This window comes from Coloeus monedula (assembly GCF_965178545.1).
Source record: "Coloeus monedula genome assembly, chromosome: 13".
In the NCBI taxonomy this organism is placed as follows: Eukaryota; Metazoa; Chordata; class Aves; order Passeriformes; family Corvidae; genus Coloeus; species Coloeus monedula.
This window is the reverse complement of record NC_138793.1, coordinates 1835523-1907611: the sequence shown is the minus strand read 5'-3', so window position 1 is coordinate 1907611 and position 72089 is coordinate 1835523. Positions and strand designations below refer to the sequence as shown.

Genomic DNA, 72089 nt, shown 5'->3' with positions numbered 1-72089 from the left:
AAGAATTCTGTATGGGAGGTATTTGTACAAAAATAATTACATCAATACAAGACTAACCGATCAGACTCGAGGGAAAAAATATTCAAGGGTGTAAATAACAGAAGAAACAAAGTCTAGATTCATTCAGGACAAGGTGTTCAGTGTGTTATCAGATACCTTTCACATCTGATGTGTATGGACACTGCACTATCTGCATGCTCCCACTAAGCTGGGGAACACCATTCCCAAACCACGAATGAACCATGGATGAACAGGAGAGGTCAGGGTGGAGGGATCAAGAAAAGACAATTCAGCACAAACATGAAGGGGGAAGCAAATACTACCATAGGCAGAGGGGATGGAAAGAAAACCTGCATACAAGATTGCTGTGCAACTTACAGGCTTGAGCTGAAGAAAAAAAAACAAAAAACCCATACAAAACAAAACCACAGTGAACACAGCAACTCCCACCATATAAAACCAATCACAATAATTAGAATCCAAGGCCAATTTCTTCTACTTGACTCTCTTCTCCCACATGCAAGGCAGGCTCACTTCCTGTTACAGCTCCTTCACTTTTTCCATTTTTTAAAGATGATTTTATTTCATTTTTTCCCCAGAGTGCATCTTGTGAAGTGCAATAAGAAGTCAGGCTTAGAAAATTTAAGACATGACTCTAAACTGACTCTGCTGGGTATGAATCCCATAACTATGTTCCAGTTACACAGCACTTTGAAGGGAACAGTGCCATCCAGCCACCCCCAAAACACCTCTTTTCCTAGCCATGATTACAGAATGCTTTAGAAAGTAACTGTAGAAATGGAAGTTGGTGTTAATTCACAGGAAATTATTTTGAGGGTACTGACTCAGCAACAGCTGGTTACCAAAACTGAGTGTACAGACTGCACGAGGCATCACTGAGGCCTGATCCTCATCTCCAACAGGGACCTTCCCAAGCAATCAGAGAGGCTTCCATGGCTCATTGCCACTTCCACTCTCATGTCCAGATGTCATGAGCCCTGTAAGACCCAAACTCTTTATCAAATAGTCAAGAAACAAAACCAAATCGTGAGTCTCACAAATTCCTACCAATTTTTCACCTGCCTGTGTAAAGAGAGAGATTTTTTTATCCCTGCTCAAGCTTACTGAGATAGATGCTACCTGGCACTTAGGACATCAAACAAATCCAAATTCTGTTAACTAGCTATTGGCAGTTTTAATTATAGAACTTTTGCTTTGCAGAGATAAAGTTTAAACTTTATATAAATAGAGTTATTAGAAAATAAATGGCATTTCACAATTTCTGCAAGCATGCCCCTCTGCAGCTCTGAGTTTACAGCTCTAACTGGGCTCCTGCAGTTGCCAACACGAGCTGTGGTTCTCACCTGCACAAACCTTTTTCCCACTAGAGGGGAAGTCTCACTGTATCTGCAACAGTGTTCAACATTTTCACCAAGTCTCTATGTAAACACGTGTGTCACCAAGAATGTGCAAACTAAATATTGAGGAGAGGGCAGCTACGTTCTTGGATAATTAAAAAAAAAAAACTAAATTAGTTCAACTCAAGGTCAAGCTGTGTATTTTACTACCAGAGTACATTTGGCATCTACAAATCCTAGAAGAAATAATCCAGAAGAACTTAGTAATTACTGTAGGCAAGCATCTCAAGAGGTGCTGCCATGACCAAAAAAAAGGGAGAAAAATCACTTTTGCACTCCTTTGGACATATGGACACGATAGGTGGTAATCTTAACTTTGCAAGGGACACTGGAATGCTGCATCCTGTTCCTGTATCCACATTTTTAAAAGAAGGTTGAAAAATTGGACAGGGTACAGAAAAGAGCCACAGAAGTTATTGAAAGGAGGAGAGAATTTCTCACAGTATGAATCAAAAGAACCTAAACTGCTTTGAATATTAAAAAGATTGAGCTGTGCACATGAAGACTCCAGTGTTCAAACAATCAAAAATACTGGTTGTTTTAAAAGCTTAACATCAGAAAGCCAACAAAATTAACAGCAAAACAAAATCAACAGCTGCAAAGTTAAGGCAGAAATAATATTCAAAATGAAGCTAATTTTAATTGCAGGAGACCTAATCATCAGAACAAGCAACTAAAGCTGTATTTAATATTCTACCCTTTCACTTCTTATAATCCAGGTTATGCTTTTTCAGACACATTTTGTACTTCCTTGGTACCATACTTAAGGATGACATGGATGATACATGATGGTCTATGATTCATGGGGTCAGATGTGCTCATTAATTAATCCTGCTGACCTCTGACTTTTAAAATCTGTCACCTTGGGGACCTTTCCAAAGGAGCACAGTGTAAGCAAGATGACCAGGCCTGCCCACAACATGACACATTTATCACCCAGCTCCACGCTACAAATGGACCTTGAAGGCTTCTTTCAAGAACTCTGAGATACTGTAGAATATAAAATCCTGCTGAAATTAAAGTGCTGATGCCTTTCCTAACGTGCTTTGATATAAGTATATCAGAAACTTGTCATCATCACTGTCATTTTATTCTAGTTTACTTTTTACAAAGAATATCAAATTCCTTACAGAGAATTCAACAATTTAAATCTAAAGAATTGATTCTATCTTGAGGCTCCAATTTATTCATCTCAGCAATTTCATTTGCCCCATTTAGGTCAAACCTTTCTAATGCAACTAACAATTGCTTTACATCCCTACAGTAAGGCTGGTTTCTGAAAAAGCCAAAACAAAAATGATCTTTTATACCCCCAGAGCAGACTGGTGGGAGCTTAAGGAGCAATGACACTGTCACACACACATGTAATGTTAACATCAGAGATGCAATTAGCAGTGGAGGTTTTTAATCTAAAATGTGGGAGCTACTACTTAGAGCAGAAAGATAAGAAAAGACAAAAACAAGGGGTTTGGGCAAAGTCAGAGCAGAAATAAAAGCAAGAAGTAAAGAACCCTCCCTAAAATACTCTTAAGTTTTTTCCACGTAAGAGAAAATGAATAATCGTGACAATAAGAAGAATAAACTAATTGAAAAAAGATGAGCTGCTTCAAATCTGGCCATGATGGAGCTGAAGTTCTTGCTATTATATTTATAGACAAAGTAAAACCACATCACAGAGGTAGAAGAATTTCTGCTGAAATTACAGCAACCTCATGAGACAGTATGCTGTGCCATAAAATACTGTACAGAGCTGCCATCCACAACAGAATCAAATCTTTGAGCTGAATCAAATCCATTCCAGGCTGCTGCTGCTCCCTTTCTCCTTTCCAAAATTACTTCTGGTCACTTGCTAGTTTATTTGCAAGTAATTCTGTTCAGTCCCCAGTGGTCCTCTCAGTCCAAAGGAGAGCATCCAAGGCCATGGATTTGCTCTCTGTCCCACTCAGAAGGAGGACAAGGCAGAGATGTTGTAACTCATGGATGAAGAAGGGCTTATGCCAAGATAAATATTTTATGTTAAAAAAGGGCGACGCTTTTGTTCTGCTGATTCTGCTGTAAAGGTGGGAAACCCCATTCTATGATTCTGTGATCATCCTACACTCTTGGTTTTAAGGGTCCAGGCAGGTATGGCTCCTGGAATAATGAGGATGGAAAAGCTGAACTGGTGCTACAAATGAGAGGTCTTAACAGACTTGAAAACTGCCAACAAGTCACTCCTGACAGCTGCAAAGCTCCTCAGCTTCAAAGCTGCTGCTCAGCCTTCCAGGCTGGGACATCACCAGGAGCTGGCTCTGATGCTCAGAGCCTTCAGTAACATCCACATGCCTTTATCCACAGCTGTCCACAACTTCACACAAGCTTTTAAGAACCATTCAATCAAAATTCCTGCCCTGCCTTTTTATCCTGTACTTCATCCTGCACAAGTGACCAGGTACTCTTTAAAAGGCAGACAGTGCCATATCACAATTGTAACTCGTGTGAACAAAGATATGACATTTAAACTGGTGGTTGGCCTTGCCATTTGCTTTCTGAAATCCAAACGTTTACATCTAGATGGAGATTAAAGTGACTAAACTAATGCACTCTGGAGAAGCCTGCAGATTTCAACAGCATGACTTTGCCACAAAAGGTGACAGCAGTGGCCTGCTGGTGTCTGATTTATCTTCCACAGAAGATGGAGCTCCAAGTAACATCTCCTTTTAGTTTTGTTTGGGGTTGCTGGTTTGTTTGTCAGGGGAAGGGAGGGTGAGTGTGGTTATTAATATTTCTTTAATTCTTATTTTAAATTTTTGTACAATGACCCTCATTTTTCCTCCAACCAGTACTTTATTTGCAAGGTTTGGGAACATTTCCCCTTGCTTCTATATGAAGTTATCAAGTTGAAGGTTACAAACAGTCAGTCCTCTAAACCAAGCACCTCTGGTCAAACTCACATAATTTTGCTCTGTTATTAAACACTGTTTGAGTATTTTGCACCACAACTAAAAATAAAAAGATGGTTCCTCAAGCAAAAAAAAGTGCTAGGTAGAAAGAACCAAATTAACCATATGAGCATTAATTGCCATCTCTTCTTTCCCTCATTTATTTAGAGTTACCTTAGTAAACACAAGATCCACTTAAGCATTGCTTCCCCAATAAGAGTCCATAAACAACAATTTCAGAAAGTTACTGTCACAAAGCAACAGACCACACCTGCAATAACTACCAAAATACATGGTATTTCTTGCATATCAAAGTTGAGACTGCATTTATTACAGAATAACATTTACACCATGCACCAAATGAGAACAGTCCATGAAGAGCCCAGAGGGAATTAATTCCAACAATTTTTTTTAAACTTATAAAATGTTCATTTTTATCCTCAATAGGTACTACTATTTTGAGAGCAGTAAACACAAAGGTCAAGGACAACTGATTTAATTTTTCATTCAACAGCTAAGGAAAGCAAGATGTTTGTTCAAAACAGAAGGGGGGAAAATAAATTAAAAATAGAAATAAAGATCAAGATTGCCCTGTGAAGGCCTGTGAACTACAGCTTTGGAATTACACTCTGCAGAGGCAAGGCTGGCACAGGACAGTTCGTCATTTGTGCACCACATGAAATTTTCTGCCAACTCCTTCAAGTGTCAGTTGCATTGCATACAAGGTTTCATTGCCACAACAGCGAAGAACCCCAGCCCTGCAGAGATGATGAAATCAAGTGTCCAGGCAGCACAGAGCTCCCCAGCTGCTCCGTGTGTTCTAACACACACACCTGGCTCCCCGTTTTCTCCCTGCTGCTTCCTTGGGACTGAGTCCAGCCCAGTGGAACTGATTTTGTGCTGTGCCCAGTTCTGTGCCTCACTTCTGAGGCTGCTCTCAGCTGAAACACTCTGCAGTCAGAACTGCAAAAACACTCCCATAACTCTAGTGAGTGAATCAAGAAAGTAATTTACAACCAAAAAATCAATGGTCAAAAAGTCTTGGAAGATTTTTTTCCCTGCACCCACACAAACAGTTCATTCTACTGGCTGACTGTGCAATGATTTACACTGGTACTCAGATAATCGGGTTTCTCTTGTCACACAAACAAATCCAAGAGACACTGCCAAATTCCAGCGTTCCCAGCTCTTTGGCAGCTCTGAGGGGTCTCCCTGAGAAGGAGAGAGGATCCCAGCACAGGATCCCAGTCACACTGCAGCCCCCGGGGCTCCGGCACCTCTCCTGCCCAGCCCTGCTCCTGCAGGGCCAGCTCACACTCACCCCTTGGATACCAGAGCTTCAGCTCTCCCTGCACATCACATGAGACCCAAACCATGAATTTTAGAAAAACGACAAAATGATCATTTAGGCAAAGACAAAACTATGGCAAAATTCATTAGCTCTCTGAAAGCAAACGTGTCCGAGCTCCTGGTGGAGCAGGAGCTGCTGTGCTCCCCATTCCCCTGGGCCACTCCTGTCTCCCTGCAGAACGGGCTCCCTTTGAACTGTGAGGCATAAAGGAAATGGAAATTTCCACTGACAGGTTCCCCAGCTTTTGCATTTTTGCATAATATTGATAGTGCTGCACAACACAGACAAGTGACTGTTCTTTCATCTTGCTGGAACAAACCCGCCTCTCTCCAACACACCCAGACAAGGCTCTCTTCTGCCCTCACCAGCTCCATGTTTCTTACATATTTACCTCAGGAAAATATGAAAATGACTGGCGAGTCTCTAATTAGGATCAAAACAAATCTCTTTTCCCCAAACGGCTAAAAATACATATTTAAAAAAATTTAGCAACTTTGCATATCTGTTAGATCCTAGTCTATACTGATCCACATTTTCATTCCAGCCAGGGACAGGGGACATCTGCCAATATCCACAACATGCTGGGAAGAATTCTAATTTTAATAAACTTTTAAAGCAAATAATCCTGTGTTGGACAATAGTAGTTGATGGCCAGGTACTGTCTAATACACAGGATCATTTGAAAGCAAATTGTTTCAATGGTTTCTAGGAAGAAGTGCTGTTTTTAAAGAAAGATTTCTTCCTAAATTTAAGTTGATTAAATTCCTTCAAGCACTGCAACAGCCTCTTCTTTTCACACAGCCTCTAAAAGCAATGTTAGAGACTTTCCATAGGGGAAATATGCATTATAAAGTCATATATATTTTTAAAAGCACATATCTTGATGAATTTATACATAAGCAGGAGTGACTTCCTCCTAAAGGACTCAGGGATGTGAAAGACTGTTGTACAGAAAGCAACTCCTGTAGTAACTGTGTCACATACAGAGGCTGCAAAAGTATAAAAAAAACCATCAAAACACAGGAAAGTAATAAATATTGAAAGAGGCAAATAATGTATGAGCATACATTTAAATGGTAAAGAATAAAATGCCAAAATAAGCAAAAGAAAAAAAAAATCAGCCAGAACCCTACATTCTTAAATTTCTACTAACTTGGCCAAAGTAATGTCCCCCAGGTGTTTTATCAGCAGCCTTTGATCTCACACTCTGTACTGCAGGAACAGCTGTAGAATCACAGAATGGTCCCAAGCACTCTGAATTAAAGAAGGTACTCCCTCACTCCTGTCAGAGGAACAGTCCCACCTGTTTGCTAAAATCAAATAATTATAAATAAAAATCAAATATAATCAGATTGTTGAAATCTATAAGAAATAGCAGGAAGAAGGATGGTGTCATCAGTTCATGGAAGACACAAGCTGCCAGTTCCCTTCTCACTTCTGGAGAACTGTGGTGCAAGGATGGAAGAAGCATTTCATCTTCAGTACACAAGCAACAGAATGAGACTTGGGAGATGATGGCAAATTCCTTCTCCCTCTGCATCTGGCACTATGAACTAAAGCAAAGCATCTGCAGTGTATTCCAGGTGCCTTTTGCTCTGATCTCCAACCTGCTCAGGTTGCTCCAATGCTGTTTAGGCAGGGGGCTCAGAGCGTGACCACTGCTCAATAACCAAAATACCTTTATAAAACAAAACAAAAAAACCCACAGCACAGCTGATGGGATTTTTAACCTCACCTTCCCCAAAAGATCTCCTAACAGGTGCTATGCAGAGACAATTGATGCTGCCTCAGAGGGATAATTCCTGTGCAGTTACCAGCCACAGCTCACAGAACACCTGGTCTATCTACCAAGTGCTCTTAGAAGGAGTTCATCAATAGATTATGCAGGCCCAGGGTAGAAAGGATCATCTAATTCCACGTTCCAGTCTCAATTTAAACAAGCCATTTAGGCTTAGAAACGAAGCAAACTGCAACATTAATAAATTATGGTTTAAACAATTTTTTTTCTAAATCACACAGAAGCCTAAAGACCTCTGGGACTCCAACAGTACTTGCAAAATTACTGTTGTAACATAAAACAGATCACTGGCACAATTGAATCTGTACTGTCCAAAGAAGTTGGTATAAATATTGTCCTTGAAGCTGACAGATCTTTTGCTAGAGTGACTTAACATGTTGATTTTGTGACCTGTGTTTATGCAACCCAATCCGAAAGTTTAACTCATAATACAGCATGAAAATAGAGACTTGTACAAAAGGAATGTGCACTGCCAGCAGTTCTCTTCCTAAACCTCCTTATATCTGAGAACACATTGAGCATTGCCAGTCAATGCTTAATAGTTATGTGTGTAGGCAATACAAAACACCTGATTTTCACAGAAAACACTTAATTTTTCTACACTACTGCCCAATGATTGTATTAGTCCGTGTAAGAAAATATATGTAGCAAATTTGTCCTAGTATAAAAAACCCCCAGGTTAAGAGAGAACAATGGGCTACTGTAAATACAGCATCTGTCAAAGTTAAATAACTGCAGGCTTCATTTTTATCCACTTCATCCACAAAGCATAATTGCTGGCATTAGCAGGAAGTTTGTCCTCCCAAAGACAATCTACCAGAACACAATTTTAGTTCTATTTAATGTAGTTTAATCTTGCTACATTTCACAGCTACATTCTGCTCTTAGCATTCAAAGTAAATATAAGTAAAATTTATACTTTACTCAGCATAAAGAACACTCATACACAATATTAAACAGGAGGAAGCAAAGACCAAAGACCAAACTTAAACCAGATTTACAGCTATTTTTAACAGAGTGAGAATTTGCACCAACTTACAGTAAGATTCCAGTTGATCTGGGGTATTCTTGTGTGAAGGTTCAGACTGAACAAAAGCAGGAGAGCACCGGTGACCACCAGTGCACTGCAGCTCACAAACTCAAAGAAATAAAGGCCTTCGCAAGGGGAGCATTCCATGATGGTCTCTATGCAGATGAACGCAGTCAGTGCCAAAAGCTGGGAAGAAAAACAAGTGGAAAAAAAAATAAATAAATTTCCACATTTTGAAAGTAGCCACAAGTATTCCTGAAATTTCCATTGGGAACACACGATCGGTTTACACTCAGGAATGTGTGATTTTAGTTTACAACAGGGCACTGTCTCAGGAGCAAAAACAAAAGCAAATTAATGTAAGATTTTCTGGATTTGTCCCGTTCAACAAAGAACAGTTCAGCAAAATTACAAGGACTCTAACAGCAAAATGACCAAGACACCCCAAAAAGCATGAAACCCCTGCAGGCCACCGGCTTAACATACAAACAGCACCTCAAACACTTTATTTCATTTTTCACTCATGATACACTATTCCAAAACTAGAAGATGGAATGCATTTGTCTACTGGACCAACCTCGAGCACAATTACACAGTATTAATGTTCTGTGATTGTGAAAGACATTTCAATAAAGATTATTACTTAAAATTCACTACCAATTGAGACCTACATTAATTCAAAATAGAATAGATTCAGGATTTCTACTGGTCTCCAAAAATGTCTGCCTTTTTCACATTTATCATCATCAGTACACTTTATTTCATATAAAACCATATTTTATGATTCCCTTATAGGATAATAAAACAAGCAGCTAAGAGATGAAGGAAAATCCCCTGGTGCTGCAAACACAAACATGGAACTGGGATAATGATAGGTCACACTAAATTCAGAAGTTAACTCTTGGAAGAGTTATCTCGTGTGGACTCTGGCAAGAGATGAATTCACCATTTAGTATAAAACACTGACACTCACTGTACTTTAAAATAAAGTCTGCCCAGTGGACAAAACTGAAAGGTATCTACCCTCGAGCCCAGCAGCAGCCAGCAGGGACAGCTGCCAGCACAGGGGCACCACTGGCACACCACGGGCACACAACCCTCACACCAAGCCTACGTGCGAGGGGATTCCTCCTTCAACACAACTGACAGAAGAGCAGCAGTTGCATGGATGGTTTGGGGGTTTTTTGTTGTTTTGTTGGGGTTTTTGCATTTTCCAGGACAAGCAAGGAAGGCCTTAAGAGTGTTCTGCTTTGGTTTTCAGGACAACCACCCCCATCCGCCCACTGACATTTTTTAGAAAGAATTCTCTTCTTGCTGTGCCACAGAATTCTAACGAGGCTCAGTAAGCACTTCAATCTGAGGATGAGGAACTAAGGGCGATACTTTCCTCAGAGCCAAATATTTAATAATCTGAATGCTTTGCACAAACATAAGTTTAAAAGATTGACAGAAGCCATAATAAAAACCAATTTCTGCTAAATCCTTCTTTGCCAATTTCAATGTTTTGCAGATACCCTTCCTTCATGCACTTTTTATGCTTCATCCATTGGTTTGTCTTTGCCTCCCACAACAAAACTTGCAAAATGATGAAAAAGGGTTTTGAAAGAATTCACCATTTTTGCCACTAACATGAGCAGTAATTCTAAGAAAAGGACAATACTCCTCATGTTCATTTGCCAGGTACTTCAGAACACAGTAGAAAATCTAACTTTAAAAACTAATTAAAGCTCAGCAGAACTACTTTAATGAAAAAACCTCACACTTGGTTGGAAAGCCTCTCACAGTTCACTTAGCACATGTTCATTAAAGAGAGCACATGCCACACTAATTTTTGTGAGCTAACAGAGCAGGCCAATTCACATCAAACAAATTCTCAATGGATACCCAGTGATTAAACACTTCAGATTTTATCTTTGACATTGAATAGCTTCAGAAAGAAAGATCATGCATGAAATGGAATATTTGGAATCAAAGCAGAATCAAAGTCAAACTATGATTTCAACAATGACACACATACCAAAAAAAATTACTGTCCAGACACAGACTCATTCTAAAGTATTAGCATGTAATGAAGTTCATCCTCTTTGTACACACAAGCCTCAAAACTGAAGATGAGACTGAATGCAATTTAAAAAAAAAAAAAACTTTAAAAGCCAATCTTTGCTCTTTCAAGAGGGATCAACATCACATATTAATGCTAAATGTCAGCCAGCAAAATTTTTAGTTCTGGATTTTGCAATATAATAAAATTTCTAATTTTCTTGCCACTATTTTTAATATATTATGACACTTGTAATTTTTTTCTTTTAAAATAAATGGTTCTGCAATATTCTCTAGAAATACTGTAGTACAAGCCCCAAAGATCAGGTTCATTTTCTCAAAACATTAACAAGTCTGAATTGTGCCACCAACATCTGGCTGAAGGAGCCAAAATCTCTGGCACATCAGTTGCTAGGCTGGGCAACAACTCTGGTGTTTTGCTGATAAACTTTTACACTGACTCTTCTCCACACCAGGCAGCATTGCTTCTTCAAGGCTGACACACCCACCTTGGCTGGCAAAGCTCAGAAGAGCCCAAAGAGTCTCCTGTGTACAGCATTAGAAATTAATTACATACTGAAGGGGCAGTTAGAGTAATGAACTCAAATAATCTGGTGTTATTTACGTATTCCCAAGATCAGAATTAATGAACTCCAAAGCAACTCTACATTTAGATTTCATTTTATCCCTTAAGAACTATAAAATGCATTTACCTGTGACACACTCTGGTAAGAAAAAAGTGTTAGTTGTGTACACTTAGGCCTGACTTAACCCAAACCATTTCAAACACAATTAAGATGTGCCCTCAGTTTAGGACGTGCAGCAGTGTGCAGTGCCTGGGGTGTGGCAGCCCAAGTCTATTGATAAATTCATCAGACAAACTGGGAGAAAACCTCGATTGCTTCCCTGTCTGATGGAAGGAGACAGGAAAAGGACAACATTCCCATACCCACAATTTATTTCTAACTCTTTGGTACTTCAAATAAGATTCCAACTAAATGTGCTATTATTTTTCTTCCAATAAAAATGTATGTCCCCCCCTCTCAAAGACTATCCATCCTGCCAGTGCTACAGTAATACCCTCCTGCTACCTGACATGACTGTCTCACAGCAAAGCTATGTCAAATAATGAAATCCACATTAATCACTACATCAGAAAAAAGCTAACCTCCTACAGAAACTTCCTTTTTTCTAATCACAATAGAAATCTCAGTCCTCAATACAAAATATATTCTCTTTAAAACATCAGGATAATCTTGTCCTCCTACACATTTATGAACTTGTCAGAAGCATCCTTCAAATTAACTAAAAGTCATATGAAACTTCTATAAAAACATACTTAGTATTGATGCCATGAAGATTTTTGCTTTTTCTTTTTTACCCCTGTTATACCCGTTATACCTTTTTACAGCTTCTGTATTCCTAGTGCTTTTTGCCTACATTCTTGGACTTGTTTGTTCAGCTAAGAGACTCAACATTTTAGAAACCTCGTAGTTAGGGATCAGTGTGCCCCAGAGCCCAAGGTCCTCTCCAGAACACATTCTGTAAACCAAGATAGAACCATTCCAGGGGAAGGTTCCTTGGGGAGGGGGGCTCACTCCAGCCTCTCATTGGGGAATCTTTGATAGATCTGCTAATTAGTAACACCTATAATGATATACCCAATGCTGGGGGGGAGATACACTGGGGAAGAAGAAAGACACAGGGACACAGGGAAAGACTCGGCGGGGTGCATCTCGATGCACATGACCTGGACGTGTACACCTAAGGATGCTTAAAATAAATACCAAGGTAAAATCCCTTTTCCCCTTCTAACCGTGTATGACTCTTGATTTTAAGACCAAGAAAAGGCATCAGTATCACTTTCACTGGCCATTCCCTCAGAGAGGAATCTTTGTTTTCAATAAAAAAGCAAACTACTCAGAACACATGAAATGAAAGTGAAATACACAGGGTTGATTCCATAACCCCACAATTTACTCAGAGAGCTTAAAAGTGTTGTCCAAATGCTGCCACAAGAGCCAGAGCAGATTCTCAAAGGCCACGGCTCATCCAGTGATAAGGTTTGTTAAAAAAAACCCAACCATGTGTTAACATTCATTTTCCCTGCATTTTTAAATTTATGAAATAAATAATTTATGAGAATGTGTACATAACTGAGGCAGGGAATTAACACAGAACACCCCTTGACTGGCACAGCCACGAAGCAGAACGAGGTGCCCCAGAGTGTCCCATTGCAAACAACAGCAAAGTCCCTTCCCCAGAGCTTCCTTTGCTCTTCCCCCTGCCACAGCTCACATCCCAGATGAAACTGGTGCCTGGCCTTTCCATGGTGCCTACACACACCCTCCTGGAAGGGGAAGCAAGGATCGAGACCCTCCAGCCCTCCTGGGAAGCCTCCATGCTCCATCCAGGTTTGCACTGCTCTGGGGGACTGGGACACGAAGCTACAGAGAAAAACCCAACTCCCCGGCTGCTAAAGCTCTGCCCTTGCTTGGAACACTCAAAAAACCAGGATCCAGGATCCTGCTTCTGCCTCCCATGACTGCAGTTCCAGGACCAGCTAAAAAACCCCAGAAAACCAGGGGAACAGCATCTGGCCAACAAAATACACCCTGACATTTGTCCAACACGGGAGGCAACCCCCACTTTCAAATCACACATCTTTTCATAGTTCAGGGTGATGAGATTTGACAAGTTTTTCCACTTTCAAGGCTGGTTTACCAAGGAAAGATGAGAAACTGAATGTGGTGGAAATCTCCTCTTACATGAATTACTGCTCTCTCCCACAAATGACACAGCTACAGCTTTCTTGGGCCGAGGCAAGAGAGAAAGTTTTTTCTGATGGACAGAACAAACCTTTTCACCTTTTTTCTCTGTACCAAGTACTTTGGAGAGTTTTCTATTCCACTCGAACTCTTCAAGCACCCAAAAATTTGTATAGCCCTCTTTTATTACTTACTTTCTCATTTTTAACAGTGGCTTTTGGTTTCTCTTCTACTTCCACTCTTCTTAAAGTAAGTACAGTGAATATTGCATTAAAATGCAGCTTTGTCATGATGGAAACAAGTGCTAATTCTGGATGCTCAGGTCCATGCAGAGGTATCCCAGGCTACCTGCAATAACACCTTTTCCTTGCAAGAATCTGATCAACAAAGCAGGCTCAGAAAGAATGAGGTAAGGTCAGGGTAAGCTGAGGAAAGGTCTGGCTCTGCCAGAGTGTGCAATGCAGCTCCAGTGCTGTGACAGAGCATCCCCTGCCCTCCACCCCCCATCTCCCACCACCACATCACACAGGCAGGAGGAAAAAGCCCCGAGCAGAGGATTAAGTATGAGATGTACTTCCCAATAATGCCATTTTGTGCTCTTAGCCCTGAATAAACTGGCAAGCTGTCAGCCAGTGTTACTGCTGGGGGTGTGCAGCACCGAGCCCCCAGAGCAGCTCCATGGAGCCACCACGATTTAGGGCCATGGAATTCCTGAGAGAGAGCCTCCACTCTGGGATGCAACGTCCTCTCCTCGGAGTTAGCCCCATCAGCCTCCTACCATTACTGTATTCATCTCAACTTTCCTGCAAATTCCCCTGGAGAAGGGCCCTTAATGAAGAAATCATCTGCCTCGGGGCTATGTAAATGCCTCATATTTACATCACTTTCTTGGCAACACAGGCACATCAGACATAAAACACTGTTATTTCCCCAAAATGGAGAAAATGTGCTGTGACAGGCACCAACGCTGAAAAAGAACTTTTAGGAGGTTGCTAATCGTGTATTTTTCCTGTCAGAATACGTTGTGTTATATTTTTGAAGAAATTAATCAAAGAACGTTGCATTGAAATAAAAAAAAAAATACAGTTCTGCAATGAAAACAAAGTAAAAAATGAGCTTTCCTGTTTATCTAAAACATTACCACAGAAAGCCGTATTGTGTGGTTAAATGACATAATTACACATGATTTCCAAAAAACCACAAAATGGTCAGCATTTTTTCTGCCTGAAAAATACCCACAGAACCTTAGTAAGAATGTCACACTAGGAAGACATTTTTACATCCAGACTGTTCAAATTAATGGTACAGCAGAATACACATGCACAAAATAGGGAAGAAATATATTGCTTTTATACCACTTAAAGTATCTGAAGACGTTGAACTTTCTTGCATTAAAATCTAGATTTATTGTTCTCATTTACTTGGCCTGGCAGTCCCAACTTTATGCATGAAATGAAGTGGGTCTCATTCCTTGCAAAGCACATGCATTTCCCACATCTAAAACAGCTGGCACAGATATGAATATTTGGGATCATATGGCTCAAACACAGTCCTGCTCCTCCAGCAGGAAACCATCTTTTACCCTAAGCAAAAAATGACTGATTTCCCACCTGCTCCTGGTCTGCATCCTCAAGACTACATGAAAAGTGTTATTAACTCTGGTAAGAAGCTGCAAGGGGCCTTAAATCACAAAGGAGCATTAAACTTTCCCTGCAAGATACAAAGTTTAGAAAAACAATACTTACCAGAGAGGGAAGCTTAAGCACCACCAGTGATTCAGCACCCTGGATAAACTAAATTGTGCCCTAATGGCACAAATACAACCAAACCAACCCAGAGAAATTCAACCAGGCCTCCCGATTCACCTCTGATCTGGTTTTGGGGGTGATGGTAGAAGTAACAGCAGAAAATGTGAGTTTCAGATCATCATTGCACCTCTACTGTTTTACATGGAGCTGCAAAGGTTTCATTATTTTAGTTCACTTTTGGCTGTAATGTGGCAAAACTTCAGTGCATTAAATATTGCAGTATCTTTACTACATCAGCTGATCTTTTGCCACCTCCAGCAGTTCTCTATAATCCTAAAATTCAGCTACTGCTGACTTCCCTTTCTCAATTCAGGCAAGAGACCAATTCTAAATACAGAACATATTGCTGAGGCCTGAAACATTTTCATGGTTTATTAGGAGAATGGGTCATATTTAAGAGTGAGGGTAATCAACACTCAAAATTAACAGCAGAATGATATTTGTTTTGAAACATTTATGACATCAAAACTAATGCTTATTCTAAGAAAAATAATGAACTGGACTGAACTAAATGAACAGAAGAGATTCTCAACTGGCTAAACAGAAATGCATCAATTTAAAAGTGAACTTAATCATATCTAGAATCTAGAACAAAAAAAAATCTGCAGACATGATATGGTGACTTATTTCCTGCTAACTGCTTTAGTACAGAGTTTTGTTATTGCTTGGACACACTTATACAAAAAACATTCTTATCTGCTAGATAAATGCAAAATCAACTCCAGTTCAAGTACCATTAAACACATAGGAGGTTTTGACAGATAAAACAAACATAGTTCTTCCTAAGAAAACAAAAACAATTAAGCCCCCCCTGAAAAAGTCAGATTTAGATGTATTTTAGGTTTTATCCAACTAGCAGATGAACGAAAGAACCACTGAGCAGAATCCCAAGCCAAGGCACATTGCGAGGAGGTATTTGTTTTAGACACATGACATTTCCTCAATGAAATCTGAATGAGACTCAAACAAACCTTCCAGATTAGACAAAAAATGAATGTCGTGTGCCACCTGTCCCATAAACAAAAGCCCATCAACAGCTTTTTAGCAAGCCCATCCTACAGGAAGGTTCATTTGAAGACGGTACAGAGAGCTATGCTTTAAACAAAGGCAAACAGAATATGCAAAACATAACTAGTTTCTCCCACCAATTCCTCTCCACAGGAACCTGTGCCTCCCATCCCCAGAAACTACAATTCTTGTGTAGCATAAATCAAAATATTTTCATAAGTAACAGGTCCTTCAAGACAATAATGAACAAAATCCCAGCACAGAGTCTCACATTTCTAACTTGCCCATTCATATTCTGCATTAAGCACTTCATTCCTGAACAACCCAGCGAACAACTCATAAATGGAAAGGTTTATTTTGTACCTACAGTACATGAATTGTGCCAATGGCTACAGTGAGTGCCATCAAACAGAAAAACTACGGGAGGGAGATGATTCTTCACCCCTTTTTCACCATATCCTGATACTTGAGGCTTAATTTTCCCATTCATTGGCTCATGCTCATTCTGGCAGCGTCTGCAGGCATCTCTAATTCCCAAGCACCACAAGCTGGTCTGTTTAACGATGTTCCTAGTGCCAGACAGGGCAGGTTCCTCAGAAGGAGCTGCAGCTCACCAAGGTCAGACAGTAAAATTCTCTCAAGAAGCTTCAGTGTCCCCCTGCCTGCCCCAGAGGAGCAGAGAGGGACAGGCCACCAGCCCAGGGAACTCTGCACACAAACCACTGCAGTGCAGCCAGACCTCAGAACAGGGCTCCAGGGTGCTGATAAAAACCATAATTAAAGCACTCACACAATGCTGAGTGGAAATTCTTAAACAGCAGGATTACCCAACTAGGTTTCTTCAAATCCAATTTTATCACAATCTGACCAGCATTTGCATATTATGTTCTTCAACAAGTCAGGCAAAAATAGGTCAAAGAAACCATCATGCATTTCTTTGGTGCCACACTGAATGTAATTGTGTACGCACTGAGTCATCTGCATCTTCCTCAACTACTGCCAGCTGCAAGTAGTGGGGGCAGAAGGGAGAATAAAATACCTTCCCATTAGTCCCATTTGCTGCTATACTCCTACTCATGCAGGCTTTACCACAATAAAGCAAAAACTGGCTACAGGTAACAAAATGGAGAATAAATCCAGCTTAACTGCTCTATTAGCAAACCTCACTTAATAACCTGAATGTTAGCAACCCTCACTTTCAGGCACCAAAGCAGGGTCCTTAAAAATCCTTCCTTAAAAACCACTGCCAACTCCTGTTAGTCTTACAGATAATTTAATAGTCAGTGTCACTGAAGTCAGGAGAGTCAGCAGTTTAGTATCAGCATTTATTAGCTGTTAGTAACACCTGTGTGGGATGCTCAGGAGGTACCTCTCAGTACAGCACCCACCTTTCCTCCCCAACCTCCCAGCAAGGGTGAAGTGTCCTCTCCACTCCACTTCCTGGCATTTTCCATTGAGATGAACTGTAAGAATGCAGAGCTTATCATATCTTTGTTATTTAAACAAAATGGGTAGATATAACTGCCCTCTTCTTGTCTTGGGGCTGCACACACAAAATCTGTATGGTGCACACACACACACACACACAGTCTGCTGGAATACAGCACATTACTGAGATCACATTTGCATGATTTTTAAATACGGTAAAAAAAAAAAAAAAGCTATTGCTTCACTTATGAGAATTCTCTCTTCAGCTTTTAAAAAAAGAAAAAAATCAACACTTCTGAACTGGCTTCATGTTCCCATCCATGTTCACAGGCCAGCCTGTGCTGGAAACCTGGCTAGTCAAAACAATATTAAAACACAGTACTGTAAATCTGGTAACAAACAGATAATTAACTTATTAGTTTTAAGAAGTAAAGGTATAATAATAAAATTTGTCAAGTATTTGCTTTACACAGCCTCTAGTTTAACTAGCCTGTTTGGCTATTTTAAAAAGTGAAAATTCTATTTTATCACTATCAGAATTACTCTGTATCCTTTAAAATCCCAATTATGAGTAAACATCAAACATCCCACAGATACTAAAACAAGAAAGGAATTTTAATGAGAAAACAGTCAAGAACTTAAAGTAGTCCTACAGAATCCATTGAAGTTTTTTGGGTTTGTTTTTGTTTAAAGGAAATGGTGCAATATGTCCTTGCAATCCCAACGTTCCCAAGACTGTAACCCGAAGGCCCCCTTAGATGCCATGCCTTAAAAGGCAAAAAGAGTCTAGACATCCTGGTGAAAGAGAACATTAAAACAAGAGCTGGAGGCCAGGAGATGCAGAGCACTGCCAGCTGCCCTGGGGAACGCGGGGCAGCTCCGCGCCGCTCAGCCCGGCTGACACCAGGGATGCGGGAGGAACTCTGCCAACGCCGCAGAGAGCCCCCAGATGCCATTGCACAACTGCAAACGCAGCCCCTGGGGTTTTATAACCGCAGAGCAGCTGTGCCCCAGCCTGCAGCAGCCTGGGCTGCACCCTGCACACGGCTGTGAGCAGCACAGAGCCCCTGCAGTGCTGCCCTCACCTCCCGGCACCATCCTGCACGCCAGGGGCTGCAGCACACCCCCCAAAGTAACTGTAAAATGTTACTCATCACATCAGCGTCTCAAATTTAAATATCACTATATTTAATAAAAGGTTTCATCTACATCAGATAAAAAGTCTCTAAGCATTAAATGCAACAATTAGTTTCTTTAAGAAGAGAGTATGATCAAACAACTAATTAATCTACTCACACCATTGAAGTGGCAGTATCAGTTTCTAGCATGAAAATAATTTCCTGAGAGAGAAGTTACTACAGATTGTTAAAGACTTGGAGACCTTAAGCATTTAATAATATTCACAACCATGCTCGTTGCTTCCTTGCCATGAGCATTTCAGTTTAAAAATGTACAAAAGTACAGAAAATTCCTAATATGGAAATGGTTGTACTCGATTCATAAAATAATTTGGAAAAAGATTGCCAGACCTGTTTTGAGTAGTGCTGGATCTCTGGCAGATTTACAGCATTTGAAAATACCTCGGGTTAGCTTCAGTGAAAGTCACAGCAGAAGCAGCACCTTGTACAACTCAGACACAGCACAGGATGTGTTCCTACTCACTGGCACTGGCTGCTGGGCTTTCAGGCTATCCTGAATGAAGCAAACAATCCCAACCAGTTCAGCTCACTTGCAGCCTGAACACTTTGAGAATGTACATATAAGCTAAAGAAAATTTAAAGACGTGTCAAGCATCACCACCTGAATATCAAGTCACACATGAAAAGAAGTTTAACTGGATGCTAGAACACTTGTCTGGGTAAAAACACATCATATTCTTCCACAAGCTAAGGCATTAAACACCACAGCCTTAATTACAGTTCACTAAATACCACAGTCAGGAATCTGATACTCTGATACAGTTCCCAGTTTAATTTGCACACTGTGAGACTAAACATCAGAGGATACTCTGCTCACCTGAACCCACACTGAGGACTGTGAGTGGCCCTCTCACTCTGGGTGAGAGCTACACCAGCTCTAGGACCTCTCTGCCCATTGTCAGGAATATTTCTGACCCATCTTTTCTCTACTCATGGTTGTATGTTCTTACACCTATTCTACATCAGGTTGGTGTTACCAGCTTCTGCTTCCCTCCTCCCATATCTGAAGCTGATGGTACAAGTTCCAGAGAAACCTAAACATTACTTCCATGTTTTGGAAGCAACTGCACAAACCATCTGAGAATTAGGTGACTTTTCTTTCTTTAAATAAGAATGTATTTTTTATTGCAGCTCTAATAAGTGGTGACTTTAGCACTACAGAACAACAGCAGCTGACCCATTGTTAAGATGTCTCTTCATTGTGCATTTAGTTTTCTTTGTATGCAAAGTTTCAGTACAAAATTATTTGCTGAGGTTCAGAAGCAAGGCAGATTTTGATGAAATGCAATTTTGAGCACAGGATGATGATGGCTACTGAAAAGTGTGCAAGTTGATTTGACAAAACAATGCACTAACTCCCACCAGAACTAACAGATTCCTCCAGTACTGATTATGTTGCAAGAAAAACACAAGCTCTTAAATTTCTACTCCTCATCTTCTTATCTCAAGATGATAATTAAATCACTAGGGAGTCTCATCAACAAAAACATTACTAGAAAAATTACAAGAAATAAAGGTAGCTTTCCAATTATTAATACCATGAGAACTACATTAGTGTAGTGCATCTATTAGTATTGCACTGGTTCATAATGGAAGGAAAAAAAATACAGCATGCTTGGCACAGACATTATAGGAACTTCTTCTGAAATCAGAATTTAAAAACTATCCACCATCTTAAGAGAGAAAATATTAACAGGCATTTGGAGTTTACTGTAGGATCAGTAGGACATGATCCCATGGCCAGATGGTAGTTAAGAGACACCATGAAAGAAACCAAAACCTCTCCACCTTTCTGTGGGAGGACAGCCACAGTCATTTCTTTAGTTGTACACAGAAACAATAAAAAGCAAAGCTAAACAGAGTTATCTCATTATTCTTCCACAGTAAATGTTAGGATAAAAATATCACCACACAGAAATGCAGATCCACAACCTTTAAAGAGAAATCTTTTTGAAGAAAAATCAAGAGTTTCAGAGGCACTGAAGAGACACCTGAAGAGGATTTCTAAGCATATTTGTGCACTACAAATTTGATCCTCTTGATATGGTATTACAACAGCCTTTTTCTAAGACCAAATGCCAAAGATCACCGATATCTGCTGGGATACTCAACATCTTCTGAACAAGCAGCTACAAATGCCACTGAAAATCAAAATTCACCACATGACACAAAAAATCACACTGATTTCTCACAGTAACACACATTCGTTGTTTGGAGAGTATAAGAGAACAAGAGGTGGACGATGCAGTTCATCACAGAATGACTATAAATTGCCAATGTGACCCTAGGATGAAAGAGAAGTGGCTGGAAAAGTGGCATTGTACAGAGTGGTGGCACACAGCCCAAAGGTCACCCCTGCTCAGGCTGTGGCTACTGAGAGCCCTCTGGCACACAGGGCACGGGAGGGCAGCTGGACAGCCCCAGAGCAGAGAGCCCCTTGTCCAGGCCAGCCCAAACCAGCCTGTCCTGCATCGTGCAGCAAGAACAGGGCTGGCTGAGGGCAGGAGGGGTAAGGAGGAGTCATGGCAAGTGGCAATGTTCACTCAGGAACAAAGAGCTATAAATTGCTTAAACTAAATCCAGAGTGAAAAGAAGGAAGGATTCTATCCCTCCGGAGTGCAGAACAAATGAATAGAATTAAACCTTAAGGTGAAACCATCACCTATGAATAAAAAAGGCAAGTACAGGGCTGCCTGGGATCCAAAGTTCCCTCTGAGGCTAGGGTGCCTCCTGCAATGCTCTGCTCTTCAGCAAGAGCACCAAGGGCTTCCCACCAGGACCAATGGCCTGACTGCTGTGACTGAGCACTGACTGTGCTCAGAACATCACCCACTGCCCTCTACTAACTCTCTGCAACTGAATTAACACCCCATGGACAGAAACCCAAACTTCACAACGACAATGCAAAAGCATTGGAGTAATCTCCAAAGCAGTAATCTCCCTTTCCTCACACTGATCCAGTGGCCTGCTGGTAACTTCTCTTGACTTACAGAGGGCAGCTGCCTGTGAAGCACCCGGCTCCCTGCTCCAGCCACCCACTCCCAGTCAGGAATCACACCCAGGGGCAAAGGAGCAGGTGAGTCAGACATGCCCTGAGATGTGACACACCACACACAGGTGGGAGGGAGGCTGGGGGCTCCATCTAATCCTCCCCTCCAGCTGAGATGCTGAGCTCAAGGCACAAGAAGGCAGCAATAACTAAATATGAGAGTACTGAACACCTCAGAATAGCTTTCAACCAGATTCTAATAGTCAGCAATTAGCTTATTCCTTGCAACATAAATGTTATTACTCTAATTTTCTAATATAATTAACAATGAGAATTCTCAATAGTCTTATTACCCATGTAGGCATGTATTCCTGTCTTTTGAATTTTGTTTTCTTCATTGCAGCAGAACCTGACAGCAGAGAGTTTCACTGTAGCCCTGGCCTCAGCAACCCATTTCTGAATCTGCAAATGTATCATGACAGTAAGCCACAAAACAACTTTTTTTCAATGTTCAGCTACTTTCCACCAATGAAGATGGAACTTTTTATTCCGAAAATTGTGAACATCTGAACTGCTATTCCCACCAGATTTCATTTAGCTCAAAATGCGCCTCCCCTGACAGGCCATATCAAATGCTATAGACAAGAAGACGAGAGCAAGTCGGGAGTGATACTTCCCAGTGCACTCATCAGCATCTTGCAGCTCAGAGACCTCCCAAGCAGAAGTATTATCTTCTTTAAAAGGAATCTCTGATGGATTTTTGTAGCATTTGGAACAAACACATGAGGAGAAGAAAGTCTAGGGCTGTCTGAGCCACAGAAGCCATCACCAACCACCACAAATGCCATCCACCCTCTCTCAGCCAGCACATGCTAAGGGGCTTCTGCCTCTTGCTGCTTCCACCAGAAGGTTGCTCTGTGATCCCACTGCTCCAGTTCAACCATTCCTAACTGCTGCCAGTGTCACAAGAACTGACCAGGCACGATTTTCCACAACAACTGGCCCAGCTGTTAAAGGTGATACATGCTACTTTAAAGCAAGTGCCTGTGCAAACCTGGCAGGATTCTGGTGAGAACCAACAGGGTTCCCAACTGGATCCTGCCTGGTTTTCCTTTCCTTAAAGCCTGATTAACAGCCCACCTGGAGCTACACTCCCAGAAAAACTGAGCAGCAGACAAAGGGCAGCCACGCCTGGCCATGGGAATTTCAGTAGGAAATATGTCTATGCCCAGCTTTAATGACAGTATGATCCTTGGAGGTGCAGAATTACAGTAATCAAGGAAAAGTAATAATAATAATGTATTTTGAAAAGCTGAAAACTTAAATGAAGAGGGGAAAAAAAAGCAGACAGTCTCATCTAAAATGAAACTATTTCCAGCAAAGAAGTCATACCTGCTAACCAGCCCATCTCCTTTGGATGACAGAATGGGCCCCTCCTGACTCCTCACACAGTAAACACCTTTCTTCAGCAAGCACACTCAGGAAAATGAGAGACTGTCCTTTGGAAATTCAAGGGAATGGGGAGAAAGTACTGAAATAAAACAAATCATTTGAGGACATCCACAGCAAAGTTTTCCAGTGATATCCATTTCATTATTGTACAATAGTCTCAATGGAAAGTATTAAAGCCCTCAAAAGCATAAGAAGCAAGTTCATGCCAGAAAGTAATGAGAATAAACTCTAAAGAGCATTCCTGGTCTGCTCTGCAAGGACAGCCACTTCTCTCTCACACCTTCCATGAGAAAAGGTACTGCTCCATTTAAATGCCAGAAAGTCAGCTGAGACAACTTCTCCAAAGCAAAAACATTTCTTTGGTTAGCACACAAGTGTACTGGCTTCTCCCTGACTTCCCTTTCGAGTTCAAAGTCTCATTAGAACAAAACCAAAAGGCACAAACCAAACATGAAAGCTCCAAGCTACCTTAAGTCCTCCCCCCTCCCATTTCCCTTTGTGTGTCACTTCCCACCTGCCTGGTGACACCCTCAGGTGTCTCAGCTGCCCCAGGAGCCCTGAATGCTCCTTTTCTGATGTGGTCCAGCACTCCCCACCTTCCTCCAAGCTGCTGCTGAAAAGAGGCTACAGCTGCATCCCCGGTACAGCAGATGTTCCCTCACAGATCCCAACAAACACACACAACTATTTCAACAGAACACTGAGACACAAGCACAAGACTCCTTTCAGAAAAGCTCACCTGCCTAACAATAACATTGCCAAAACCAGGCAAATCGGTTCAATGCCAAGCTGTTCCACATGGGCCCTTCCCCTTATTCCCTCACTGCTCCTCACGCTGCCATCACTGACCACTGGCAGGCAGATCCAAGGACTAGGAGCTCTTCAGCTTGGTCATAAAGAGGAGCTGCAAGCCTTAAATTGTACAGTTTTCTGGTCTGCAACCAAATCTAAACTTAGCAAACACCAAAACAAGGCTCAGAAGTAAGCTGCACAATACTATACATGAAACATCACCATAACCCATTATGTTGGTGTCCCTTCAGAGGACACTTTGAGGCATATCCTCTTGAAATATAAATAAGTTAAAACTACTGTCCCCTCTAGCAGCAAATAAATTACTCCATATGCCTACAACGTCATAGAATGGTTTCCCTCTTGCAACAACCCCTTTATTTGAATCCATAAAGATAAATCCACAACAAATTACAGAGCCCTACACCTATTTTAAGTGATGTGGGGTTTTCCCCATTCCCTGTTCCTTCTGCTTTTGACAGTCAAAAATGGGCATTTGGAAGCAGGGCCATCCAAGCCACAAAGTGCAGCAGTTTTCCTTCCCACAGCACCACGGGCCAGTTTGTGGGAAGCTCTTCAACCAAAGATTAGAACAAGCAGCAATGTTTGCCGTGAGCTGACATCTTGCCTGCCAATCACGAATGTATTTTAAGACAAGTCCTGATGCTAAATAAAGCACATACATTGTAATCTTTCCTGTAACATTCTTTTTACTAGAAGACATTTAGAGACTTTTATCATAACCAGTACTTGCCTTTTTCCTTTTTGTAATGTTTTTTTTGTGTGTCAGGAGTTCCTTCTTGTTTTTAAGAGATAGAGTTCTACACTACAGACTTGGTAACGTTTCAGTTCCTACAATATTTTTGTAAAGGTATTATTGAATATTGTAATTGAAATAATTATACTTGGCAAATAAGCAACCTAAGTACACAGTGGAATGTGCTCTCTCTTCTTTATTTTCCAACACTGCTCAGTTTCCCATTGGTTTGCAAATGTCAGTAGTCTGCTATTCCATTACCATGAATGAGATGGAGGTTTGAGTACAACTAACCAGGCTGAGGTGGTGCATAGACTTCTACCCTACACTAGCTAATTTAATCTCTCCTTAACTGCTGCCCCTCTGGATTCATACACTCCTAGGAACCACATGCAATAGCTCAGATCATTCTTACGAAAGGACATGAAACACGGCTCAGTTCCTCTCAAGACACTCTGCACATGTCAATCTTCCCAACGATGTACTGGGAGCAGCAGTGTCTTTGTCCAGAGACAAGGAAACCTCTCTAACTCCAGCAGAGTGTGGTTTTCCCCCATCTTTCTTTACACGACTTAGAAACTTATGAGGTGTACTCCATGTATCTCTGGAATTTGTTCCAAGCAAGTCAGATTTAGTAATAGAAGATTCAGTTACGATCAGTAATTACTCATTTTAATGACAAGTTTTTAACATGACTTGCCACAGTTATTAGTGTACTGCAGAAAGGATCTGCAGTAGGAACTGAAACAAAAATCCCGAGGGTGGATTATTTCAGTGTATCAGGCAGCACCACCCCAGGACTTCCACCACACGGACAGTTTTAAACAGCTCGAAGACAGGTAGATGTTGCACAGTGATGACAGATCCTTTGGCTCCAGTCCTGAACACACACAATGCAAACACTCTGGTCCCTGTTGTGTGACTGCTGGGCTAACATGCTCACTGCTACCACTTGCAGAGCACAGATCCTAGCCTACGCTGAGCAGATGAGAAGAAAACAAATCACACTTCCAAACCCTGGATTTTACTGGGCATTCATAAAAAATGGTCACACATTCATCACAACAGTCCTCTATAAACTTGTGTGCAGCTAAAACTAGGATACTTCCAATGTGTTTTTCATGAAACCTGTATGTGCAAATTTTGCCTTGCACTAACCAGCAGTGGTTTTAAATGCTGAAGTTATATATATGAAATATTTAAATGTTTCTGGCATCACACTTCTCAAAGAACTCGTCTATTTTAAATTACAAGAATTTGCAGTACCCTGTAAGAAATTACTTAAAAATCTATTTCAAGGTGATTGCCATTTTCATAAAACACCTCTTTTCCTAATATCCTGAAAAACACATTTGTTGATTTGAAATATATATATATATATATAAAATAGTGACTTGGAAAGCAGATCAGATGAAGGCAAACATCAGCACTAGCACCACAGAAACTGCTGAAATGCTTTGGTGTTTATTACGTGCTTCACTGCAGGGGTGGTCCAAGCCTTGCATGGGCTCCATCAAACTGAACAGGTCAGGTGTCCAAAGTACACGAATGAGCACAGCTCACGTTTAATTACACAATACAAAACCTCACGTTTGGTGTTTGGGGGTTTTTTAAGGGCTTTTTCCTTTTATTCCGTGCATTTAAGAGCGCTTCAGCCCGCTGACCGCACGCAGGCGAGCGAGGACTCTGCGAGCTCCGGGCGGACCCCGGGCCCGCCGCGCTCCGCACCCGGCACCGGGCGGGTCCCACCCGCGCACCCGCGGAGCCCGGCACGGCCGGGAGGCGCCCCCGGGCACCGCGACGCCCCTGCACAGGGTCAGAACGAGCGGTACTGCTGCCGAGAAGCTGCCTGCTGTGATGTCTCGGCCCTGCAGCCGTGGTTTGTTCGCACGCCGGTGACCCGCGGGCACACGGCCGAGGTGAAACGCGCTCCTGCGGCCCCCGGCAGCGCCGCACGGCCCCGACCGGCCCCGCTGCCGGCAGCCACCCGGCTCGCACCCCCGCCGCGGTACTCACCACCTCGGCCAGCTTCAGCCTGCCCAAGGTGCCCCGCAGGTAGTCCAGGTCGCAGCGCAAGCCGCCCAGCCCGCGGCGCTGGCTGACGGGCTCCGTGGTGGGCTGGTAGGGGCTGCTGGCCGCAGAGATCATGGAGGCGCTGGACGCCTCGCCGTCGAAGCCCTCCAGGTCATCGCCGTTCCTCATGGTGCCGGTGCCGCCGGGGGGTGGCCGCGGGCTCCGGCCCGAGCGCCGCGCTCAGCTAAGGCAGCGAGGACTGCATGGCCGCCCCGCGCCCGCCTCAGGCGGAGCGGCGCGGGGAGCGCCCGGGCAGCATCGCGCGGAGCGGGGCCGCGCTGCGGTGCGGAGAGGCGCGGAGCAGAGCGGTGCCCCGGTGCGGATAGGCACGGAGCGGCGCGGAGCGGTGCCCCGATGCGGTGCGGAGCGGTGCCCCGATGCGGTGCGGAGCGGCGCGGAGCGCTGCTGCGCTGTCCCGGTGCGGAGCCGTGCCCCGGCCGAGGGCGCGCAGCCCTGAGCGCCGCACCCCGCCCCGCCGCTCGGGGACGCGCTCCGGGCTCCGCTGCCCCGGGTCTGATCCCGATGCCGGTCCCGAGCCCAGTTCTGATCCCGATCCCGGTCCGGGTCCCGGTCCCGGCAGAGGAGCCCAGCGCCGAGCGGCGACGCCGCAGCCGCTCCTCCCCCTGCGCGGAGCGGAAAGGGCGGGCAGAGCCCGCCCCGGAGGGCGCGCAGCCGGGCGGTGCCTGCGCCGCGCCCGCCCCGCGGGGAGGGCCGCGCACCTGCCCCGGGCACCGCGCCCGGCCCGGCCCGGGCTGGTCTCGCTGCTCGCGGTTCTGCATCCGCGCCGAGGTGCGCCCACAGCCCCGAGCTCCGCACCGCACTCCGGGAACCGCCCCGGGCTCACGGCCGAGCCCCTGCGCTGACACTGCGCCCCAGCGGCTCCGGCAGCGGAAACCCCCGGGCTGTTCTTCCACGAGTGTGGTGTTTCGAAACAGTGACGTTTTCCAAGGTAGTCTTGACTGGCTGTGAATCAGGTTCTGGAGGTACTTTTCCTTTTGCTGTGTCACGACAAATAAGGACAAATTGCAACTTAACCTGGCAAATCCAGGTCCCCCCTGGATAACTGCAGCGAAGTTATTTTTTTTAACACAGCCAGACTGCTGTGTACCACGGTGAAGTCCAAGTGTTCCGTATTGCATCCTGTGATCTGCCATCGTTTCAGCCAGGCTCTGACAGACCCGTGCTCCTCTTCTTATCACTGACAGCCTACACTGTCACCTCTTCCACATGACGGGACTTTAACACATCAACTCTTCTAGCATCTTCCTCTGGCCTCCCAGAGTCTGACTTCCTGCTACAGTTCTTCTGTTTTCCATGAACATTGGATTATCCACCTTGGGATTTCCTCTCAGTTACCTGAGTGTTTTACTTCATCTCTCCCTTTCAGTTCACTTGAAACTCCTTTAATCCTTCTTTTCATGGGATCTGCCCTTTACATGTGATTTTTAATTTCAAGATATTCTTTCATTTGGCCTCTGAATTAACATCCCCAAAGAAGGAGGGGCAGGGAGACAGCCTCGGAGAGAGAACCAGGGAAAGAGTCGGGGGTTTTTCACCACTGACAGTCACGGCTTGGTGAACTGGAGGCACAGCTGACTGTGCAAAGTCCTTCCACAGCTTCTGTGCTACACCCTGGGCCTGGGAGAGGCCAATGTTCTCAAGCAAAGTGAAGAGTTGAGGGGGGGTGTAAAAGTCATTGCCCTTTGGTGAAGAGTGAGAGGCAGGGAAAGAAAACAAAAAAGGAAACATGAGCAAAGCATGGAGGAGGGTAACTTCTGCTTGGGTCACATGAACCTGGCCTAACAACATGAAATCATGTAAGTGTAAGGGGGAAATCCTGCTATGGCACAGGGCTGGACTAATAGGTGTTTACAGTCTCTTATTTCAGTTCTTGTATAACTCTGGGGAAATCAGAATGCTCACAAAGCTCTTTTTCTTGCAGGAAGTAGCATAAGTATGTGGTTGTCACTTAGGAGAGTGTCTCTGGATTGTAACTTAATGCTCCGTGGCTGTTTCAGGAACACAGGTTATGCATATTTACCTGCACAGACATTTAGCCTTTATTTTGAAGGACTGCTGTGGCAGTTCTAGAAAACTACCCTGATCAAAACAAGGAGAACATTTTTGAAACATCCAGTGAGTATTAATTTGGTCAACCTTTTGCAGTTCTAACCAAAACATATCAGTGTATTGGAAGAGAATCAAAACATGGTGTTGAAGAAGGACAAAGGGTAAAGATGGTTGAGTGGTTTAGCAAAGGTGAGGTGGTAGGAGATCTTTATTCTGGCTGTTTGCTTAGTGCCTCCTGCACACCCTCCTGCAAACTTCTTAATAACTTCCTTTTCCCATGGAGTGGAGGACATGAAGTGTAAATGTATTTAAATCATGGGAGCAGTTTGGGGGTGCTGGGAGGTGCGGCCACACCAAACCCCTCTGGTTTTGGGCAGCCAATTCCCAGGGTAGGGAGAGCACAGCGAGCTCGCTCTGCTCCAGCAGGGTGCTCCTGGAGCAAGAGGGAGGCCTGGTGCCAGTGTGTGCTGAGTGTCCCAGGGCAGCTCCTGAGTGTCCCAGGGCAGCTCCTGAGTGTCCCAGGGTGTGCTGAGTGTCCCAGGGCAGCTCCTGAGTGTCCCAGGATGTGCTGTGTCCCATGGCAGCTCCTGAGTGTCCCATGGCAGCTCCTGAGTGTCCCAGGGTGTGCTGAGTGTCCCAGGGCAGCTCCTGAGTGTCCCAGCTCCTGAGCTCCTAGCTCCAAGGGCCCAGCCCTGCCAGGAGGGCCCAGGCTGTGCCGGGGATCCCTGGCGTGCTCCTGGATGGGTGGGTGGGCTGGACTGACTTGGCAAGGCCTGCTGAGGCTGCTGCCAACATTTAACAAAGGAATCCTTTACACACATTCTTGCCTGATACGGCACCTTTTCAGCTCTGCAGCACTGGAAGGGAAAAAATGTCTACGTTTAATATGTAAATAAAAGTACTGATCCAGGAAAAAGGTCACTGCATTCATCCCAGGCAGATCAGATCGCTCTCAGATAACTTTGGCTTTACGAGTTTCCAAGCTTTCCGAGCACAGCCTGCCATTCCATTGTGTGCCTGCTCACAGAGACCAGGAAAATGGGGAACTGGGTCAATGATCAGCACTCAAGACACCACCAGAGTATCGAGCTAATCAGATCAGGGAATTCATCAGGGAGTTCTTCACATCCAGCTAAAACACGACTGAGGAGTGAGAACAAGGAAGAAACAGCACTGAGCGGAAAACCAAGTATGTAATTAAATGATCTGTTTGTTACAGAACAGTTAGGTCAGCTTTGACAGAATAAAAAACTCCCCATCAGAAAGAATCTCTGGGACACTGGTCATAAATTAAAACCAGCTGGTGCGTTAGGTGTAAAAAGCAGTTGAAAGAGAATCTTAAATATTCTCAGTGAACAAACTGAACAAAGAGATCCTCACCTCTCAACCTTCATCTCAGCTATTCCTACAATCTCTCATAAACTTGTGAACCAATTGTGGGCTTTTTCATTAATCACATTTAAGTGCTATTTCCAAGATTAAAGCCTGTGACTCTACTCCAGCAGAATAGGAGTATCAACTTAAAACCAGATTTTTAAAGCTGCATTTATGTAGTTTTAACACACTTAAAAGTATTTTAATGCTTATACATAAAATTTTGTAGATCTGAATGGTGCTTATTAGGAATGGTGCTTTAATGCAGTTAAGAGTGTAAAAGGCATTAGAATCCTAACAGGAAAGTCACATCTGTGCGAGTACCTGAAAAAAGCTGAGAGGTTCTTTAAGAAAAGGCTCCGGTATTTCCACATGACCTACCGAAGGGAAGGAGCACTGGTATGCTGCCAAATTCCAGGAGAGCTGAGCAGTGATTAGAGTTTAACTTTGGCATCAGACAGGAGGCTTTTTTCCCCTTGAAATTCTCAATGTAAAAAATGCTGAAGCTTTTTCTCAGCTTTTCAGCTGGGGGAAAAGAAAAAAAACAAGCCCCACCCTCAAAAGCTAATAAAGGACTTGCTTTAGGAAAACATCTGGTAGCCTTGAGTGCCTTAGTGCAGGGAATTGTGCGTTTTCCCAGTGTGGGAGTGTGGTGTGCACACTGGTTCTGAAGCCATCAGCAGCATGGGAGGTGGGCAAATCATTTTGCTGAGTCAGAAGTAGGAATTAATACAAGAAGAGTAAACTGCAAGTTCTGACACGGACTTTAAGCAGAAGGAAAACTGTATGGGATGGTGGGGAGTCATGAGGTCACATCTCTGTGATGCCTCTGAACAGTGTGACAATTCCATGCCACCACATCCAGCCAAGCTGGGCATTGCAGCATGCCAGTGTGACACCACTGGGAAAGGCACCTCAGGAACAGTGATGAGACCTGGATTCCTCAGCTGGGAGCCAAAGCCCAGCCCTACCAACTGAGGAAAGGGGTCAAAGCCCAGCCCTACCAACTGAGCAGAGCCCAGAGAGAAGCAGAGAGAAGAACAGAAAGAAGCTGAGGTGAAGGGCAGCCTCTAAGGGCTTCTTGCACTGAATATCCAGGCGAGTTCCACTGGCTCAGAGCACTGTGCCTGTTTGGCCAGGGTCCCTTGGGCACACACCACACCTCAGTGAGGGACTCCTGGGCTTTTTGTCTGGTTAAAAAAGTGCAGCTTCAGTAGCCAAAAGTGGCAGTGAGTCCTAGTCCTCTCCTCAGCTACAACATTGGCCCGTGCACCCTTTCAACACCTCCACCTGGATTCCAGCCCTGAGGCCTTGGAAAATAAACAGAGCAGCCCTGGAGCCCCCCAGGCCTCACCCACTGGTGACAATCCCCAGCCTGAGCACCAGGGGTGTCACCAGCTCTCACAGCTGGGACCAGAGGCAGCAGCATCTGAAGTCCCCACAGGACCTGTGCCAAGGAGCTCTACAGGATTAAGGGGACAGGTAAAAGTGTCACTCCTGGAATTTCACCATCACTATCAGGAAACTGAGTTTTCCTTTCAAAAACAAACCAAAAAGAAAAAAAATCTCACCCCCCCAAACCAAAACCAAGAATAGGCAACGCTGCCAAACGAATCAGTCAGACCCTTACCTTGCAGACGTGAACATGACTTCATGTGCTTTTAACAATGAGCCATTCACAGAGCCATTTTATTATTTTTTTTTTACTCCAGGATTAGGGACTGACATCTCATTCTGTATCATCTACTGGTCCAGTTTGGTGGTAAAAAAGTCACCGATGCCTTTCACCTCCAAAAACTTCTAAGGGCATCTGCAATCTGCAAGTGGCAGAGAGGAGTTACTGTGCAGCCACAGCTGGGCTGAAGGGCAGCAGACATTCTGCAGAGCACAAGGTGAAATGAATTTCTATAAAAAAGAGAAGCAAAACACCAGATTCTTAAGAAAAGTGCCAACAGACCTTTAATGGTGCTGGGAACCAGCCAAGACTGGGAGTTACATTTCTTTTGAAAGAATCCTGTATAATGAAGCACACTGAAAAAATATGCAGAGAGACTGACAGCAGTGTTTATTTTATTCATGGCACTACATTTATTCAGGGAACAGAGGGGGGAAAAAAAGCCCTGGACTGAGAAAAAAGGTGGTGGTCTTCCAATAACACCATAAAACCACACAGACCTAGAGCAGAAGGCCAGAAAACTCTTCTTCCCTCTGCATGGACGTGGGGATGCTGCCCCTGCAACATCCAGTAGTTTTATAGGAAGTGATGGAGCACACAGGGAACAGCAGGCCTTGGAGGAAAAGAGTTGGGTTTTATTTCTTGAGGAGGTGGGAAGTTGAAGGGGAGGATGAAAAAATTGTATAAACCATGTTTTATAAGCAAAGTTTTAAAGGTCCCTTAGCAGGCTTTAAAAAAGATGAAGTACACTCACTACATTCTTTCTTTCCACGGACAGAACGGGCCAGCGAAAACAACTGACCTCAACTGTTTGAATCCTGTGTGTGTTGTTATGCAACAACCCAACCAGTCCCCTGCACTTCTGCTGGGGAACTGCACATGGTAGAGAAGTTCATTCTTTAATTACCCTCCTGCATTTGTTTTACTTACAGCTAACCTGCAGCTGATTGCTAACATCAGCAACCATAACAGCAGTTCAAAGAATATTCCCTTTTGCAACAGCACTTCATTTCTCCATACGATAGAACTCTGTACTCAGCTCATCTGGCTCGTTCCCTCATACAGTATTTCTTTGGTGACATGGGTCTTCTACATGCAAGGGAAAGTTTTGGCTTCTTGGCCTTTTTGCTTTTTTTCAACAGGAAAAATAATTTCAAGTCTTCCACCACTGGCTATAAACCCAAGCCAGGCATATGGCCCCAGCTCTCCAAAGCCATACACAGAGGAACTAATAAATCCTGATTCCTTGCAGACTTGTCTTCTCTTCCCACCTTCCCCTCCTCACCCCTCCCACCCAGCCCACTGCCCCAGCACCCTCCCCAGGGTCCCCTAGCACAGGCAGCAGCTTAGCTCCTATTTATGTCCTCCAACTACTGCTCGAGCAAAAGGAAGCCAGTGCTGCGCCAGGTTCTGTGTGTGCAGACCACAGATCTTTGTTTGGCCTGGCTCGCCTAGGAACCAGCCAAACTTCCTTGGCAATCCCACCTAAAGCAGAGGAAATCTTTGGATTTATCATCTCCACCAAGCCCTTAATTTTCATGCAACTGGGATTAAGTCAGCTGTCTGCGAGATCTTTCTTGTCACTGAAGCTGGCCAAAAGATTTAAGTTATTTTTGAGGAGGGGGTAGAACAGGCCTGAGCACAAATGCAAAAGCAGTGGAAACCGTGCTAAAAATATTTCAAATATGACAGCATTCTCTTAATAGTTGTGTTGTACTTCTGTTCAGCTGAAAGGTGACTTGGGAGAGATTTTAACAGGCTTTTGCTGTTTTAAGTATTTCAGATCCTGCCAGTTTCTCTGGCAGTTTCTCAGCATTGCAAGATACTGGTCAAGACATCCTAATTCAGCCAGTTAAGCACAGCTAATTGTAGTCACCTACTGACAACCCAGTGTTGTCCTGGGGCATGTGTGCTCTTCCCAGGAAAACAAACCTGTGAGTAGCAATTCAGGTTCACAGCATAAATGATTTTCAGTATTAATTCAGTAGCCCCCATCTCTTGCACAGATCAAATGCTGATATTCCATTGCTTGTTTCCAAACCAGCCCATCAGCACAGCAGTTGCCAACTCTTAGCAAAGCTTGAACCCAGCTGGAAACAGGCTCCATCAGCGACCTCCACAGCTGAGTGAGAAAGAGCCAGTTGTGGGCTTGGTTGGAAGTGCCCAGAGCTCTCCCTCTAGGACTTCTGCCTTTGTTTTGCATTCAAGAGATTTTCTGTGCAGTCAGTGACTGGTCTTTAATAAAATGGAATTCTCTCCTACTTCTCCCTCTCTGCCTGTAGGCACAGTAACTGAATTCTTTCAGAACATCAGGAAACTTTGAACATCTTTACTTTCTAATAATCTCCAGAACATCATCAGTATACCAAGTCCTTCATGGATAATTGTCTTCCTCCTCTGGAAAGGAAAGGTTTTAATTTGGTGCACCCAGGGCACAGCACTGTCCTGCAGTCCCTCTCACTGAGGCCACGAACAACACACAGAGTGGATCTGGTCTCAGCAGCCCTCTCCATCCCTCCATTATTTCTCCCTCTGTTCTGTCAATTAAGTCCATTCCACTCCCTGTCTAAATGTTTTCTGGAATGCTGTCAGACTGGTCAGGTGAGTGCCAGAGATCTACAATGCCACTTTCCTTTCCTCAGCCACTTCAATTTTTCACTGCACATGCTTGCAGTAGTTGCAACTCCATTTCTGGCATGTTTTGAGGAATTATTTTTGGTTTTAAGCATTTGGCAAGCCCAAGGTAAAGATGACATTTTTATGTCATAAAGCTACACTGAGTGTTACATACAAAACATGTGTACTGAATACTCAGACACTTTTCAAGGGCAGCTTGTGCCAGCTAATTCAACTTGCTTGTGGACAGATACAACTGTTGGCTTTCAGTGCTGGACACTGCTATTTCAGCTTTTGTTCTGAAAGAAACAAACCAGTCAAATTCGTGTCAATTTAGTCAACTCAAAATTAGAAAGGAGAACAGTTTAACTCATTTTAACAAAATTCATAGAACTGAATGAAGTTGCTTTTCTTTGGGAAAAAATCAGCAGCTCACTCTTTGGAAGATACTTAGATGACAAAAATAATCTGCCAAACAGGAATTATTGAGGGAAGCTGACAAGCAGTGCTACAGCATCTCACAAAAGCACATCCAGCAGGCACCTTCAGGCACCGATCCCACGCCTGCCACCTCCTGGGCTTGGAATACTCCAGCTCCAGAGACCTTCAAGCAAAACAGAAGTGTAATTAAGTGTCAGGGAAAGGGGAGTCAGGGATCTTTTCCGTCAGATAAAATGTTACTATTCACAGTGTTGGTTCTGCTGCAAAGTCTGCAACCAAAGGCAACAGAGAAAATTAATTGCTTCCCTTAGTCGTGACATCATCTCACAGGCCTCCTGCATGTAATTACTGACGTGCTTCCAATAAAGCCCTCCAGGAACTCGCAGCCTGGGGCTCTGACTCCTGGAACAAAGCAGGGATTACACAGCTCTTTCAGAGGGTGACAGTGCTCCAGATCAACTCACACTGCCAGGTCACACCTCTGGCATCAGTCACTGCTGACCACACTCCTGGGGCACTGCTGCACTTGGCACAAGACATGGCCCTGGTGCTCATACTGCAAGCCTTTTTATTCTTTTTGAGACAACTGAAGCAGAATTAGGGGCCCTGTACTTCAGGTTTTTTGAGACATCCATGATTGTGAAGCACTGTAACAGCATATTTATACTACCACTTGTCAAGAACTTCATTTGAGAAAATTAACTTCCTTGAGGTTTTTTCTAAACATCTAAATTTCACTGAGGTGCATGTGCAAGCAGAGATCACTTCCTTTCACTCTTCCAGGGAGCAGAAATCCCGCTCAATCCCTGCTGCCCTCAGCTGCACCCTGCAGTGCCCATTCCAGAGAGCTGCTTATAAACCACTTACACGGAGTGCAGGAATCTCAGATGAGCAGGACGTGGCCCAAAGCAGCAGCTCAGACTGTTGGCTTTTGTGATTATTTGTGCTTGTTGTCTTCCCCACACAATCTGAATGGGTCAGTGAAGGAGTAGCTCATTATTACAAAGGCTGTAGGAGGTCAGGCTGGAATTTTTATGTCAATGCTTCCTTGATGGGAAACTGAATTCCAGTGAAAGAGTGCCTTTGGAATTAAACTGTGTCTATCCTATGAAGATATTATTTATTTTTAAATGAAAAAGACCATGTAACAGACAAGCTTGGGTTTGGTACCAAACACTCCATTCAGCTCTCAACACACACCCAGACAAGAAGAGTCTCCTTCAGGTCATTGACAACAACCTCATAACCCCAAGCCTCTCCCATGCAGGTATTTGAGCTGCAGTGACTCAGAAATTGAGTGTTTTGTTCAAGCAAAGGCTCTTACCCAAGAAGTTCATTCTCCAGCAAAACCCTGCCACACCTGAAAAGCCAGAGGGGTTAACACCATTTGGAGCAGCACAGGCAGTGAAAGACTCCTCTTCTAAGAGTAGCTTAGAGCCTTCAGAAAGATTTTTCTGCACCAAAGCCTTATTATCCCAATTTTTTTTTTTTTCTAACTCGGAGACATTTTGCTTTGAAAAAAAATAAATTACAGCTGAAGAACAGCAAAGTAAATATAAGAGTTATAAAGGGTGTTCCATCCACTGTCTTCCATCTTCCACCCACTGTCATCATCTTTCTAAAGTCACTTTCAACTTTGGCACATCTGAAGAAGTCTTCACTTGGTTTTCTCCCAAACTAATATAACCAATAATTCCCTTCATATACTCAGAAAATATTTTCTAAAGCTCATCTTAAAGGGCTAAAATTGATTCTTCACATTAATGAGCTAATGAAAACATTACGGCAATTCTAAAATGATAATTGTGTCATGGCCTCATAAGGATTCCCTTGTGAAGAAATTGTATTCCAGAAAGCAAAAGCTTAGCTGATTTACATTTCAGAGGCAGGGTGACTCAACAAACATTCATACCTAGAGCTTCAATCTGTGCAGGGGAATAGAGGCATCCAGTTGAAGTAACAATGAAAACAACCAGCAGAATCCTAATCAAATGCCCACTCTTTCTGAACTTACTGGGAAGCTCTTCTTACACCCACCCAAGGGAGAATACTTGGCTATTGGCAGAGAAGAGGCATTTCCAACACTCCAGCAATTCACTCCTTAAACTTCTCATAGCCTGGATTTGAATCCTGCTAATTCCAGACCAGCGCTCTGCTTGGGAACAGCATTCCACAAAATGCAACTGAAGCTGGTAAAGCATTCAGCCCCAGCCCCATGAAATACATTATTTCGTACCCAAAGCAGTTGTGTTGTGAGCTGCCACAAGCACAGCTCTGCTCCACTGGCACAGGACACAGCTCCCAGCTCCAGAGGAGGGGCACTGGCAAAGGCTGGGCCAAGCCCTGCCTGGAAGCTGCCACTGACTCAGGGACACAACTCAGCCAACCTGCTCCTCCTGCTCACAGAGCTCACCCACACCCTGCTCCCGCACAAACAGCTCCAGGAGGGCATCTCACAGACAACAAAGCACAGCAGAAAGCAGTCTGGATTCATGTTTATTGAAGCCAGTAATTAAAGACGTCCTCGTTTTGCCAGCACTAGAAAGCAAGGTTCCACATGACTGCATACTGCACCTGGTTAAAGCCATACAACTGGACTAAGGTTTGTTTCATACATTTGCAGTCCTAATTGTAAGTTGGAAGAAAAACCAATAAACTTAGTATACAGGACAGTGAACTTTCATTTACAGCATGTATATTGTTAAGTTCACGATGTACAGAGCAGTCACTTTCAACGTAGTTAAATTAAATAAAATACGAAATTCTGTTCAGTTTAAACAGGTTTTTTTAAAATGCCAATAAAAAAAGTGCAAACTTAAAATCAAGCAGCATAACCACAGCATTTTTATGGAGGGCCAATCTTTAAACTTCTCTATTTGCTTCAAGTTGAATGCGTTCATCTTTTGTTTTCTTAGTTTAAACATGAACAGTAGATGCAGTCACTATAATGCATATAAATATAGGCATATAATAGTTTAAACAGTCTACCATACAAGTGTATCTGCAAATAAAATGAAGTTTCACTTGAAAATGTAAAGGCTGTTTGCATTTGGCCTTTGGTTCCAATGCTTGAAGACACCAGAATAACAACTGTGCAGCTCACCAAAGCCAGCAGACTTTGGCACCCACAGGATGCTACATTACTTACACCTCTCTTCAGTAAACTAGGAGCATTCACTTGCAATTAGAAACTGGAAATCTGTCCCTGTTTTGTCTCTCTGCAAAGCTGGTAAGTTATCACACAGTAACAGTTTTGATCAGTTTTAGTATACTTAACCTTTTCATACATGTGGAAAATACTTCAATTGTAAGTTTCAGCCATATTGCTAGAAAAGTGCTTATCAGGTTAGATGACAAAAAAGGCAGTTTCAGACTGAGGTTTTCAAACTATCCCATTACAATCACACACTTAAGTTTTCCTGTCCAATTTTTGATGGTTTAGTCTCCAATCTCACTTCTCAGTGTCAGGAGGACAGTGTGTAATTACTTCTGGTGTGGTAACTTGCAACTGGCACCCATTACACCAGGAAGTACATCCACATCACCATCAGCCAGCCACAGTCTTAGTCCAACTGTTATCTAGACAACTGTATAACTTCAGGTCATACCATTTATTAAAAAAGTAAAAAAAAAAAAAGAAAAAAAAAAGAAAAATATAGTATTTTCAACAAAAAAACTGGCACAAGTAACATACTCATGTTAATGTTTGTCAAAGAGGCAAGTAAATACTCTTAGCTTTCTAGATGTCTAGACAGGCTTACACGAACAGCCTCTTGCTGTAACGTAGGAGTTGAGGTTAACACCCAGCACTGTGTTAGTGGTCAGTCTAATTCTGTATATTTAAGTAACAATATATATTAGGGAAGTTATATCCAGACATCAGATTTAGTACAACAAGTTCATATCAATAAAAAGTAAACTCTGTATAATTCAAATTGTGGTTTTTCCCTTCAGCATTAAGAGCACAGAATATGCTTGGTATTTTTAATTTCTGGTAGTGTGTACATGTAAAACAAGCATACCGTGTATAAAATCAAAGTGCCATTTCAGTAACCATAGCAGTTGTGTTTGTTTGTACAGAATGATGGTTTATGTGACCATGGACAGGGCTCCCTTAGAGCAACGGGGACAACCACAACCCATCTTTCCAAATGAAATGCTACATCAAAGAAAATACAAAACGACTTCTTCAGGATGTCCATCGTGTACACATTCATACTTTTTAGGTTACCTTCAGAATTGGAGCTGGCTGCACCTGCAGCAGGTGTGGTTGGAACTAGGGCCTTGAAAGTTTTTTTTAAAAACCTCCATAGGTGTAAGGCAGGAATCCATTTTAGCTTGGTAGCTGATATTAGTTACAAAAAAAGTAAGAAAAAAAAATACTGAGAGTGTTCTGTAGCACATTTCATTATGGGAAAATGATCCGTCACCCACCATTCTTCATAGGCCAGCCTCTTGGCATAAAAAAGGCAGAAGCTATCAGGAAACAGGATTTAAAATTAAATACAAATTGCCAAACTACTGTTTTTCAAATAAAACTGAACAGTGACTGTTTGTACTACAGTGCACAATAAGTTCAAGCACCTTCTAAAGACACATCACATACTGTGCCAGGCACTTGGAGCTAAACAAGTTTAGTTTCTCCCTTTGTCAGCTACACCAGAAAGGGCATCCACACTCTTAAGACTTCTTTAAAAACTAAAACAAGATTTATAACAAGAATAAATTCCCGTGGTTCTTAGTGTTTGGCCTGGAGTTCTCCAATGTAAAGTAGTCTTTTAAAAACAGTGACTATTAACCCCCTGTGAAACACAGGATTTGACAACATTGCTCCTCTCCAGTCAATCCAACATTCTGGTTACTCACTGCCCCAAATCTGTTTCCCCTTTTAGGGCTCCATTCCCCACCTCGGCTTCTTTCCCCCAATGAATGCTGTTACACCACCACCACTCCAAGAATATAATGCATTGCAAACATACAAGTAGCCAATTCCAGTAACTCTGAAAGAGGGTTTCAGTTCTCTTTCTTGTCTCGTGTGCAGTCAGTAGTACTTTTGAAAGAATTCTCCATTTTGCTTCTCTGTGTTCTTCACAACAGGAAATGCAGCTGCACCTGCTTTACCTCCAAACCAAAAGAATTGCCCTATATAAACTCTAAATGGTTATCTTATACAGAGGGATTTTATATGCAAACTTCCTGAATGTGCACTTTTTACTGGGACAAGGCAATGATGTAGTAAGCTCATTTCCCCTGCCCCAAGAAAACTGATAGCATCTGCCATAGCAGAAAATTCCTGGTCTTATCAGATCACTATACATAGTTATTTGGTCATTTACATCTGCATTGTTCTGCCCTATCAAGCCTCGTTCTCTGTTGGAGGAGAATTTGTTGTTACCATGGGGTCAGGCTTGCGAGTGATCCTGTCCAGCTCCTCCTGAGCGTTTGCCAAAACTGTCTTTTGTCCTGGAAAGGAAAAGGACACAAAGCATTCAAATTTCAGTGATAAGTTTTAACCAACAAGCACAGGTGTTCAAAAAATCACCTTTATATGACAATATATTACTTATTTCTCATTATTTTGCCACCTCCCCAAGACCACAGAGCCTGGCACATTGCAGGGTATTGCCTGTGTAAAAACTGATAAAGACTCAAATTTGATCCACTTTGAAGAGACGAAATGCTGAACTACACAGCAGCAAAAAGCACACCACCACCAGTGATATGCTGATAGCAACTAACATTTTAAAATAACTGTATTTAGAATTTTCCATAAAAATCAGCCATACACAATTCTATTATTAGCAATGATAGCAAGGGCTATTTAAACCAACTTTTAAACACAAGGTATGTAGGACACCTGCTAAAAAAAAATCCCATTTGTTTGGTCACACTTGTACTCACTGTATTTGAATATGAAACAACTAACAGGGAGAACTCTCATATCTGCAGCCAATGTTTCCCTTAAAAAGGGGACAGGAATTGCATATTCATGTAATATCGCCAAGCAGTCATTTCAAAGGACTTCTTCAATTGGAACCAGACACACTGAAGTACTTCATGCAAAGGCATCTTACATTTTTATATTAGATTCAAAACTTTTTAACAATTCCCTAACTGAACCCTCAGCTTACCTCAGTGATTCTGAAAATTATAAACCCATGGACAAATTCATCACCAAAATTGGAACAATATATCCTAATGCATGGAGCATACAAGCATTTAAGATTAAAAAGCTATATTTTTAGACAAAAAGTAGATTATATAACCATGTACAGCTTCCTTACATAGCCAAAGAATTTAACAAGCATCTGTTTTCCAGCTCAAATGTGTGTGAAATATTAGGTGGATTTTTTCCAGGGTACATGCTGAAAACATTAAGAAGGCAAGATTTGACTGTTAGAGATTTAAGTGTTTTTTTCCAAAGTACAAAGACATAACCAAGTTAAAAGGTTACCTTTAATCACTAGGAAGGTTTTAGACCTAAGCACTAGTTATAAGCCACAGCACTCTAAACAGCATCTACTCAAAGTAGGAGTATTTAAGCAAAATTTAGGAATTAGCACATTAACTAATGTACTGTAACAGAACTTAAAATACAAAACAATTCACATGTAGACTAATAGCACCTGGGAGCTGAAAAAGCATAAACCCTAAACCAATAAAGGCCACACAAAATCCTTGCTTAAATAACAGCAGATCTAAACAAAAACTGTGACTGTTTTTTATGCTGGATGAACTGGCTCCTTAGGCCTCCAAAATAACCCCAAGCAACGTCCAGCAAATACCTCATGTGGACAGGAAAAACACTCCCAACACAGGGGAACACACTTCCCTTTATCACCACCATGGGGGAGCACCTTCCAAAGGAGAAGAAATACAAGGAGCTGTTTTTAAGAAAATAAGAGCTTCCCCTCCATTATGAATGAGAGTGACACGTGCTTTCAGTTTCCCTACAAATTTGTCAAGGAGTGATGGCCTCATTCAGTGAGATGTGTTCTGTACAATTACATGCCCCCAGTTCTGTACAATTTATTCCTCTTGCTAGATCAGAGTGAGAGCAGGGAACCTGTGTTCTTTATCCTCTGTACAGGAAGAGAGAGAGAAGCAGCCTTGGAATTTGCAAGAATCTTCTTGTGAATATAAATGAAATAGCTTTGTGACTATAGAAGTTCACATGAAGAAAAACAATCCACCACAGAAACAAGCAATTGAAGTTCTTTGAAATATCATGGTCTAGACATCAAAGAGAGTCCAGAAACAAAGGCAAACAAGAAGTGCACAGCAGGAAAACTGGACACGACACTGCAGCATCTGCCCGGAGGAGAGATTTCTCTCAGGTAGAATTGTCACAGTAGAAACCAATCCATCAATTAGGCTGACCAGTATTGTTGAGATCCACAACGTCTCTCTCATCCTGGGACAGAATCTCAACGTTTCAACCTCAGGCTATTCATAGCCATGAGAGAAACAGATGGTCTCTTTAAAGCTAAATATTTTTGTCATCAACCTTCCGAAAGTGTTGGGCTCTTTAAACAGTTTAGACATTTGAAATGCCTATAAAGATAATTTTAGTATATTTACTCACACAGAGGGTGCTGCTGGAAAAAAAAGGCTTTCTCCAACGTGTTCTGTTCAACTCTTCCACAAAGAACAGGTCATCTCTTCATCAGGTACCAGCACCAGGTACCTCACAAACTCAACAAGAGCTTTTCAGATAGCAGCATAAGGAGCCCTTACCTTCTCAGGACAGTTTAATCTTACACTGCTTCATCTAAGGTGTGAGCACAGCAGGTGACAAGAACAGGCACCTTCTCCTGCGAGCGAAAGCCGACTGTTCTGTTCCCAAAGTCAGGAAATGGGAGGAATGGGAGCTGCCAACTTGATGCAGCCAAGAAAAGCCAACCTTGAGATCATTCAGCAGAAGCACTTCCACCCAAGAAAGAGAACTGCTGCAGCAGGCACTACAATGAGATAGATCTGCAGTGCTGATACAATATTCTGATCACTCGTGTTCAAGACAAGAATAAGCCAATGATGGGAACTAATGAAGAAACTAGTGGGGAAAACAGAGCTCAGCCTCTAGCAGGAGACTAGAAGAGAACTTGTCTAATTTAGTCTAACAAAATCAAGAAGTTAAGGAAGGATGTATGATTGCTGTCTCTACATGTTTCAGGAGAGAAATCATCTATTCCAGTTAGAAGTTAATGCTGACACAAGGGAAAAAAAAGCAAAAGAAAAAGCCACTTGTTATCTTTGAAAGGTCCTGGAAGGCACAGAGTGTTCTAGAAGACTGAAAGAGGGAAGAGTAAAGCCCATTACAGACTAGTTTAGTAGTTTTTCCAGAAATTGCAGGTATGTTTTAGGTGCTTAGAACAGCCTACCAGCACAACAACCAACAGGGTCTGTTCCCGACAAGTTCTGCCAAGCCACCCACATTGCTATGAAAGGATAACAGGTCCTGTGGAGAAGGGAGAAGTGGTCGATATCACATCTCACATAACCTTCACAGAAATAAAAAAAAAAAAAGCCTTGATATTTCAGAGAAAATGAATGGATTTTAATTCACAAAATTACCCATTAGTTATCCATAGCACTGGTCAGTACTTTTATTCAGCAATCTACCCTGTCCAGCTATTGAAGATAGCAGATATGTAGGTAAGTGTGCCTGAAGGGACAACAGAGGATTTTGAAAGATAGGATTGGAGGGAAAAAGTTATTTACATAAATTACCAAAGTGGTGCATGGTGATAGAGTGGAAAACAGTGATAAAGGAAACACATAACATTTTGAGACACTGAGGTCATTTGATACAGAGTAGAAACCCTCCTACCAGGAAGCAGAAAATGTACTAAACTGGCTGAATTGTTATAAAAAATCCTGTTCAGATGAGATTGAAATGATGAAAACAATCCCATGTCCCCCTGAGAGATGTGAACAGAACACATCTGTAGCACAGATCAGGTCACCCCTTCTCAGGGCAGGCAAAACCTGGTCTGCCACCCCCAGTTGTTCCTGAGCACAAAGCAAACAGGTCCCTGAGCAGAGTCCCAGGGGAACAGAACTGTCACAGCCAGAACAACACGTCCTGCACACAAATCTGCTCTTGCAGGCCACACAAAAGTCACAGGCAAAGGGGAGCAGCTTTCAAACCCAACACTGCTGCAAACACAAAGGGGCTACACTGACCTCCATCGCCACCCAAACAAGACCAAGAGTACTGGGATTCAGAAACACTGGACAAGAGAACAAAATAACTGAGAAATTAAGTGCTGGAATAAGCTTCCTGGAGAGGTGACATTACAGCTTTTATTTCTGAGTTTGTTTGCTTTTTAATCACTTGCCAGGTGCTCCCTAACTGACTTTGCTTCAGATAAAAAGCATGGATGAAATACTACCTAAAAATATTTATAGTTCTATTTCTATAAAAAGTTATTTTGACCTTGTGTTGAGTAAACCACGAGGCTGCATTTGACGAAGCAGGGGACACCTTTCAGTGTTTAACTGAAGAGGGCACTCTGGATTATGAAAGAATTAGTTCAGTATTTTTATAACATGGATACAATATTACTATGTAAATAATACATAACACAAAATCCCTTTTGTTATCTTCAGAATAAATACATTTAATAAAAACAAAATTACAGAATTCATCCCGCTGAAACAAACACACAAAAAACCACGCCTGACTTGCTGTAAGTCCAATTCTAGACATTTTGAGCTTTCAGAGCATGAACTGTCATATATACACCTTCCCAATTAAAAAAAAATTAAAAATACCCACACTCCAACTGCCTTGGTTCTCTGGCAGAACCATCAGTGTGGCTGGCAGCAGACATTTCTCATTTCCAGTTCAGAATGTCTAGGCCTTACACTCCCCTCTCAGCATGAGGAACTGTGGGTTTGGCATCACCAATAAAGTCCACAAGACTGCACAAGCTTGGGATCAGAAGTAGTGATCTATCAATAATTTAATAGAGAAAGAATTCTGGAAGGAAAGCTCCTGAACATTCAGCGTGATGGGAATGCCAGTATTGAACAGAAACAGTCAAAGAATCAAAGCAGTAAATTTAGTCTATCAGGTGGACAATGCATTTTACACCACCAAGGTCTGGGTAGGTACCAAGTACTCTGACAGGCTTCTTTCATTTTCACCTGAACTGCTGCATTATTTATCAGCAAGGATCTCACATGGTGCAGTCACAGGCACACACAGAGTGCATCCATTTGTCAGTGTTATCAGCTGTGTTGGATCACAATAAGAACTAAATAATTACTGAGTGAACACCTTCAAGCTGTCACAAGCAGTAACTCATTTCAGCTTGAACTCTGGGGAGATTTCAATAGTTTCACTGCTAACTCCAGTCCAAACCCAAAAAACTGCATCTCCTTTGTAACAGCGAAGCATCAAGAAAGGAAGGAATTCTGAAGTTGAAAAAGTAATCAGCACTTTCAGCACAGGATCAAGACTGAAATGTCACTGGAATCCCAGCAATGCAACTTCACTCGAAGAATTAAGTTATATCAGGCTTAACAGAAGCCCTGGAGTTGTGAAGCTGCAGTAGTTTAGTTCTTTTTTTAAACACTGCACATTTTGGCATTGTCATCTGACAAGGTCTGTCACTTCACTGACCAGTGTAAGAGACACACCCATGGACCAAGGTGCCAAATAAAATATTAGAAACAAGTGCAATAACAAGTCCAATACCTGATTTCTTGGCTGTACTTTGCACTCCTCCAGCACCAGGACTTCCAGGAGAGCCAGTCTTTTTGCTCAAGAGACTGTTAAAGAAACTAGCCAAGACACCTTCACTTGCAGCATTATCTAAATAAAAAAACAAATATAGATCACACAGAACACTTAGAGCTGGTAAATTATAACTTATTTTCACATACATACAAATCTCTTGCTAATCAAGGAAATAAACCTCTGAGAAAGTCTGTCCTTGCTCAGTTTGAAGACCCCAGTCCTTTGCATACCTTGGCATAGGCAGAGATGGCTGAAAGTACATTCCTGCTTTTCTGGAATGATGGGGGGTGTGTCATGAAATTTTAATCTAAGTATTTGTATGCTTTTAAGTTTTTAATAAATGCAGAAGCCAAGAGCAAGATTATTAAGTATGGACATGGAATTCAAAGACTGATAAGCCCATTAATAACATGCACAGATGTTCCAGTGCAGCCTTTCATGCCACACTGCTTTTAACAAATCAAAACTTGGCAGTTCAGCAACAGGACAGGATCCAGAAGAGCATTTTACCCCCGGAAGTGAGGCACGGCCCTACTGTGCACAACAAAAAACAACACTGGCCCTGCAGACCTCCTTAATGCCCAGAGGGGAAAGAAACCCTTCAATACCACAGAGTTGCATCTCAGGGAATGGTCTCATTTCTGAGTTACTCCATCTACTACAGCAAATGACATTCCAGAGAGGGTTTAATAGAATGGGGTTCACTGTAGATTCCAGAATAAGTGATATGAAGTATAAAACTGTTTGTAGTTTACAGCAGTCTCCACCCTAATAATCCAACTGATGCATAATAAATGTATTGAGGCAACTTAAGGAAATCAGAATGTAGTTGACCTCTGTCTGACTGCTTGGCAGTAATAGAACTCTATTTCAAGTCATATAAATGACCAGAAAAGAATCAATCCTAAGTTATATCACAAATTCATTTCTGTTATTAAAGTAACTATACTATTAGTGAATAAATCCCCAGGTCTTTCTACAGCAGAGGATTCACTTTAAGGGAAATAACACATAATAGAACAGTAAAATGCTCATTCATACTTTTAATATTTGGATCTGGTTTCTTAACTGATGTGATTGGTGAGGCACTGGGTACATTGGCGGGACCAGCTCTGCCTTGAGTTCTTGGGGATCCTGCAGGGCCTCTTGCTGGAGATTCCTTAAAAAAAGTCCAAATCACACAAATCAGAGAAGAACTTCAAAGATTAGTTACATAAAGCAAGTTTAATGTCACGTGCATATTACTTTTTCAACCTTTCTATTGGCACTGTAGTGATGCACACTGGAGAAAGAAAACAAACAAGCACCCAAAAGATCAGTTATTTTGGGGATGTGCCTCTACTACAGGAAAGGCTGAATCACTGCAGGAAATTTTCTGTTCAATAATCAGATGTTTCCACAGTGAATTTACAAGCAACATTTTAAAATATTGCCTCATTTTTTATTTACTTTCTGCAGTTTGGAGAGATTATGTAGTTACATTTAAATACAAAAAATGGACCTCTGCAGGTTCAAATCATTCCCTTTTCCCTTGAAGGAAACAAAACACCTCCTACTCTTTTCCTTGGATGTACTTACTGATGCTCTTGTAGGCGTTGCTGGCTGTTTGGCAAGGAATGACTGCAAAAACAACATATTAAGCATATTAAATATATTTCAAATAATACAGAGGAATAAAATACAGTGAAGCTGAGTAACCATTAATTTATTTGATTGTTTTCCTGATATTTACGGGATTCCTCTTTGATATTTCTATACTTCCCAACTCTGCCTCCCGAGGACTAAGCTGCAAGGAGTAAATAAGCTTTGGGCCTTTGTCTCACACAGCCAGTTCAGAACTCAAAGCCAGCACCAGAGACACCCCAGTCTGTAACCTCCAGGACATTTATAATCCCCTGTATAGGGAAGTATTGTTATATTTTTTAAACTAGAGTAATAAAGAAAATAACAAGTTACAGTAGAGCCAAATTGGACACATTCATCTTTCAAGCCTCTGGCTGAAAGAAAACTGCAGTGCTCAGATGTTAGGTTTTAAAAGTATTTATATTTCACAGATCAATACAACTTCATGGTGAAATCCAAAGTCTCTTCTTCCTCTTCTCCTTTGACATGTAAATTCTTTCAGTTCTCAGCATATCTTCCCTTCAGCTTGCTAAGATAAGTGACCATATTTCCTACTTGTATTTTTAGAATAAAGTCTTACTTCACAATTACATCTGAATTTGCAAAGCTGAAAAACAGCTACCTGGTGATTTAAATGAGGAATGAAAAACCAAAGGCAATAACAAGGGAGAAATTAAAGTCAAATCTTACACAGTAAAGACTTATTTTCATTCTTCCATTCTTACCTGCTGCTTCATAAGAAATACTTGCTCATCTTCTGCTGCCAGCTCTTTATCATGGACTAACTGTTGAACAAAACATTTCATTACGTCAAGTAAAATCTGAAGTGGATTACTATAACTGCATTTTATGTTTTGGTGATCAAAAGGGAAGAGAGAGAGGCAAATCTTTAGGACTCTTGTTCACTTTTTTTTTTAACTGTTCTTTCACATTTAAAATCACAGTAACATTAAAGAAGTTGTCATTAAAAAATGCTGTAAAATAAAAAATATTGGAGCAGACTAACAGTGATGCCAGCCTGTGAGCACTGTCCTAAAAGATGAGCACTTGGTAAGTAGCCACATTCATCTTTTTAAATTTGGATATTGATATCATCAGCATCTCTTCAAAGACCTGAGATGACCTTGCTTTGCCTTTGCATGGTAACCTCAATGCCAAATGTACAAATGTAAATGTCCTACAAGAAATTCTCCATTTTCTGGGTGTGTTTCTGCCCCACACATGCAAAAGTGGTAAAATGTAAAATAGCTATTCCTGGACTGCCTTTCATTCAATAAGGTGCATGGTTTCTGAGTTTGCTTGCAGTATTTTAAGCAACTAATAAATGAAAGCTTGATGTTTCACATAATTAGATTTTTTAAGAAGTTACATTTACATTTGGAGTTCTTGCATATTGATAGTCCTTAGCAGCCATTCAAGCAAACTCCACTTATTTGCTGGGGTACAGGAAGAAGTAATCTCTTTTTACCTTTCTTACAGGAGGTTTTACAATGAAGTCTTCATATGGATCTTCTGGTTTTACTGTTGTGAAGTTTTCATGTAAAATGGCAATTTTCTTCTCATTGTCCCAACCAGCAGGTCTGTAAAAAGGAAGAAAGCTTTGCCTTTTCTGTAACTTCTACAGAGATCATTTATACACTGTCCTCTACTTAAATAAGGCAACTTTCTTACAGGTCAGTCCCAATTCTCAGCTAAATTCCAGGGACACAAAAACTGGAATGGTATAGTCTGATTCAAGTACTACGCACTAAGTTGCTTTTTTAATTTGAGATTCCACAGGACTTGCATGCTAAGCTTTTGAACAACAAACCATTCCATTTATTTTTATATACATGTTACATGCAGTGCTTAATAAAAACCAATGTGACACCATGCTGCTTGTCCAAGTGACTTACATAAAAACTGCATCCTTCTCTACCACTAAGGCAGGCGTGGTAAACTGGAAACCGTAGGTTTTATGTACAATGTACTTATACAACAGGTCAAGGTTCTTCTCCTCCTTAACTGATGTATAAATCAAGGCAGCCCCATCTGAGTTTCTATTTAAGGAAAATTATGTAAGATACAGTTTCTAAATTATAATAAGAATTTCAAAGCAGGAGTTAATAGATTTATATCTACTAGACTTAGCTTTGAGAAGTAGTTCAAGACAAAACTAGAGAATTTAGCATTCAGGGAGAGGAGGGGATATAACATGACAAGACTCATGGCACTTTTCCTTGACATACACAAAAGTTATCCATCTTCCCAGGCTTACATGGAAATTGCATCCTACTTAACTTGGAAAAAGTCAAAAACTTAATACACAGATGAGATCTCAGGCTTACATGGGAACTGCAAATTCTGAGGGGAAAACCAAGAAAGAACACTTCACAAAATGTAAACCCAGTCCTTTGTAAACGAACAAAAGCTCCAAATCCCATGCACAATTTAAAAACTAGAAAAGGTTTTATACATCTGTCAACATTTTCAAAAAAAACGAATGTTACACAGCAAATAACAAGCAATCTTGCAGAGCAATTTCTTGGATTAACTTTATGTGCAATTCAACATGAAAACATCTCTTCTTTCTTCCATATTAGAGGCAATCTCCTCAGCACAGGAAAGGATACACTGTAAGCAGAATCTGCGGATGTGTGACTGAATGAAGTCAAAGTGTTCTTCCCTGTAGTCGTGCTCCTTCTCCAGGACACTCACTGCATCACACTGGGGGAGGCAGGAAAACAAACCAGAAAAACCCAGGCATTTAATCCCAGCACATCTTAAACCACCTTCTTTAATCTTACACACTCCCACCACATTTATTTTGGTTCTAAAACCAAACCAATAAACCAAATGCTAAAGTAATTAACAGATAATTGAGAGTTATTACTATTCCATAAAAGTAAAAATTGATGGTGATGGCAGAAGCCCACTTGTAAAACAAACCCCTTCACCGTTAATCCAGAACTCATTTTGCATGTCTGTAGACAGCATCCCTCCTACAACAGGAGCAATGAAACCCTTGCATAGCAGCAAACAGAAGCAGAGCCTCACTTTTGTGCACACCACCAGCACAGGGATGCCCAGATTGTGAGTCAGCACATTGTCTCCGAGGGGCAGGGAAACATGTTCATCCTCCTGGCCAGACGAAGGGCCTCTCCTCTGTGGTGATCCTTGGTAGCCTTCTTCAGGTTCTACATACTCCTGAAACTCCTTTATAACTATTAAAAGAGAGAAACTCTTAGGGTACAACAAAGGAACTAGTTCTTTTAAAACCATAATTCATCTACAACTAACTAGAAATCTCAACTTTAAAAAAAATTTTTTTACTACATGAGAACTGAATGCAAGTTAAGCTTTGTTGCCCTTTCTAACACCACAACTCTCCCCCATCAAAAGTTACAGGAAGTTAAATCAAGTGGGATCTGGAACCATTACAAATAATCACAATTATCTGCAAGAGCTATAGTATGCACAAATGCATATTCCTGAACATTTCATTATACGACAGTTGACAACAGAAAACATAAATGTGGTTTAGCAACACAGCCTACACCCTGCATTTTGTACCTATTGTGGAAGAAAGCATGGTGAAAACGTAGATGTACACAGAAAACACCAACCTGAAACAGCTACTTTTTCTTATGAACAATTACTTTAGTTCCTATCACTCTACATTTCTGTTGCAGGCATCCAATGCTAGAAATATAAAACCCACCCGCATAAACCCAGACTCAAGGGCATCTGCATGTTACCTGAAGAGATTCAGTTGTATCCTGGAAAACTACAGTGGGGTTCAGAGGAAACTAGATGCTTTCTATGTTTTCAGTATTTCAATTTTACAGCAACAGTGAGTGTTCCAATAATACTGAATACTATCAAATACTGAGTCACCTAAGGAATTTTAAGGCCATTTTGGAAATGCTCTGTGAGCCCACACATGCATTATCAAATCTGGGCTGCAATCTACACTTTAATGTCTTTTATTCAAGACCAAAGGCACAGACCAGCTAAACCTGTGTCCTGGATGTGGCTGCTCCAGGCACAGCACTGCCCCGAGGCCCAGGGCTCTCCCCCCTCCAAAACCTCCTCCTCCTCACTCAGCCATGAGGAACCCTCGCAGAAAGAGCCAAGCAAACTCCATGATGTGCTCCCACAAAGGCACCTTTATTTTAGAAACAGTGGGAGCAGAGTGACTGTAGGGACAGTAAGGAAAACTCCTCAGAAAAGCCACCAGTCTCTAGCCCAGCCACAGAGAGGCTGCTCAGCACAACCTCTGTGTGCCAGGGAAGGAAGTGCAGTGCACTGCAGGCCTCCTGAGGTTAGCAAATGGTAAAACCTCAGGGAATTTTCTTCTACAAACCTTGCAAAAAGAAGTCATAGTACATTTTCAAAATAGGAACTATTCCTGCAATAGAATGGGTGTGTGAAAAGGAAGAACAAATCAGAAAAACTCTTCTGTTCAGAGCTGCACAATCTATAGTGTTTAGCTGAAATATAAAATTGTGTGATTCCTGTGGAAAAGAAGAGAGCTCCATTCCAGAGAAAAGCTTAAAAACCCCAGACTAAATATAGACCATAAGACTCCCAATCACCAATTCAATATATGCCAGGGTGCAAGGAAACACAAACAAATGAAAAAGGAATGCAGTTGCTTTAAACGTGGGGAGGCAGTGCCGTCTGGTGGAGAGGAAACAGCAGTGCTCCAAGGGATGCTTCCTCCGGGACTGTTTCTTAGTCAGCGACAGCAAATCAAAATTCCATTCTACATTCTGCCCATAACATGTGTTTACTATCTCACCAAAAGCCTTTAACTAGAAAAGGATTTTTCTGAAGTGCTTCTTTACTTTTATTAGCTTTCCCATTACTATTTACTATTGAGGCCAAGTGTATTAGAGCAATTTAAAGAATACCATCTGCATCTCCCACAATGGTTCAGATGAGCCTCTCTGACTTCATCACACAGAAAAGACTATTTGACAATACAGCTCTCAATTTACCACAGCATTATAATCAGACAGGATTCCTTTCCTGGCTTTTGTTCATATCAAAGCAAAAGAATCTTTTCTTTACTGAGATACATGGGGGCATAAACCCCTTCAAATTAGGGGAATAAAAGCCTCTCCTGAAAAGAGTAACACTCGACAACATGAGAAAACAAAAGATGCTCTAAGAATTTTAGTAATGTAAATAAGAGCAAATGCAACACGGAAATTTCAGAAGTCTGATGGCTTCATCCTCACGAATTTTCTCCTCATGAATTTCTGCTGAACGGGAATGAAGAGAGCCACGACTCCCAGCTCCCCCCTCTCCCCAGGAGTGCTGCTGCTGGGTACTGCTGACCAAGGTCACACCTCATACATGGAGGGAGAAAACCCTTCCCTGTGGAGCTGGGCCCAGCACTAATCCCTGCCAGGCACTGAGCAATGGGACACAAGACTCCTGAACAAACAACTACCTGAGTGACAGAAGGTAACAGCTAGAGCAAGAACCTCTGACTACAGCATCCTGAGCACACAGAAACCACTTTAACTCAGAAACAAGTGTAAGTGCCTGCCAGCAGTAGGTGCTTAAACACTGCTCAAGGCTTCCACTCAACCCCCATTCCCATTCAGAACTTAGTCCTGCTAAATCCAAGTGAACCTGTACCCCAGGTACTGTCAGATGCCCCAGTGAATGAACTGCACTCTCACAAGGTAATAAAGCAGCTTAATGCAGTTAAAGCACTTCTTTGACACACAGCAATTTCATACTTTCTCTTACCTCCCACAGCTATTTCTCTTTTGAGCTCCACTCTCAGGCTTTTACTGGATATAAAGTATCCATATTTAATGGAAATAAAGTTGTGCATCCAAACAGCTCACAGAAGCTTTTCATTTTCCTTTTTTCTAGCAAGCTGTGAATATTTTCTCCTCCACACAGTTCTAATTGAGGAATCAGCTTCTATATGGTATGGAAAACAACTCTTTTCTTTATTAAGAAGTAGTGAAAATTACTTTGGTTTAAGGTTTTTGAACAGGAAACACACCTAAGATGATGCACATAAAATAGGAAGCCAGAAAAACAACAGTTCCTCGGGCAAATCTGTAATATTCTGCCACCCATCACTAAGGTTGAGTACTCAGAATGGCCTATTATGTTTAAAAAATTCTCACCAGGTGATGATGTGCCATTAAAATCACACCTTCACTAGGGACTGCTGATTTATCTACCAAACTTGTGGCTTTTTAGAGTTTTGCATTGAACAGAGCAAACAACAGCAAGGTTCCAGCAAACTGTTTTGTTCATGTTGCTGTTGTTCACACGAGGCACTGCAAGGTAATGCCACCAAAAACTGCTGCATCACTCAGGACATGCATTGACTGGAAGCACTGAGACAGCAATCCATGATTATTCTTAGGTTTGATTGTTCCAGCAACAATAAGATGCTCAGGCTTGGAGTGCTCCTTAACTGCATGTGGAAATGCAGGCAAATACTACAAAGGCCCTGAAAAGCAGAATGAGAAAATAGAGAGTATTTTTCTACGAATATCGATCCATATTTACACTCTATTAAGTTTTACAATCACTTTTAGCCCTATCTTTATTGATCATTAAAAATTTTAGTCTTGTGAAAAGAATTCCTAGACAAAAGATACCTGGATAAGCCTGGATACACTTTTTTTTTATCTTTTAGCTTAAGAAATCTTTCAGCTCTATGTCAGACTAAAAAAGAAAAAAGTTAGGTATTCTGAAATTAATTCTGCTTGAATGGGACAGTACACAATTTGCAAAATAATATTACTGTGTTTCAATTCTTTAGCTTCAAACACCCCAGGGGTCATTGGTATAATTGCTATTTTACCAATACAGCTCCTTTCTGCAGCTCTTGATTCCTGACAGCTGCCTTATCTGCTCTGCTGTCTTAAATAGGGGAGGCAACATTCACATCTCCCCTGAAATAATTATTCAAATATGTGTTATTTAAATAACAATTTATCACAATTGAGCCTGAATTAAATTAGCATAGTTGACATTATGTATCTGACTTCACATTAGCCAAGCTCTTAGCAAGGAACCTCCAGAGCAGCTCGGTGATGGCAGTGAGTGCAGGCAGACAATGCTCTGGGTACATTCCGAGCAAGGCAGCCTGTTGCTTCCATGTGTGTCCTGCTGCCCATTCTGGAGGCTCTTGAACTCCCAAAGGGAAGTTTCTCACCCACCCAGGCAAGCCAAGAGTCAGTATCTCAACCAGCAAACACAGGAGCAAGGGCTGGGTGCAGGAAGGCTTCACAAACCCTGCCAGCAGAGACAAGCAGTCCAAAGTCCAACTCCACTGAGAAGAGTGAGGTAACAAAGGGACCTCTGGAAACTCTTAGGATCTTAGCACTGGAGAAGGAACAGCCTTGCAGCACTTCAGGTGGATGTGATGCCTTAAGAGGCCTCCTAGAAAGAGAGACTAGACAGGAGTAAGAGAATAAAAGTAGGTATTTATTTGAAAGGCCTTCAAAGGTCTTTGGGGGGCCAGAGGCCACTGCCCAGATGGACCCCAAGATGGACAACAGGTCACGAGTTCTTCACACTTTTATAGGTTTGGTTTATTTGCATAGGAGGGTTAATTCTCCAATTAAAGCTTCAGTTTAATGATGTAATTCCCCTCAGCTTGCCCCCCTTAGAGGCTCTTTGGTTTGTACTTTTTGGGCCTAGGATGGTCTGGGTGTCCTTGAAGAGCAGGCCTGGAGAGGCTTTGTTATGTCTGCCTGGCAGGAGAGGACAGAAATTAACAGGCTACAAGAAACTTCAGAGTTACACACCAAGCAGTACAGAATTTGAAAAATATAAAAGTTAAAACCTAAGGCATCAGATGCCAGTGGGACAGGACTGGGCAGTGTTTCCCCAGGGTTCCTGGTGCTGTGTGTGACAGCCAGGGAAAGCACTGTGGACATTCAGCTCGGGATGGAGGAGCAGGAGTAAGGGAATATTCTGCAGGTGAAGCCAGGAAACACATCCATGTCTTATGCTGCAGGGGGCTTTAATTCAGCACATCCCATCGCTCTGCACTCCATTTCTATGTTCCTACTGCCCTCACGTGCACTTTATTATCCTGGTTTTTACATATTTGGGCTGTTGCAACCCAATGACTTCATTTTCTGCATGGCAGCCCACCCCAGGAGGCACAGGCAGCAGGATTTCAGTAAGAAGATGCTCAGCTAGCATGGGCAGCAGTCCCAAGGCATTCACCAGGCACGTGTGCTCTACCCTGCCCAGTCCATTATCCTGACACACTTACAATGGGCCTTTCCTCAGCATGAGCTGCTAAGAGAATTACAAGCCATGGTGGCCGAAGTTCTGAGCACAGAGCTGGCCCTAGGGACAGTCTGCAAGAAGCCAGAGATGTATCCAGGTGACACAAGTGTCCCACACAGGGCCTGAGAACAGGAGACATCAGGGCCCTGTGTGCCCCCACTGAGCCAGGGGATGGCACTGGAGCTGTGCTGGAGGAACTCGGCCCCTCTCCCATCTCCTCTTCCCTTGACTCCAGGAGAGCTCACAAGAAACCAGGAGTTTCTATGATACTTTAATTTAGATTCTCTAGGATACCACTACTGGAAAGTCTTCTAAGTTCCTCAAACAGGGTGCCTGAGCTTTGCCATAGCTCCTTCACAGAGTGCACCATGAAGGGAAGGCTGAAAAGCTTCTCTTTTCAAAAGGAAAATTTAAGTGCACAAACTCCCCCTTTACTTGGATTGCCATAGCATTTGCTGTGTCTCAGAAAAGTAAAAATTGGGTTAGCTGTTGGATTTTGATACTAGAACTGCCTTTCCATTTCCCATTCCCAAAAAATCTCTGACAAACAACCTCCCCCCAGTTATTCCCATAAAAATCCTCATATTTTACTTTTTGTTTAAATATAACCTGATGGTCAAACCTGGGTGGTTTCAACCATTAATTTTAAACTCTAGCTGGTATGCTGTAGGCACAAGGCTTCTGGGAACATAATATTTAACATTCAGAAAGGATTATCAGCTATACAAATACACCTGAGTGCTCACAGGCCAAACAGATCACACTGCTCCCTAAAGTGACCCTCAGGAAGCCACCAGACCATATTTCCAAGGGTTCCACACTCCAGCAAAGACAGCCACCAGCCCAGAGGCAAAGCAGCAACCAGAGAGAATCAGTCTGAATCTACTTCCTCTGAAAAGGACTGGAAGTTGCTAAGGTCTTTTCCACTAAAGGAATTTATTTTGGAGTAATTCAATATGAAAACAGAAAAAAAAAAATCTCAAGAAAAATTCAAAACTACCTCAGGAAAGGAGCTGCAACAATGACTGCTTGCCAGTGCCAGATTCTTTTCTGCCACAGATATGCCAGGAAAGAAGGTTAATTTATACACAACATTCCTAAAGTCACAGGGTAGGAATGGCTGTAGTGAGACACAATTAGCTGCACCAGGATCACAGTCTGAGCCACCAGAAAAACAAGGGCAAAGAGACCTTCTGTAAGACAAGCACAGTATGAGAGTGGGACCTGGCTAAGATATCACAGGAAAGCAGACAGCTCACTTCATCACTGAATTTTGTCACCATTTTCTAAAAAGTGAATCTGTCATTTTATTGAGTTACTTTTTTTAAATTGCCCCTTTTAAAAATCAAATTATCAAAATCTCATTATTGCCCAGGATCTAGACCAATAATTCACCTGATGTTTTGTCAGCACAGCAAAACTGGAAGAGTTGTTTTAAAGCCAAACACAGTCTATTTGAATTAGACTTGCACACAACTTTAAAGTAATTCTTAACCAACCCATTCTCAAAACACTAACCCAAAGGAATCCATCAAAAGTTGTGAGAGCTAATGAAAAAACCAACAGGAATGTACAGATGCATAAAGACTTACACTTCTGCTCCATGTGCCTCATCTCTTCTGGAGGAATTTTCATCTTATCAATGTGTTCTTGCAAGACACTGGCCCATTTCTGTAAAGACTCCATAACAGTCCAAGGTCTAGACATGTCTGCTACAAAGACCACGATGGTGTCTTGCAGGGATTCAGCAGAAACTGCAAACTTCAGCAGCCCTTTGTGGTACAAGTCTCCATCCAGGATCCAGACGTTGCAGCGAGTGTGATCTGAAAGGAAAAGGCACAGTTGGAACCCAGCAGATGCCAGGGTTTGGCTTTGCCAGGCTAGGAATGATCAGATGAGAGCATCATTTCTCAGTGCAAGGAGCAGACCCAGCTACCTGCAGACTTTGCCTGGTTCCTGTGTAAATGCCTACATTACTCAGTAGATGCTTTCCTTTCTGGGTTCAGAACATTTTCCTTTAAAAAAATCACTTCTCTTCTTGGGCTTTTACTCAGGACAGCTCTCACAAGGGTTTTTAATTGCTGCACAACAGTCCTGCATTAGAATATGCACAGTGAAGCCAGTGAAGCCAGAACACAGGGGATGTGGAAGTGCAGGCCCAAAGGGGTGGCCCTGCCCCAGGCCAGCAGGGGATGAGCGCTGCCTTCGGGGTCTCCCAGACACATAAGCTGGCTCCACACACTCGAGACACCTCCCAGCAGAAATAAGCTGCAAACAAGATACTAGCAATAAGCAGCTTAGGTTTCTAGCACAGGAGTGGGAGAAGCAAATGCAGGATAAACTTCCCACCTTCCCAACAAGGTTGTGCCATCTGCTCTTAACTCACACTGACTTAACACTGGCTCCTTCTGCAGGCTCCTGACAAAATGAGCACTGGAGAAACGACCTGGTATTTAAGCTTTTGTATCTCTCCCACAAGTGTTTTGATAGTGGCTGGATACTTTGGTGGAATGCAAGGCAAAGTAGAGGGGGATCAGCTGGGACAGAAAGTTGGCATTTTACCCCAAAACTGAATTCTTGGCAAGAATATAAGAACTGAAAAAGGAGTTTGCTCCAGAAATTATGTATTAGGTACCATGAACAACCAATTCTTCCAAATTTAAAAAAAAAAAGAAAAAAAGAAAGAAAGAAAATAATTACACTATCATCAGAACTTCCTGCTGAAGAGGAACAACTTCATTGATTCTATCTTTTAGACTCTTCCTAAGTATTCCCTATTTTACTACAGCTATCCAGAGGGAACAGCGAGTCTCTCTTGCACTACATACAAAATATGTGACTTCTGAAACACACAGATCTGCAAACCAGGCACTGCAGAACCCAGATTTTCAAAGCAGCTACTGAGCTTCATAATTACCCTGCCTCACTGTACTTCCGTGTCCTGAATCTTTCAGCTTCACAAAATAAATCCAGTTACTATGGCTATCACAACTTTATTCCAGGAAGGCATCCATCTCTCCTGACTCCAGAAACAGGCAAAAGCTTGGCTAGGAAATCTGGAAGAAGAAAAGATGACAGATACATACATCCTACCTGTTTAATCAGACCTTGGACAAAATTACTGAGCAGCCCAGTTGCAGACAGATCTCATCAAGGGGCTGTATGTGGGCAGACTGCATTCAGCATTTGTTCTAAGTTCTGTTGGGCTGTCCGAAGGCATTCCAACATCAGCCATCACACAATCAGACCAGCAGCCACGCTGTGAACGTACAGCTCTGCTTCCTCCAGCTGCACCCCTCGATCCACCCTCCAGCCATCAGTCAGGGTAATCCCTGTGGAGCTCAGAAATGCACCTGTGCACACCCAGCACTGCTCCCCCTCCCTTGCCCCCCTCCAGGGCACCAATCACTGGCACCACAGGGATTCCCACAGCACTGGAGGTCTGAATCTAAAGCTCCCAAAGACCTCTGATGTCAGAGGCAAGGTCTAGGAAAAGTCTGGAAAAACAGAAAGCAAGGCAGGACACAATGTGAACACATTTACATGTTTGCTATTACACAACAGTAAACACAACATCTGTGCAGGACCCTGCATTCTAGAAGCACCCTTTGTACATGCCCTAAAGCAGCAGCCTCCCAGTAAATAAAAACCCCGTGAGCTTTCTATGACCTAAAGGTTATTAATAGACATGAACTGTGTGTATGTACAACTGTCTCCTTGGAGCATGAATGGAAGTTTTGAAAACCTAATGCAAATCTATCCATAGTTTATGCAAGTTTACAGCTCTCATCAGCACTGATGGATTCTCCTGTGGGGAGTACTCTGACTTGCAGAAAAGGCTTTCACACTTTGGCAAATAACAAAAATTAATAATTTCCAAATTCATTGCTTCTAAGTCACTTTTTAAAGCCAGTATCTGAGGTTAAAAGTGTTTTGTTTGCTAAGCACCTTTGCCCCCCTTAAGGATTTAATTTTTGCTTAACATCTGGAATGCAGACTGGAACTAGAATACAGGTGGAACTAGAATGCAGCTGGAACTACCACTCAAAACCAGCCTGCTAGGAAGCCTGGAAGCCTTGCACTCATGTTAAAATGTACTTTAACAAAAAAATGTAACACTGTAGGAAAAGGAAAGGTTTTGCTTTTTTTCTTACAGGACAGAGGTATGTCATGTGATTTACACTTGCTAAAACATAAAACACACTTAAAAATACAGTACTGGGTGCTCACAATTTGGCAAGGACTTGATGGCAAATTCAGCTTTGTCAGCACCATGTCAAGCTCCTACTTAGTCATGAATGTTAACTGGGCCCTTCTTACTGGCCATGACACCAGATACAAAAACAGAGCAAACAATTACCAGATCCTGCTGGAAAAGCAGGGGCTACTTATTACAGGCTATTACAAAAGGTGCTAAAACCACATGTCTAAATCCTGTCAATATTCCATTATCCCTTTAGTCCTGAAAAAGATTTTCCAGCTTTGATGAATTTTATTGCACATGGTTGATTCTGTGAACTGCAACTACATCTACATTTATCCAAAAGATATCAGTGGCAATTAGATATCCCTTGCTCAAGCTGTGAAGAGAAGCAAAAAAGGAGAAAACCTCCAAGAGAACCACTTCAAAGATGTGGACAAAAAAAAAAAGAAGAGACAATTTTCCCATTAGAAACAGTGCAGCAGCAAGACTTGGCTCAACCTGGAACAACCAGTTCAGCTGGAATATGCACATGATATGACTAAGGCCAGACCAAACCTGAGGCAAAATCCAGGACTCCTTGATTTTGTTACAAGTAAGAATGCAAGCCCAGAATGGCTCTTCTTCCCAGGCATACCAGGCACAGCCAAGGTGCATTTGCAGCCTGGGCAGTTCAGAAATGTCCCTGTGGTGTTTGTGCCTCCAGCTGACACACACAGCACAGACCAGTCCATTCTGTCTGGCTCCCTGTTCTGCTCTACATCCCCGCTGTAACTCTGCCCTAGCCCTGCAAGGGCCTCTGAAAGCTACTCTGGAAACACAGATCCTTCAGGAAAATTATGCACAGCTTCTCTTCTACCTCCTACAAATTCAGATTCTCAGTCCTCAAAAGCAGACTAACCAGCAGAGACACAAAACATCTGTTCATCATAAAGACAGGCAAAAAATTAAAACTTGCCACACTCCCTGAGAAATTCCAGTAATGGAAGACTCTGGTGCCCGAGCTCCAAGATCATTTAATATTCCAAGCTAAGTTTCGAGCCAGTGCTATAAATGCTTTCATCCAGATGAACTATGGTGTCATGTATGCAGGAGCAGCCATATGCTCCAAGGATAATGTAGCTGGGGATTTAGGAGAATCCTCTCTCTCCCAGGATTGCTTCTCAGGCAACTCCAAACCTCTTCTTGAGCAAATGCCTTGGTGTAGGCAGCATTTGGGACAGTACCCAGGCAGAGATTCAGTAGCAGACTTAGAATCTAAGTGACCCTGAGCCTTGGGGACCAAAGCCCACATGTCACACCAAGCAGTGGACACCTGACAGACCTGGAGCTGCTGGACACAAGCACAGTGCCCATGTGCATCCAGCTGCCAAGAAACCAGCAGGGGACAGGGAAAACCAGTCAGTCAGTGAGCACCTCTGTGAGCCACAGGGGGCCTGCAAGGCAGAGATGCTTTCTGGGCATTTGTTAAACTTTCCTACAAACTGAAAAGGACAATTTAACTGCTGAGCTGATATTTAGGAGGAAAGTAGCTGTAAACTAAGATTGCATTGAGCAATCCAGAAAAATCCTACTTTAAATGTAGGAGGAGCCAGGTTCAAACACCCCTTGAAGAGGAAGGAGGTGGGGAGACCATGGCACAAGAAACAACACAGATTTTCCTTAAGGTCTCCAAGGGGAAGTGGGAGGTAGATAATGAATGACTCGGCACTATGAGGAAAATATTTCTCCTGGACAGAGTAAACTGGTCTGAAATGAAGAAGAATAAGGCAAAGAGAGCAAATAAATCTTCTACCACCTGGGAAAGAAGCTGAGATCATCTCACTCCACTGCAAAGTTTCAGTTACCGGTGTTGATCTGGCACCCCTGGAAATCCTTGTGATCTGGTCTTGTCTAGGTTGGAGTATAACAAAAAGCTGAGACCCTCAGAATCACTCATCTGCTCCTGAGCTCCTGAATGCCTACCCTCAGCTTCTTTATGGCTTCCAAGAATTGTGGGTCAATTATAAAGGCTTTGTTCCCAAATCAGTATATGAGCATACACTCATCTGAAGCACACAGAGAGTTTCAAAACCAAATCCAAACCTGTCCTAGAGAAGAAAGAGCGTTATCTCTGCCTGCTGGGAGGTCCTGACCCACTTTGCTATTTATTTTGCTTGTGGATGACACTAATGAGACAGAAAGGAAAAAGGCACGTATTATTAGCTCCTAACACACCCATTAGAGGGATGCATGAAGACCTGAATTGGCCAGCTGAGCCTGTAGTCAGTCAAAAAGATCTCTTTTTTCCCTGCTAGTGCTGCCTGAGTTCTTATGACAGGCCTCTCCTAATCACTTCAAATACTTATCGCTTTCAGACACTCAGGAATAGCCCCAGAATATTTCCCATGTAGGGATATACTTGAGGTTTGATAGGTAACACCAGGAAAAATAGCACAGCAAACATTTTTCTGCTCATAATACCATCTCCTTTGAGGCTGCAAGAGGCTGGATGACACAGGCTGTCCCAGCCCTCCAACCATAGGGGGCTTTTTCCCCCCTGAAGTTTTTATGCAGCACTAAAGCAGACTGTGCATAGTGAAAAAGCACACCCAGAACCTGAAGAAGCCAAGAATGGCTCAGCACTCAAAACTACAGCCCAAAAGATTTTTAGGAGCTGCAAGGAGGCCACTGGAAGACATGACAATGTACTCATCCTTGCATTGTGCCTAACTTAGTATCCAAAGGCAGCTTCCTGCCACGTGAGTGCAGGACCAATCTCCATAACAACCAGTCACATATGGCACTTAATCACTCCTGCAAGCCTTCAGTGCATCTCCAGTTTCAAAATACCATTATAGGATCTTCCTAGTCTGCTTGTTTTCAGGAACAGGGACGAACCACCACCACTGCTTCCCTCTTATGAACTCAGAAGGAACTCATGAATAGGAACACCGTCATTCCCCATTTTCAAAGACAAACCAACCCAAGGAGGTCTAGCAGCTTGCCCAAAATGAGATCAGCAGAGGCAGATTTAGGAGCAAAGACAACAAACTCACTCCCCATCTCTTCCTGTCCCCAACCTTCCCAAAAATACAAGTAATGATACCTGCTTTTAAATGGACTCTTGGCATAATCTCCCTCCATACAGTAGAGACAAGCAATCAGCAGCAGCAACAAAAAGACAAGGGGCAAAGAGACCAGCTCCAACTTGAGAAAAGGAAATACTACTTCTGACTTTAAGTTCTGTTCTTCACTCAGCCAACTACAGAAAACATCTGTTATAGATAACCAAAATTCCACACACAGCCCCCACGAGAAACACCAAACACCTGTGCCCAGAAATCCATCTTGAGCACGAAATTCTTATGGATGTATCACTCACTTTCTCTAGTCACAAAGTAGCCACAGCAATGCCATGACAGCTCCTACAAAGTCACCATCAGCAAAGGGATCTCCCCTGCCAGTGAAGGGATCCGCAGAGCTGCCTTTGCCCACTCACAGGTCAGGCTGTCAGCAGGGCAGGAGGGAGAACAGACACCTTTCCCTCCACAGAAATGCACACAGCTCCTAAAACTCACAGCACCATGCTGAATCAGCTACTTGAGTGTAGCCCAGAATGCACTCATCAAACCACAATTATTAAAATAGCATGTCAGCTACTTAATTAAAGAGATTACACGTGGAAGAAACTTACCATCTCTGTCTTCATCGTGAATATTCAGATACAAGTATTCCAGTCCTCTTCCTTTCTTGCCATGCTCTGCTCCCTGTATTTTAGCCATAAGTGTGGTTTTACCTGAACCATCATCACCTGCCAGTAAGTTTGTACAGGAAAAAAAGACACCTTCAGAATTACATTTAACTTCATAAAAAAGACTTTTTCACGACTTGCTTGATTAATGAGAAGCATCCTTGTACACTTCTAAATCACACTTATGTGCTGTTCTCTTTCAAGTATTTCATCTAAATCCAATGGTTTATAGCAGAACAATAAGAATGAAGAACTATCTTCTTCTCTATCATTATTTAAAATAGGCTATATATCTAACAGTGTAAATCAAAGAGAAATAAAATCTATAAGCATGAAGACAAGACCACAGATCAAATTACATAACCCAATTGTAACAAACCCATGTGTCAGTTTGCTCCAATCGTTGTTTGAAACACACTTTGTTTCTACAAATAAAAAAGCAACAAACCCACAACCAACTGGCTGCATGTGTTACTTACCAAAAACAAGAATATTTTTGCCCGATGGCAATTTAGATCTGGACCGTGTAGAGACTTCACTGAGTATGGAGGACCTGGAAAAGCAGCAGAGCAGCCGCGTTATCCCGCGGCACGGAGCGAGCGCAGGCTGTGACAGCACCATGAGCTCAGCACATCCGCACCGACGGCCCCGGCAAATGCGGGCTATTTACAAACCAGGGCTGCTCTTACACCTAAAGGCCAATTTCATTCTAAACCACCACGAGCATCCTACCTTCTAGAGAACAGCTTTTATGATTTCTAAACCACAGGCAGGAACATTTAAAGTTCCCCCTCATAGGAGGCCACATTACTGCAAAACATTACTTTTCAACTAACTCTCATCACAATCGATTGCTGCATTCTACATAAGCCTTTCTACCACCGTAGATATTTTTTAAGCATTCTTTAGAAATAAAAGCCGAAAAAACACGAGATCGCCTCTGCCGGAGCCGGCCCCGAGGATGTCCCGCAGAGCCGCGGTCCCCGCTCCCCGGCTCTGCCTCAGCCCCGCTCTCCTGTCCCTGCGGCCGCGGGGCTCCCGTCACGCACCCCCGGCTCCCCCAGCGCTGGCCCCCGGCCCCGCCGCTGCCGCCCGCGGGGCCCGAGCGCGGCCCTGCCCCGGCCGAGGGCCCGCGCTCTGCTGCAGCCCGGCCGAGCCGGGGCTCGCCCCGCCGCGCAGGCCCCGGGCGGCCGCGGGCGCTCACCAGAGGTTCTGCCCTTCGTCCTCCTCGCCGGGCAGCTCGGCCCCGCCGGGCCCGTCCGGCCCCAGCAGCTTCTTCTCCGCCAGCACCGGCGCCATCTTGGAGCCTCCGCCACAAAGAGTGACCTCACCGGGCCGCGAGGACCCCGCCCCGCCCCGCCCGCCCGCCCGCGCGCGCCGCCGGCCCCGCCGGCCCCGCCGGCCCCTCCGCCCCGCGGCCGCCCCGCCGGCCCCGCGCGCGCCGCGCCCGCCCCGCGATCAGGCGGTGCCCGGGCAGCCCCGGCCGCGGCCCGCCCTGCGCCGCGCCGTCCGCGGGGCCGCCAGCGCCCCCTGCCGCCCGCGGGAGCGGCACCGGCCGGGCCGGGCAGCGCCGGCACCTGCTCAGGTACCTCCTCCTGACCCCCGCACCTGCTCAGGTACCTCCTCCTACATCCCCCGCACCTGCTCAGGTACCTCCTCCTACGACCCCCGCACCTGCTCAGGTACCTCCTCCTACATCCCCCGCACCTGCTCAGGTACCTCCTCCTGCATCCCAGGTACCTGCTCAGGTACCTTCTCCTGACCCCCCGTCTCTGCTCTGGTACCTGCTCAGGTACCTTCTCTTGCACCTTCGGTAGCTGTCCCGGTAGTACCCCTGCAGCCCCGCTCCCTGCCCTGCCGTGTCCCCGCGCGGTGCAGCCCCGGTGCCCAGCAGTGCCGGGCTCAGTGCGGGATCTGGGTGAGCACACGGTGTAAGTCGTTGCCGACTGGTCAAGCAATAATTACCACCCAATCCTCACACCCCTGACATCTGTTTGTCCAACAGAACCATGAAAGCACATCAGGGTTTTTGCGAACAGACTTCCCTGGGTGGTTTGTCGGTCTTCCAGCTTTTCAAAGTGCTGACATACTGCCCTGGATGGCCCAACCAGCTTAAAAGTGACATCAACTATTCCTATGCAATTTTCTTTTCATGATGTCCATTACACGTGGATTTCAAAGCACTTGTGCAGGAAAATTAAACTGATCAAGACTGTAAAGTTGATCCATAGAAGAGCAAAAGACTGACTTGCACAAATTCACACCTCAGGTTTCTGCCTGCTCCTGGTCCCTGATTTCTCTTTTGGATCCCACCAGAATGTCCCAGCGGTGTCGTTCCAGCCCTTGCCTTCCGAGAGGAGGTGAAGCACCAGCAGAGGCTGCCCAAAGAGGCAGCGGGAATTTCCTCCTTGAAGAGTCTCAGAACTTGACAAGGCACTGAGCAACTTGACCGACTTTGAACTCAGCCCTGCCCCAAAGAGGAGAGGAGACTAAAGGCTCCACAGGGCCTTTAGACCACAACCTAAACTGTATCTAAGGTGAGGTAAATTGTCAGTATTGTGGTATTCTCACATTGTGTCAAGTAAAGATTTACACCTTGCATATTTTAGCCACTTGAGACATATTTCAGGCCATGATAATGTGGATACTAACACACATTCATCAATGGATGAAGTAACAGCTTGTCTGGACTAGGTTGGAGTCCTTGGGAAAACACCTGGAGTGTGTAGGGGACCCCAATGTCCTCGTTGTGGACAGTCCACCTCAGGAGCCCTTTTGGCTCTCACTCTCCACTGAAACTTAACCCTGCTGCTGGCAACAGCTCCACACAGAGACATCTTTTATAGATGTTGGAATATTTTAATAATAAAAACCCCCAAACTGCAACAGCTGAAAATATTAGAAAATGTATTTATTGTATCGTTGTCATTGTCTTTAAGCCACATCACAGTGAAAACCTAGTGCTATTACAATAACTAGACTTTTTTCCATAAGAAATTAACTATTACGTCATCATTCCTTTATCAGAACAAGTAAAAAATACAACTGAAATACTAAGGCTATCAAGTTACCAAGGCTTTCACTAAAGCATCCTATAAAAATTGTGTAATTAGCAGAAATTCTAATTTCTGCTCACTTACTTGAAAAATACACCAAAAAACTGTCCAACTGTAAACAGAAGCCAAATTCTGTCATTACCTACTAAGTTCAACAGTGAGTACAGTATTTCTGTAACAATGAAAGATTTGCCTCCTCTGTGCAGCAGCGTTTAACCACACATTCAGTGTTTTCTGTCACAGATACATTTTTCTGCACATGCAGCATATTCAATGCATGACAAAATATTCCACCTGCTTTAAACATTTCACTTATTAAGAGGAAACAAATTCAGACACAACATTAGCACCAGTTTCAGACATAAAATACTCATTTTTGTAATACAGCCGTTTCTTACAAATGGTATAAAGCAAGCTACAAAAAGTTAAATCAAAAGTTGCATAAATCAAATGCTCAAGGTTAAATTAAGTTCCAAACTCATGTAATTTTTACTGATAGAGATTTTGTTGCCTATGATAGCATCACTTAAAGAAATTGCCAAATTATGGTAAATTAAATTTACAATGCATAACAATTCTGTCACTTGTTACTGAAAAACAGGAGTCTAAGCCAACCTAAATTCTCCAAGGGTTTGTGTTGTTCTGGCAATACCTCACTGCTACAAAGGCTGTTCTTGAACATTCTGCAACGAAATCCAAAGCACTCTTAGATGATGTTATTGATGTCCTTGTTGGTTTTTTTTCATCTATAAAATGGAGATGAAAGACACAATACCAAGGTAAATGTAGCCCCAAATCACTGCACAATTATAGACCAGCTTTCAGTAGACAAAGGCTCATCACTTAAACGCTCCCATGGTCTCCAAAGCACAGGAGCAGTGCTCCCTATGTGAGGGATGCATGGATTAACCACTGGGAAACTGCTGGAGAGGCTGTCACAGACCAACATCACAAAAGAGGCTGAACAGAGAGGAGACCAACTTCCTGATAAACAGGGATTCATTCAGAGTCCTCAACTGACACTCCCACTCTCTGTACCCTGTCAGGGGGCAGAGGCACATTCCAAGGCTCTCTGATATTTCCCTACTTTAGTTCTCTCTCTCCAAGCACCGTCCCTGATGGAATTACACCAGAGACCATTCTCATGGGCACTGCACTGACACAGGCACAATCCCATGAATGCACATTCTGAAAGCCTGTCTTTGTTTCTGCAAGGTAGTTCAGGGGCTAGTGATGAAAATGCTTATAGCATTTGCAGTTAGTAGAAAATCCAGTGATGAGTACCTGCATCTGTAACCTGTAGTACTTCTTGGAAAGGTCAACACTTGTCCGTCCTTTCTGGAAAGGGTAAGACCACAAAATCAAATTCCAGTGGTTGCCCATTTCTTTGACTCCTTTCAAAAGGCAGTTGATTTCTTCAGCTGTGAAATCTTTGCGGGCTCTTCTCCTGCTCAAAGGTCTCATGCTCATGGCCAGGGAACATATTTCATTGCTCTGAAAAGAATTCTTTTCGTGTCATTAAGAATTATGAAAATTTACATACTATTTTGCATGTGGAAGTAACATATTACTGGCAATACAACCTTTAGTAGTTGTAAAGAAATGGTCACACTGTCGAGGGAACAATGGTTCTTCAAGGTTTCTTCACTGCCACCACTTACCAAAATACAGTACCTTTCCATGATCTTTGTCTTCATTTCTGTTGTGCCTACATAGTTTATACTTCTAGCAGGTTTATTCCTTTAAGTTTCTGTTACTTCTATACTGTGCAAATTTTCATCAGTACAGAAGAAATCATACCTCCAGATCCATCATTCTGAAGAGATGTCAGCTGAAAAATGCTGAACTCAATTCAGGGATAAGTCAGTATGACTGGAGTAGAACCAACACAGGAATATTTTTTAAATAAGGTTCATTTTGCTACTGGGCTCCTGTTAAAGGTGACTAAAAAAGAAATTGTGCAATTCATAGTGCTTTTATTTGGACATTTATAAATATGTGAGTGCATGATTAGGCTTGGCATAACTAACCTCATCTTTGTCAAGTGAATGTGTGCACATTTCTTTTAAGTGCTGACATTTCTGGCTGCCCATCTCTTTGACTCTCTGTCTCTTCAGGTTAGCATCTTGGGTTTTTTGTAAAGCTATGAAATTGTGAACAAGGAGGCCAGTCAGTCACTTTAAACTAACTAAAATCTACTGAAAAACTGAATCTAAAATTGTAAAGGAGCATTTATTCTAATGAATCTGAATATATAACTGCTGCTTTATTAGTAATATCTCATTCTCCTTAGATCTTTTTCTCATAACCCACATTAACACATAAGGACTATTTATGAATCAGAAGCAAGTAATAGTGTTATTGATGTTCAAGTGGATTTCTATGAGTGAAAGTGTAACAGTTTATTTAAATTTTTAGCCACTTGTCTCCAATAACAATGACAGGTGCTTCTCTCAATGCCCTGACCTAAATGCAAGCACTGATCTTTCAGTTATGCATATTAGAGAATTAATTTTCTGGTAATACTCACACTTCCCATATGCAGGTGTCAAGTTATAGTTGTTAGTCCACCTAATATTTCTATTATGTTCATCTCTCTTTGAAGTATTAGATTTGTCTTTTCTACTTGGAGTCAAAAGAATGCCTTAAAAGAATAAACAATAAAAACCCAAACAATAAAACATTACTCATCTTTCTTAGAAAAAAAAACAAATGACAAAACACCAGTTATGTTTTAGGAATTAAAATTTAAGAGAGAACCATCTTTTGAGCCATGCCATTAATCTGGTCTTGGAAGAAAGACTGGAAAATTCAGTTTACTTCAGTTTACTTCCGCTTGCAGAAAATGTGTACTTGCTGAAGATAATATATTGCTGTAATGGGTTTTCAAGAAGTTATACTGTTGCTTTGGTTGGGCTTTTTATATTTTAAAATACTTTAGTGGTTTTCATAAGACAAATTAATCAATTTCTGAATCTGAAGGGGAAAAATATAAATAAATTTAAAAATCAACCCACTAGCTTTTACTGGGCATTAATTAAATAAAATAACCATGTAAACAAGGCTTTTGAAAATAAGAGTACAAAAAATAGATTTCTGGTGGGAATTTCAAAATTCAAATTTCAATTCTCATTTCAAAAGAGAATGCCTTTTAAAGGAATATTGATGTTTTAGAATTTAAGTAATGATAGAGAACTGCTTCAGCCTACTTTAAAAATCCTGGTCACCAGTCATAAGGAACAGTGTTGGTTACAAGGTGATGAGGGTAGTAGGTGTGACTGTAGTTGGAGATCTGCAGGTACCCACTACACATTCTGAAAACAATTTCTGGTGAATTATGTAAAAATATAAGGGAAGAAATACAACCATTAACATTTTTGCTGTCTTAGAGAATAACATCTGTAAAAGATGAGTTTTCTGTTACCAATGGGGCAGTTGTGCATTATAAAGAACACCAGGTTTTATGGGCAACTGATGGTTCTGCAAACACAGGGCTCCCAAATTGCACTGCAGAAACTGATGGGATTTATATTCACTTTTCCATCTCTGCCCTGTTAATAACACTTCATAACAAATAAGTAAATAACAAGTAAATAGATCTGTACTAATTTCCTGATAGGTTTTTTAGGTTACTTGCTCTAGAGCTGCTGCACAGGTTCAGGGTTCCTCTTATAGCTGTTCAGCTCCTTAGCAGAGCTCCCAGCAGGAACAGGAATGGGTCTAATGGAACAACATGGCTGGAACTGCATAATGGAGTGGTGCTGAATCCAGGAGCAGGCAGCTGAACTTGCTCTGAGCCTGACTAAACCTCTCCATTTCAGAAATCCATGCCACAAAACTGAGAAATACCAAATGCTATGGAAGTAACCCTGACATTATTCAAAACAGGATCAACACAGCAAGTGCCAGATAACTTTGCAGTGCAATAATGTGCATTACACAATTTCATTATTATCGAATATGCATTTTCTGGCCTTATAATATACAGATTATTGTCAGAATCTAGAGGGATAAAAAAAAAAAAGAAAAGAACCCCAACATAATTTCCCGTGCACAGCCTCCCATGGTAAAGTTCTGCAAAAGAATTAATAGACAGTAAGGGCTTTTCACATCAATTTCCAAACCAAGCCCTTACTTTGGAAACTATCCTTTTTGCTCCTAAAAGTTGATACTTCTTTATGCAGCCTGTCTTTCTTCACTGGGGCCAGCAGCATTTCTGGAAAATATAAGATGAACACCAGTACAAATGCCAGTATATAATAACTTTAATTTTCAAAATTCCTCCTTTAAACCAGAGAAATATAGAATGTGTTCTATTTAATTCATTAGGAATTATCTTAGACCTGCAAGTGTGTAATATTAGAATGAAATTACCTCGTTATGATGTCATCCATCTACTCACACTTATTTCAACTTAATACATTCCCTTCCCTCAGAACTTGCCTATTTCTGCTAAGACATGAGAATCTCATCAAAGCCTATTACGAGTTTCTGTCACCATGGCATGAAATACACAAGATCCTCAAAACAGAAGTGGCCAGTTCAGATCTCACTTAGTACAAATCATTGTAAATCAAATTCCATGAGTGAGTTTAAAACAGCAAGACAAGCAGAAGCAGATAAAAAAGTTCAGAATTTTAAATGCAATTCGAAGTAATGGTTGCAAGTACTGAAACCAAACTCCATACTTTGGCGACTTGCAGATCTGCTGTTGTTAGCAGCAGCCACTTTGCGGAGTTCCCTTCGGTATCTCTCTTCAGCTTCCAGGATGACTCTGTGGTGGGAACACCTGTGCTGGCAACTCTGTAACATCTTGGTGAAGGTTCTACTGTTGAAGGACAGTCCTCCTGCTGTACACCCTGGGAAAAATAGGGGATTGTAGAAATAGCAATCACAGCTTCTAAAGAAGCCACCACAAAGTTCAGTTTTTCGTTTTGCTCACTAGGATCGTTTTGACTTCAGGTTTTCCATATTCATGTCATTTTTATGTGCCTTCTTGAAATACTTTGTATTTGCTCTCTTAAAAAAAATTGTTTTCAACATTTTATGGAAGCAAGTTATACTGCACTTCCAGTCCAGAAGTACTGACTGAGGCACAGATCCTCTACAGAAGTAAAAATATTGGTGGGATGGGAAGACACAGGCCTCAGTTCCATTTGCACTCCATCCAGGAGCCAAAATATATATATTATATACTTTTTTTTTTTTGAAACTTCATGTTGTTACACTTACCTGTATTAACCTTAATCAACAGTAAGTCTAGTTTAGGCATGAATTCCCTCATAGGAAGCCTTGCTGTTCATTTTTGAGGACATTCCTAGGGTAATTTATGGTTTAGTTATCCTTGGATGTCTCACAGTTAAGTTACATCAGCTGAAGGAGGACTTGTGTGAGGAGTCACAGGAAGGGCACAGGTCCATATCTGTAATGTTCTACCTTAAGATAAAGCAGTG

At 42.5% G+C, this 72089-nt stretch overlaps 3 protein-coding genes across 3 annotated transcripts in view; all 3 read right to left on the bottom strand.

The window, feature by feature from the left end:
* CMTM4 (CKLF like MARVEL transmembrane domain containing 4) overlaps positions 1 to 26961 on the bottom strand; it is a gene marked incomplete at its 5' end in the record, with an annotated part of 29487 nt that extends 2526 nt beyond the window's left edge. The window contains 2 exons of the mRNA XM_082289879.1: positions 8528 to 8704; positions 26776 to 26961. Of these exons, the coding sequence (XP_082146005.1) occupies positions 8528 to 8704; positions 26776 to 26961 (363 nt within the window). The remainder of the gene's footprint in view (positions 1 to 8527; positions 8705 to 26775) is intronic.
* Positions 26962 to 37487: 10526 nt separating this feature from the next.
* DYNC1LI2 (dynein cytoplasmic 1 light intermediate chain 2) lies at positions 37488 to 64902 on the bottom strand. The gene is made up of 13 exons (XM_082289976.1): positions 64785 to 64902; positions 64060 to 64133; positions 63524 to 63640; positions 57239 to 57469; positions 50415 to 50581; positions 49991 to 50084; positions 49274 to 49409; positions 48847 to 48958; positions 48104 to 48163; positions 47334 to 47375; positions 46797 to 46914; positions 45714 to 45830; positions 37488 to 40471 (listed from the first exon to the last, which is right to left on the bottom strand). Exons 1-13 carry the CDS (start codon positions 64877 to 64879, stop codon positions 40365 to 40367), a joined length of 1470 nt encoding a protein of 489 aa, XP_082146102.1. The 5' UTR covers positions 64880 to 64902; the 3' UTR covers positions 37488 to 40364.
* Positions 64903 to 67863: 2961 nt separating this feature from the next.
* TERB1 (telomere repeat binding bouquet formation protein 1) overlaps positions 67864 to 72089 on the bottom strand; it is a gene marked incomplete at both ends in the record, with an annotated part of 16684 nt that continues 12458 nt past the window's right edge. The window contains 5 exon segments of the mRNA XM_082290102.1: positions 67864 to 68130; positions 68667 to 68779; positions 69167 to 69280; positions 70772 to 70852; positions 71325 to 71495. Coding sequence (XP_082146228.1) covers positions 67864 to 68130; positions 68667 to 68779; positions 69167 to 69280; positions 70772 to 70852; positions 71325 to 71495 — 746 coding nt within the window.

Bases quoted from the DNA above. Each gene is read 5' to 3' on its own strand.
- DYNC1LI2 (XM_082289976.1), bottom strand. From the start codon at position 64,879: ATGGCGCCGGTGCTGGCGGAGAAGAAGCTGCTGGGGCCGGACGGGCCC. The intron at 50,582-57,238 runs GTAAGTCTTTAT...CTCTTTTAATAG, and splicing joins GAGGCACATGGAGCAGAAGT to TTATAAAGGAGTTTCAGGAG. The intron at 47,376-48,103 runs GTAAGAATGGAA...TTGTTTTTGCAG, and splicing joins TATTTCTTATGAAGCAGCAG to TCATTCCTTGCCAAACAGCC.